This window comes from Musa acuminata, chromosome BXJ3-8, assembly GCF_036884655.1.
Source record: "Musa acuminata AAA Group cultivar baxijiao chromosome BXJ3-8, Cavendish_Baxijiao_AAA, whole genome shotgun sequence".
Lineage (NCBI taxonomy): Eukaryota > Viridiplantae > Streptophyta > Magnoliopsida > Zingiberales > Musaceae > Musa > Musa acuminata.
This window is the reverse complement of record NC_088356.1, coordinates 51,548,115-51,598,850: the sequence shown is the minus strand read 5'-3', so window position 1 is coordinate 51,598,850 and position 50,736 is coordinate 51,548,115. Positions and strand designations below refer to the sequence as shown.

The 50,736-nt window shown below is 38.0% G+C and overlaps 3 protein-coding genes and 1 long non-coding RNA gene across 12 annotated transcripts; all 4 read right to left on the bottom strand.

The window, feature by feature from the left end:
* Window positions 1-4,349: 4,349 nt before the first annotated feature.
* LOC103995623 (F-box/WD-40 repeat-containing protein At5g21040) lies at window positions 4,350-6,768 on the bottom strand. The gene is made up of 2 exons (XM_018830821.2): window positions 6,679-6,768; window positions 4,350-6,517 (listed from the first exon to the last, which is right to left on the bottom strand). Exon 2 carries the CDS (start codon window positions 6,239-6,241, stop codon window positions 4,544-4,546), a length of 1,698 nt encoding a protein of 565 aa, XP_018686366.2. The 5' UTR covers window positions 6,242-6,517; window positions 6,679-6,768; the 3' UTR covers window positions 4,350-4,543.
* A 1,155-nt stretch (window positions 6,769-7,923) lies between these two features.
* On the bottom strand, window positions 7,924-11,463 carry LOC135646209 (DNA-damage-repair/toleration protein DRT111, chloroplastic-like). Of its 7 annotated transcripts, none has more exons than XM_065165515.1 (4): window positions 11,310-11,463; window positions 9,854-10,753; window positions 8,345-8,618; window positions 7,924-8,258 (listed from the first exon to the last, which is right to left on the bottom strand). In XM_065165515.1, the coding sequence occupies exons 2-4, from the start codon at window positions 10,724-10,726 to the stop codon at window positions 8,245-8,247; spliced, it is 1,161 nt and encodes a 386-aa protein (XP_065021587.1). In that variant the 5' UTR covers window positions 10,727-10,753; window positions 11,310-11,463; the 3' UTR covers window positions 7,924-8,244. The 7 variants fall into 7 exon arrangements, with proteins under 7 accessions (XP_065021587.1, XP_065021589.1, XP_065021588.1 ...); XM_065165517.1 differs by having other exon boundaries at window positions 9,854-10,799; window positions 11,310-11,404; XM_065165516.1 differs by having other exon boundaries at window positions 9,854-10,806; window positions 11,310-11,383.
* A 1,736-nt stretch (window positions 11,464-13,199) lies between these two features.
* LOC135645672 (uncharacterized) lies at window positions 13,200-17,022 on the bottom strand. The gene is made up of 2 exons (XR_010498844.1): window positions 16,911-17,022; window positions 13,200-13,370 (listed from the first exon to the last, which is right to left on the bottom strand). It is a non-coding gene; the product is annotated as an uncharacterized LOC135645672 (long non-coding RNA).
* A 756-nt stretch (window positions 17,023-17,778) lies between these two features.
* On the bottom strand, window positions 17,779-48,645 carry LOC135581488 (ABC transporter C family member 2-like). Of its 3 annotated transcripts, none has more exons than XM_065164304.1 (29): window positions 48,425-48,645; window positions 47,142-47,537; window positions 46,345-46,523; window positions 45,811-45,850; window positions 45,422-45,581; window positions 45,201-45,315; window positions 45,035-45,115; window positions 44,877-44,901; window positions 44,442-44,498; window positions 41,632-41,697; window positions 40,553-40,627; window positions 38,518-38,625; window positions 37,968-38,102; window positions 35,980-36,086; window positions 35,803-35,896; window positions 35,504-35,671; window positions 34,720-34,860; window positions 28,519-28,725; window positions 28,345-28,443; window positions 27,803-27,955; window positions 26,428-26,819; window positions 24,532-24,712; window positions 24,073-24,396; window positions 23,203-23,959; window positions 22,322-22,443; window positions 21,474-21,719; window positions 19,793-19,894; window positions 18,561-18,873; window positions 17,779-18,215 (listed from the first exon to the last, which is right to left on the bottom strand). In XM_065164304.1, exons 2-29 carry the CDS (start codon window positions 47,472-47,474, stop codon window positions 18,118-18,120), a joined length of 4,878 nt encoding a protein of 1,625 aa, XP_065020376.1. In that variant the 5' UTR covers window positions 47,475-47,537; window positions 48,425-48,645; the 3' UTR covers window positions 17,779-18,117. The 3 variants fall into 3 exon arrangements, with proteins under 3 accessions (XP_065020376.1, XP_065020378.1, XP_065020377.1); XM_065164306.1 differs by having other exon boundaries at window positions 47,142-47,534; window positions 48,425-48,565; XM_065164305.1 differs by lacking the exon at window positions 48,425-48,645 and adding an exon at window positions 48,286-48,415.
* Between the last annotated feature and the right edge of the window lie 2,091 nt (window positions 48,646-50,736).

Sequence of the window (50,736 nt, the reverse complement as noted above, 5' to 3'; positions counted from 1 at the left end):
TGGAATACTATTCTAACAATTATTAGATTATATGACATAAACATCATGTAAGCTTCTTTCCGGCTTCCTGATCATAATATCTTTCCACACTTTAGCTGTCATTCTTACCAACATCGGCCAAGTTTGCAGACTTCTTTGACAAGATAGGAGATCATTTGTTTGTAGGTAACAGCACATTTTTGTGGTGCTACTTCTCTGGTATTTGAGGGATGAAATAGAATTCAACACACGTGTGAATCCATACGCAGATCAGAAACATAGAACAGAACAATGTTTATGGTGAGTTTCTGATGGCAATTTCGATCCACTCGACATGTGATTGGTGTTCTTTTGGTCAACTGAATCTTGTTGGCTTCAATCGTTCACACTTGTTATTGTAAATTCTTAAGATTCAAGTGAGGTTTCAAATCAACAGAGGCTGTGAGAGTTCATGTTCAATACTGGATGAGAGAAAGTTGGCAGCATTTGAGCCTGAAGAGATGCACTAAAAGTTAACCTCACACATTAGTTGTTCATCTTTATTTGACCCTAAGAAGACACATCAGTTTGAAGACAAACATGAGTTTGCTTGAGAACTCTGATTTTATCCGATTGCGGCAAAGTCGATGCACACAATTATGGAGGTTAATTAAGAGTTGTACAGCAAATCTCTCCATGTTCTAATTTTCTTGGATCACCAAATGGGGTAAGGAATAATGACAAGCTTTTGTTTTCTGAACATGCAATTTGGATTGACTTGGTATCTTCTTTTTTTCTCATGCACATAAATGCATACATATGTACGCACACCGATACATAGATATATACATGTATACATACACACATACATATATTTAATTCAAACATAAATATATATATATATAATTTAATTTTACTGTGGATAATTTAAATATTTTAACCATTAACTACTCATTTTTTATTGTTTCATGAAGTTAATAGCTGATTTTTTTTAATCTATTTCTCTTATTTTCTGCTCTTGTCTGCCCTTCAGAAGTAGCTTTTAGAACATCTTATCTGCAAGTCAAGTCTAAATTCAAGTGCTATCAGAATTACGAAGAACTAATTTGTCACTATGATATTGTACAAAAATTTGAGGAAAAAATCTCAATAGAAAGATTGTCAACTAAATATTTGAAGTTGCTAACTTGTTGATCTATCAGAGGAGGATCAAGTAATCTTCCTCCCAGCTGAATCTTAAACATGATGCAGTTCACTGTATCAAATCAATCAGACTTATCTAATTACCAACATCTGAAGACTCTTCAATTTTGTTCAGATCAAGTGCACATTCAGATCCTCTACCAGCATTGGATTTGTGCCTCTTCTCTCCAGTTGTGCAAAGTGGATCCAATTCTCTCATCCTTTTTGCCCCTATGAGCACTCTCTCCTCTTCCATTCCTCCCAACTGACTTGACCTTCCGATGGAGGATGATGGTTCATCATGGTCACTGTGAGCATCCTCAGCTGCCATCTTGAAGTCTTCTACTTCAAATGTTGGATTCCATGTGACAGTCCTACTTCTTGCTGATTCCTTCCCTGAGCTTCTTCTCTGCCGCTCTTCTATCAATTGCCGGCGTGCCCGTTCTCCATCGACCAAGTGACAGAAAGCTTGAAACTCTGCAGACATGGTGCTTGCCTCACCATCACTGCTTTCTTTCTTCTCCATGTTCTGGTTGCTCTACACCTAATGAGAATGTGAGAGGAGATATGTTGCTCTTTTTGGGTTAACTATCTACTTGCAGACAGTACTAATCCAGAGAAAGAACTTGTAACATATTTAAGAAAGAGAGAGGCAGAAAGCAAACATGACCTGCTCACCATTTTGATCTGTGGATGGAGGGCCTCTTCGATTCCTACGATTTCTTCTGTGGCTGCAACTCTGATCACTGATGAGTTTAGAGTGTGAAGAGGGCCTGAAGGCTTCTATCTTATCTATCTGTTCTCGTTATGAGAAGAGTTGGGGTTAGAGATTCACTGATTTGCCTGTAAACTTCTTCATGTGTACGAGGAACTTGTGATTCAAATGTCACCAAAGTTACTTTGAATAGTTAATTACCCTCTTCTCATGAAAGTCATTGTGAATCTTTTGGCCAAAGTTTGTTCTGATGATGAAGTTCCTCTTCATTACTGATGCTATAGATTGATTCCTTGACTGAGGAGTCATATGGTTGATTTCCTTTGTTCTCCCCTATGGTGGTACTGTTTCAGAGCATCTTTAGTTACTTTGAGGGACACGTATTGCCAGCATCAATACTATTTCTGTCTTTTTTGGTCTCCCTTTCTGCTTGAAATCTTGTATGATTTGGTATCTTCTGCAATGGACAGCACCTACTGAGTCTTGCCTTCACTTTCTGTCATGCCTGAATCCATCTTTTAGATTTGTATCATTATCATCTCACCCAAAAGCTTGAGTAATTAATCAGATTTATATTCATAAAAGACTCATGCAAGTGAGGATAGCAGACAAACTCAATCTAACAGGTAGAACCAGATTAAGATATAGGATCTTCTGCTTTGTTACTGTCTTCAATCAAAATATTTATCATAGCAATAAAAATAAAACATGTCATCTGCCTTGCACATGATAAGAGATGTATTGGAAGCTACACTACTTTTTCTCAGGTCAACATAAACATGGTGGAGATGTATTGGAAGCTACACTACTTTTCTCAGGTCAACATAAACATGGTGGAGATGTATTGGAAGCTACACTACTTTTTCTCAGGTCTTCATTCATTTGCAGTCAGATTCATATGAACTCCTGCAGCATCATTTAAATTGCTTGGATTGCTGACATCCCTGTCAAACAATGCAGTCACTACTCTCTCTGTCCTGTGGTCACAAGTTTCTGCAAGTCAGCAAGCCAACATCCATCATATTTTCCCCTGATTTTTCCTCTCACTTATCATTCAAGTCCTCAAATGAGAGATCTCATGAAAGTGGAGATTCTGCAAGTCAGCCAGCCAACATCCATCATATTTTCCCCTGATTTTTCCTTTCACTTATCATTCAAGTCCTCAAATGAGAGATCTCATGAAAGTGGAGATTCTGCAAGTCAGCCAGCCAACATCCATCATATTTTCCCCTGATTTTTCCTCTCACTTATCATTCAAGTCCTCAAATGAGAGATCTCATGAAAGTGGAGAATTTTGCAGTGTTCTGGTCTGACAACATCTGTGAGTATGGTTAATATGAAATGCCTACAAAAAGTGAAAGAAAAGAATCTTGGAGAGTCCATCTCATCAGTTATACAATGGGCTATGTTGTAGGAGAACAAATGGCAGAGAGGTGTATATGTGGTGATAAGATGATGCAGTGCTGTGTGGATGCAAATGCAAGTCATGCAAACACACTTCAGCTCAAAGTTTCAAAAGCATTCGAGGGAAGTTCCAAAGATTTTACTCTCAACTAGAATTTATGCTCATGTTTTAGCAAAGCCTGATCAACAAATATGAGCAAGTGAAACATGAGGGAAGAACAGGAATGTAGAAAGAGTCAGCTCTCTCCGGCCTCATCAGCTCTCAATACCTGCTCAATTTGTGCCATCTTGTGTCCAAACATAAATAAGAAGCCTTCTCATATCTCTGATTTGTGGACAGAACTAGTGAACATTGCTAGTTGCAGTGGCATAATAATGCAGATTACAATCCCTGAAGTTGAGATATGAGAACATCTAATAAAAGTCCAGTAATAGTTACTTAAAAAGAAGAAAAAAATGAAACTTTTCAGCACAGTGCATACAACAGAGATGTAGTGCTCTGATAACTAAACATCAAGCTTTTCCAGGGGTAAATACAACCATTGACAGAAAAATCTCGAGATGGACTTTAGGCAACAATAAGTTGAATATCTTAATGAGGCTAACAACAAGTAATATATCCTGGAGCACAGAGGAAACTGTCACCAACGCTTCTGGTCTGTACGGAATGAAACCATATTTTTGGCATATGATTCATCTCAAATATATTTCTGTACTTAACCAGGCACTTACAAGTGAACCCAGAAGCCACAGTTCACATTAGGCATCAGTCGGAAGTTAAGTGCATGTAGATAAAACATTAAAAGAGAGGGGGGGGGGGGGGGGGGGGGGGGAACCAGCCAATTTGCTCTATCCCCACAAAGCTCATCTTTTAAGTATAATTTGTGAGAGCAATTTCCACATACTAAACTTCTCTTCGTCAAAGTCTCAATTATATGAAGGCTAGTGTACCTACTACGCAGATATGCATATCCAGGAGCAAATATTCCTTAAAAATATACGGAAAAGAATATGACTAACAATACATGAGAAGGGGTCAGAACAAATCATCATCAAGTCAAAGCCAACACGAAAAATAAGAACACAAAAATTGAGTACAAAATATAATAAGAGAACTGAAAATGACAACAGTATGTTTACACTATGCAAGCACAAATCTATAATGAAGAAAAATGTGGAACATGGATAACACTATGCACCAGTCTAAGATTAATCCTGACAGTATGTTTATACAAGTTTCATAAATTAAGCACTTGACAAGTTACAGGGACAGAGTCCCTGTCTCTAGGCCTTTAGTTTTCCACTCATGCCACGCTTACTGTGCCAAACGCCACTGCGCTCCCCATTCAGCTGATTCCTTCTTGCTGCAACCGAACACTGATCAGCGCATGCACCATTACTACACATCTCAATCTGCGCCTTGCGCCGCCTCATCCGGTTCTCCAGCCTAACACTTCTAAGGGCTTGGGCCCTCTTTGCAACCTCCAATGCCTGTGAAAAGTTCCAAATTCTAATAATACCTTCCTCACCACCACATATGATCCTATCCGCACCAATGTCCACAGAGAAAAGATTGCAACCAAAGCCGTGTAGCATCCTTTGAGGTGGCTCCACTGCATCTGGAGTGGAGTGCCTGACCTGAGATTGCTGACTTGAAGTGCAAGATTGACCAGACTTCAACAGCTTCCTCACATTAATTAGGGCGATCCTCCCATCACTTGAAGATGACACAACCCATGGAAACTCAAAAGCAAGTGAATGAACAGGGCCTGTGTGTGGAATCCAAGTCACAACTGGTTTAATATCTTCAGCATCACAGTCATGGCTAACTTGGTACATATGAATCATGCCATCCTCTCCTCCAGTAAATAAAAGATCTCCCAAATGGCTTCGAGTCAAAGAATAGGCATTACCCTCATGAGCATTATGGATAACAGTCATCAAGCATCCAGTGTCAATGTCCCAAATATAAGCATCTCTACCAGCTGTGCTAGCAACAGTTCCACCACGAGGGACGAGAGACCACACCCAATCTCCATGCCTCAATGTTCTCAAGCATTTTGAATGAGTTCGGTCCCATATACGAACACTCATGTCCCATGAACCACTATAAATTCTGGTGGAATCTAAAGCAAGACAAGTAACAGGACCTTCATGGCCCCATAGGCGGAAGTTGCAGTTATGGTTCACAGAGACACCTGCAATGTCAAACAGGTGTGGATGCCCTTCAATTGCTCTCCAGCACTGCAGAAATGCATCTGTTCCGCCAGCTACCAAGAGCTCAGAATCAGCAGTGATAGCTCGAATTGTGCAACCGAGAGGGCGAGATACCGCAACCGACAAGCCTTCTTCCATGTCCCACATACGAATGACAGCGTCATACCCTCCGGTAAAGATAAGTTTTGCTGACTGGAGAAGAAATACAGCTCGTACAGCTTCAGTGTGGCCATGGAGGTCCTCCATGCTGTACCGTCCCATGAACGATTTGCTTCTAAACTCCCTTTCCACAAATAACTCCTTCCAAGATTTATGGTTTGGGAAGCCAGGTCCAGCAGGAGGATTCAGTCCCCGTGGAGGACCCCATCTATCACAATAGAAATCCTTCCACCCATAATGGTCAGATGCAAGGCTATTGAGCAGAGTAGAGACACAGGACATGATGCCGAGATCTTTGGCATCGAGACACTGAAGAATCTCAGAAACTACAGTCGCAGGAAGGTCCGTGAAGGAAAGGGGTTGACCATTAGGACCTGCCTCATCAGCTGTCGTCCTCTCAGACTTGGAGTCAACTTTCTTCAAAGGAACCGAGGAAACAGATTTCCGAGTAATGGATTTGCTGTAAGGTTTCTTGCTGCACATTGGTTTCGAGCTGACACATAAAACTTGGGAAGGGACGCCAGCCCAGAGAACTTCTTCGTCCCAAGTACTAGCGGCAAACTTCTCTGGCAATGATTCCTCTATCCCTCGGCATTCTAAGGCCATAAAAGAGTCGAGCTTGGAACTAAATTGCAATTAGAACGGTCTCCTCTACCGCCAAAACAATTGTAAAATCCTCAAAGATCTCTTTTTGTCAAAGATTGAACAGCCAGAACCTAAATTAACGAAGACAAAAAAGCGAAAAGGGAAGAAAGAATGCTGTGGATCCCTTCTACAGGAAGAATTTGAGCCTAATTGAGAACAAAAAGACGAAGCAAAATGAAGAATCAACCAAAAACCAAAGAAGAGATCCTTCCCAAGCTCCTATTCCTAACTAGTAATCTGCAAACAAAAAAAAGCCCCCTTTTTATCGATGCTAAAACCTAATCAAAGATTAAAAGTAAGCCTCGGAACAACGAAACCCTAACCCTAACCAAGATCCGCAGGGATAGAAAGCGTCAAATAGTAGGCAACCGGAACGAAGGGTGACGAATTGAAGGTACCTCGAGAACCCGACGATTCGATCCAATCTCGAGAAAGAAACCCTGGGAGAGACTTCGATCGGATCCGCCCACAAAAGGCAGAAGAAGGAAAGGTCGAAGACTAATATCTTTCTTCATTTCTTGGCTTCCTTCCGCTATTTATAGCCTCCACCGTCACGCCGCCAATGCCCACGATAACGGACGGCCAGATCTAACCATCCACTGACAAGAAAGTGGTCGCAACCGTTGATTTTACGGCTCATTAACGGTCGAGGAGTCGCTTATGAACCGTGGCGGTCTATTTTGGCCCATTTCCATGTATAATAGACAATTGATAGCATATCAGTCAATTTCGGTAATAAATCCTTTTGTGGAACTTTAATTATTTTTCTGAAATTTATTTCCTGAACAAAAGTTAATGACCTTTTCTCTCTGCATTCAGTTTTTATTTTAGAGACATTCTCAAAAAGTATGATATTTCCTTTTTTTGGTAGCTCTGTTTTAATTTTGAAAAATAGAATTTGATATGCCTTCTGCATTGATTTCCTTGAAAAAGAAAACAACTCTACTGATCCCAAGTTTAAATTTACCAACACAAGGATATTCATTGCTAAAAAAATTATACATATACACATACATACATACATACATACATACATACATATCCAAATTAATTATTAAAATTTTAAACTAATTAATAAAAATTTAAATTTATCAACACAAGGATATTTATTGCTAAAAGAATTACACACACATACATATACATATATATATATATATGATAAATTGATTGAAAGAGTACAACCTAAAAATTACATACATATGTATACATATATATATATATATATATACACACGTATATATATACATATATATATGATAAATTGATTAAAAGAGTATATATATATACATATGTATACATATATATATAACGTGTTGACAAGGTGAATATAACCTTAAATCAAGTATATGATAAATTGATTGAAAGAGTACAACCTAAATATTATATACATACGTATACATACACATACACACATACATATATATATATATATATACTATGTATACATACACATATACACATATACACACATACACACATACACACACACACACACACATATATATATATATATATATATATATATATATATATATATATAGTCTTAAAACCAGTATATGATAAATTGATTGAAAGAGTGCAACCTAAAAATTACATACAAGACAAAGGGGGTTAGTTCATGCTGAGAACATTAGGATGAATCATTATGACAACTGACCTCACAGTTTTAACTAATAAAAGCAACCATGGAACAAGCAATATCCAGAAAAGGATCATGTCCAAGCATGTCTTTAGGTCTACCAACTTTTCCCCAAAAAAAGATACACTTTCCTACTAATGCATCACACAGGATATGTACCTCAAACTAATAATAGTTCACATTAAGCTCCATGGTTCAGGAATATCTCAAGAGGTATAGCTTGTACAGCTCTTGATCCATGTTGGTTGTGTTCCTAAATATTGTTGCCAGCATCAAAAGTTCCCTAAATTTTGCCAAACAAGTGGCACAGCTCCAATGCGGGAAATCAGACTCCAGCTTCTACCAAAAAAGAAAATCACACAGGTTTACATTGATCCCCAATTTGGTCTGTGTTTAATCTTCTCATGGGTAACCAGGTATCTCACCAGGCATTGGAGCAAGCTCGTTGTTTCCGAATCTCTCCTCATCATAGAATGAAGCATGCACTACTCTTCCACCAAAGAAGCGACCATCAAGGTCAATTAATGCCTTTGTCGCTTCTTCTGATCTCTCAAATTGCACAAAGATCCTGACTGCCTCATCAGTTGGGAAGTTGGCCTCGGTGATTTCGAATATCAAGACACGTGTCACAGTGCCATACTTGGTGCACTCGGAGGCAACCTCATCTTCAAGCTCATCATCCACCTCTCCTGGTCCAACCTGGTAAGAAAGCAGTATATTAGCACCTCCATTAAATTACTATTTTCCTATTGTTTATGTTCCTTCTATGAAGCAGGCCAAGACTTAGGACAACGGAAACAATTTTCAAATGGTGTTAGGTACCTGTTCCAGAATGATTGACAACAGGTTTCTCTACAGCAATATATGAGGACAAGGGCTGAGTAGACAAATAATATCCAACACCCAGCATTCCAAGAGGCAGTAGTTATGACACTTCAAACTGGATTTCAAATGGAGGCTAAAGCAGTACAACAGCCTTCGAACGCTTATGCAATTAATATATCTTTCAGGTTCTTTCATCAGCTCACTAGCTTGTGTCTTTGAAATGAACATGGCTCCATATACCCCAAAGGAGGAGAAAAAAGTGACTGTACTTGTGCTACTCCAGTAAGTGAGTTGCACCAAAAACATTGGATCACACACATATAACAGAGAGAGAGAGAAGGCAAGAAAAGGAGAAGGGGAAAGCAAAAGAAAAGAAAAGCATACTGAAAAAGAGTGACAAGGATAACAAGAACAAAGGATAAACATTGTTGTTTGTATCTGTATAATACATACAGAACCATGAAAGAGTCCTTTCCTATAAGAACAATATTGTTCAACAATCTTTTCTTTTCTTTACAACTAAGATTATTCAATGATCTTATGTATGTGAGATATATTCCCTTGTGTCATGAGCCTAAACCTAAAACCCAGAATTTCGTAATTGAATCTTGTACAAATAAAACCACATAAGAGAGGATAGACCTCAAAGATCAATCCACCAAAAAAAAACACTAGCGGAAGAAGTTACATTAACAATTTGCAAGCTAAAATAATAAGCACAAAGGAATTTTAACATATTAACCACTGCCAACATCTTACTAAAAACAATACATGTCTATTTGAAAGAACTTGGAGACGAGAACCCATGAAATGATATAGAAAAGCACAAAATATGACAAAAAAGAACAATTTAACTTTCACTTGGGCATGCATATTGAGCAATACGAGCACATGTCTACTGCCATTTATATAACTTATGGCAGCATAATGTTAACAATTGCAACATCAAAATTCAAAAGTTAATGCAGCAACACCTAAACAGGCATATGATCCGAGAAAACTGTATATGTACAAGAAAGCATGAGAATAGATTAGATAATAGCATGCAAAACAACACACTTGCTGAATCTGAAACCACAGTGATAAAACAAGAAAGACATCCCCCTTACCATGTTCCGGAGTAGTACAACACGAGTCGGTGAGCTATTGAGATTAACACTTTTAGGCTTCTTATCTGGTTTAGACTCGCTGGCATTAACTATCACCCCAGCTCGTCTGTCAGTCTTTTTGGCCATCAGTGGAGTAGTAATTCCCTGTTCCTGCTTGCCGAGTCCCTGGCCTTCTTTCCAGCCCATCTTTGCCATCATCCTCTGTGCAGCAGTCATCTGCCCACCAACACCAATTCCCAATCCAGTCGAACCTGACTTTCCGATGCTAAACCCCTCCCCACCTGGAGGTGGAGAAGGTGACCTTGGAGCAACTCCCCCGCTTATGGCAGCACGTCTTCTCCAAGCTTCTTCACCAGAAATACTCAATGATGAGGACCTTGATTGATGATCATTATCCTCTCTCTCTGCAGCTTCTCGTTCCCTTCTTTCACGCTCTCTCTCCCTTTCTTCCTCTTCGCGACGCCTCCTCTCCAGCTCCCTCTTCATTTCAGCCTCTGCAGCTCTTTTCTTCTTCTCTCTCCTATACTCTTCATAATCATTTGGTCTTGCAGGATCATATTCCTCGATCACTGATGATGTTACCCCGACAAGAGCTGGCTGAAAGGATGAGCTTTTTGTACCATTTTCTGGTAAAGATGGTGGTGGAGCAGAAGAACTCAGAGTCTTCATTTGTGACGCAATTGAGCTTTTAGCTTTGCTTTGCGACTGCTGGTTCTTCAAAACGGACTGAGGAGGTGTAAGTACAGATGACGGCTTTCGCAATGTGGCCGGCGCCATCTTTGCGCTGCTCGACCAAACAGTGGAACTGCTGCTTTTCTCTTCATCAGCTGCTGAAGAAGGAGGCGGAAGGTCCCCATACAGTCCACCCAGCATTTTTTTTCCTTTTCTCCCTTAATAAAACTGCCGGCAATCACAAAGATGTTCAAGCTGTAAACCTAGAAACACACTGTGATCTATTGCAAATTAAATCAAGTTAATCGACAATGTCAATGGAAAGAGGAACTAAACATGAACATGCTCTTCACTAAGTTACAGTATTAACTAAGACAAACTGGGAGATGGCTTGACTCTGATCTCAGTAATTAGAATTCAGCAAATATTCATGACTCTGATTTCAGCAATCGTCTTCTTCCATCTTTCAGTGGTCAAATTCTCAGAATAATCGAAAACTTAGGAAGCAGAACACAATCATCTCTTCTCGATTTTATACCAAAAAAGATTGAAAGTTGAAGAGATGAAAGAAGCAAAAGAACTCGACGCTGAAACCTAATCAAATTTTCAACGTAAGTCCTATCCCTAACAAATCCTGTGCAAAAGCCCAATATTTAAGCCCTAATCTACGCTGAAACCTAATAAAAGATTAAAAGTAAGTCTCCGAACAACGAAACCCTAACCCTAACCAAGATCCGCAGGGATCGAAAGCGTCGAATAGTAGGCGACTGGAACGAAGGCTTACGAAATGAAGGTGCCTCGCGACTCGACGCTTCTGTTCAATCTCGAGGAAGAAACCCTAGGCGAGATTTCGATCGGATCCGCCCGCGAAGAGGCAGAAGAAGAAGAAGAAGAAGAAGACGACGGAAAGGTAAAAGACTGTTATGTTATTTGTTGGCTCGCCTCCACCGTATCGCCTCCGGCGCTCGCGGACACGGACGGTCGGATCGGGTTAACCATTGAAAATAAGGTAGTCTCAGCCGTTGATTTTACGGCTCATCAGCGGTCGAGGAGTCTCTTATGAACCAGGCCGGTCCATTTTCGCAAATGCCCATTTTCGCTTTTTACTAGTGATAATCTCTTTTTAAAAATAATAAAATATTATTTTTCTTATTTACAGAGTTGCTGACGACTTACCAATCAATTTATGGTAATTAATCCTTTTGAAGAATTATAAGTTTTTTTTCTTATATTATTTCCTGAACAAAAGTTAAACCACATTTTCTCCCTGCATTATTTTTTTTATTTTTAGAGATGTGTTCTTAATTTTTTTTTGAGATTTCATTTTATTCATTGTTGGTGAACAGATGTGCCGTGGCTGGTGAGTCAGCACGGCCTGGTTCACGGGTCAATGTCGGGAGTCTTCTGTCGGCTGGGCTGGATGCCGAGGTCGACCGGGCCCTCGCGACGGGGTATTGATCAGCGTTCCTTGTATGCCGAGCTACGTCTCTCCTTCTCCGGGGTGACTGGCAGCTCGCCTTTGTGAGATGGCCGTATTTTCTTACAAAAATAGCCCTCGTCAGGATCACCCGACGATGCCCCTCTGACGAGCAAGTCAGTGGAGTGATCAATTGATCTTTTTTTCCCCCACCTTGTCAGATGCTTGCTATAGGTCTTTATAATATTGCACGTGGGTCGATCGTACGCGGGTTGGCGTGGTAGACATGTCAAACAGTGCCTTGGTACAAATTCTGACTTACGTGTCTCAGGAGCGGTTCTGCATCGAGATTCCCAAGATATGACGTGTCGAACAGTATCTTAATACGAATTCTGACTGTGACCGATGGCGTCGGACTCTGACGTGTCTTGGGTCAAAATATACCGTATCATTCACTATATATGTTTTAATTTTGGAAATAAAACTTGATATGCCTTTGTTTTGATTTTCATGAAAAAGAAAATATCACTACATATATGATGACATTTATATGTAGATTTGAACCCAAGAACAGTACATTAATGATTGGAATGCGTCAACAGAGACAAATCCATGACTTGATTTATTTATGATGCTTCTTTCAAAAGGCTGCTTAAAAGATGTGAAGAAGGTTTCTAAAAATTTGAAGGAATGTGTTGTTTGTGCAAATCTACAGAGAAATATAAAATGAGAGACACAACAAGACACTGCTCTTTCCAGCAATCCATTTAGCTAAAACTGAAAGAAAAATAATTATCCATCCATGTATTGTCTTTTTTTTGTCGAAATAATATTGATACAGACGGATCATCCATCGGATACCATAATATTCATATGACAGGATCTGATCGTTAAACCAAACTTTCTTTATCCTCACAACCCAAACTATGATTACCAAGTACTTATCATTCCAGTAGCAGCATTCAACCACAGCAAAACCACTTCCGCTGCACCAAATTAATGAACTGGTTAGTAAACCAAGAAATTGTGTGCTTGTGTGGTACAACAAGGAAAGCAGCAAAAGCGCAGGGTGTTTCGGGTTAGTTTGTGTTGAAACAAACATGATCATGGATACCAATTGGTGTGGAAGCTTCTGTGATCAAATCACAGTTATGAGTTTTTTCTTTTGTTTCAGCAAAGGTTCTAAAAGATAAGAAAGGGTCATACAGTTTTTCTCGGATGCTGGTAGGTGTCATCTGGTGGCAGACTACCTACATCTTTTCTCGTTGGTGTTGTCGGAGTGCCCGAGTTACCACCTGTCTTCTTCTCATCTCGAACTTTGTTAAATATAACAGTGAAACCTTCAGCCGAGGCAGGATTGTTGACATCCCACTCTCCAAACTTGGGCAATGGTTGACCCTTCTCCTGATGCACTCAAAAAAATAAAATCTCGAGGACCATAGTCAGCTACGGGAAACCAAAACAGCCATTTGAAAAGAAGACGGAAACAATTAAGCAAGCAGTTGATAGTCAATTTTCGGTAAAAAAAAAAAATTGTACCACAAAGTGTACAGTAAATGACAAGAATTGAAGAAGTTCTAGTATCATTAATCAAGTGCGGATTACAACAACAGGAAAATAACAAGCTGAAATATTCCAACTCTTTTGGGTCAGCTATGCAACCAAGATCAATTAGACCTATTTTTATTCTGATGTTTTAAAAAAAATTGTTTCTTTGGTCTTATATATCTCTTTTTACACTATGAATCATAATTGGCTCGTCTGTTCTATCTAGTACATCTGTAAGTCTCTTTTTGGCACTTACATACCACCTAAAATTCATCTCATTTTATTCTTTTCTAGGAACCACCCATAATTGTTTGCAAATGTAAACATTTCTGGTTCCATTTTTATTTAGTAATACATGATCTATCCCAACATCCTTATCTCAAAACCAATTTAGTGAGAGATAATAGCTTAAATTTTATTGATACTGGTGAATCTTCAAGCAGGAAAATGGTGATAAGGTATGAAACTACAGCATGTGTTCACTGCATTACCGATTCAACAAAATACTTCTCTAAATTCAAATAGAAGTACAATTATTGGAAAAAATAAAGGACAATTTCCTAGCAGAGTGGCAGTCAATGGGCAGTTGCCTTCAATTTCTCACTAGGGCCAACTTTTGAAGTTACTTAACAAAGTGCTGTTTACAGGTATAGCAAAATTCCATTGTTCATCCAAATGTACATCTCTACCTACACTTTTCTTTTCATCAATCTCCTAGCCCTTCACAAAGAAGCTTTTTGCAAGTAGCTGATGCCTTTCTTCCTTGAGTAGATTTCAATTTATCTTCCTGAATAAACTTAAATTCACTCAAGTGCTTAAAAACATAATAATCCTTTTCGCAAGAAAGTTCAACAAAGTAAAATTTTGAGAAGGAAGATACACTCAGGTACTGAAATGCATAATGATCCTTCTCATAATCAAAGCATAAGATTGTAAAAGTATGAGAATAAAAGGAAGACAAACTATGTACAACGGAACTGTGGATCTGCCAATTTGGCTAAACACTAATATTATAAGAACTTCCGTAAGTATTATACCCAAACATATTAAAGTTTCTGATGTTCATTTCAAACACTCCTCAGTTTGACCTAACTGAGAATAATAGAATACATCTCCTTGAAGCTTCAGATTTATGCAAGTCTAATGCATTTGTATTTAGGTTCCATATAACTGTCTTATCAACAAGCACACTAGTTTCCTTCTTGGATTTCTCACTTTTTCCCAACTCAATAATTGATGGAAGAAAAATTCTAGAATATATAGGCTAAGAGCTAAATTCAAGTTTGATATAACGTTCTGTTAAAGGCGATCATGAATTCTAGCTCAATGTTTAAAGAGTTGGGTTTCAATATGCTAGTTTCTTTTGAAGGGTTCATCACTTAAAAAAAGGCAACTTGCTTGCACAGAGAGTAGTAGGAAGATTTATCAGACAGATAATTGTATGAGATAATCCTAGACTAGCCAGTGGAAATGGTTACAAATCACTTCACATAAAACTTTCAACTTGTAATAACAATTGTCCAGCATATAAAACAGTAGTAGAAGATGTAGCACGGCCCTCAAATCGCTTAAAGAGTACTTTGGCAGTCACACTAGTAAGAATATTAATTGCAACCAAAGCAAGAAAAGGAAGAAGCAAGTGTGCAGTCGTTTTCTGGTTTAATAACAATTGTCCAGCATATAAAACAGTAGTAGAAGATGTAGCACGGTCCCCAAATCGCTTAAGAGTACTTTGGCAGTCACACTAGTAAGAATATTAATTGCAACCAAAACAAGAAAAGGAAGAAGCAAGCATGCAGTCATTTTTTGGTTTCAATTATGATCAACCCAAGCAAGGGAAAAATACTAGTATCATCGTCAAACACAATATGCCACGAAAAATCATATGTAAATCTTATGTCATTACTTCCTTACATTTGTGCTATGATTATCTAGGCCATCCACTGATGCATGTTTGATGCTTCTTTATGTGTATGTGCAATACAGTCATCATTATCATGCACTTGAGAAGAAATATTTGGTATCTGTGCTGAGCAAGCAGTTTCTTAATAATGGTATACTGCTTTATATTTAATTACACAGTTAAGAATGATTAGAAATGACTAGACTCCATAGCATACCTTCTACATCCACAAAATTTATTGAGGCTACACAAGGAAATGTATAATCGGAAAAGTAGTGGACAGCAAGAAGTTATGATATATACCGGCTGACTGGAAGGCAGACATCCAATAGATTATATGATGGAAAGAAAGCTGGACTATTATGTTGTGAACAGGATTTTCCAAAAGATGAGTTGCATCGTGTTAGAGGAGAAAAATGAAGAGTGATCTCTGGGGGACCATAACCATAAGAAAAAAAGTTTGGCCAGCAAAGCCTGAGTCCACATCAAGGAACAGAATTGGTTGATACCAAGCAGAAGGTGTTGGCTTAAATATCAGACTTCATTAGATGTAGTCTACATTTAAGTGGATCCCATATGTTCAGATGCCTTGTATGGTTTATCATGTCAGCTTTTTCATTCAAAGTTAGATTAAAGATCCATCTCCCTTAGATTTTGGCAAAATAAAACAAATTTAAAAAGTAATATCATGTCCATATCCTGTTGTTTCTCACTCAGAAAAGAAAAGGATCATCTGTCTAATCTTTGCTGTCCTGTTACATTCCAAGGTTGAGCTTGCTAAAAAGTTGTAAAATGGGAACAGCAGGAAGAATAATGAACGTAATCAAGGTATATTGCTTATCCAGCACAAATTATTTCGATCATGAAAACAGATCCAAAAAATAGTAAAGCAATTCTAGATAACATTATTGGTTTGCTTGTTTAAGCACTCGGGTTACTAATATTAGCTCAGACGCCACAATTTGAAATCTTGATGCAAGAAAATCTTTCCCACATAAACAGGCCATGCATGTATAGATCTTGAGCTACTGGCACAATTCCTAAGGACTGGATCACTATATGATAAGCAATTAAACAATTTAATTCATCAAAAATTCTAAGCCAACAAGGAGCACAAATTACACGTTCCAACACACCAATCAAAGTGCTAAAGAGCAAAGACTGGCTCCACAGTAACCAATCAAAGATCATTGACTTCCACGTACGTGCATCAACAATCAAGTTTCACAATCGACCAAATCAAGACACACCCGCATCATTTCGGTCGATCCTCAAGACGGAACCAATCCTCACCCATAGCGCACGTCTCCCAGAACTTCCCAGAGTAAATTTTCATGATGATTCTCTTTTTTTTTTTTCAGAATCAAAATCAGATGCATTAAATTCGAAGAAAAAAGAGCATTTTGACTACTCCGATTGTTAGAAAGGACCGGATGCTGGAAGTTCAATCGGAAGAAAAGGAATCACAGAATCGACGAAAAGAAGACTCAGGGAATCTGGAGAAGAGAATCGCTTACTGCGGACATGATCGACGAGATCGAATGCTGGGAAGCCCCAGAGATCGGAGGCGGAGGCGGAGGCGGAGAGGAAAGAGGGATACGGGGAACGAGAGCACTCCCACTGTGTCTTCCTTTCTTTTCTCAGCACGAACGATATAATTATTCAACCGGCGGGCCCCAAGAAGGATCCCACGTCTCTTCAATCTGGGTACAAATGTGAGTAACTTTAGTATTGGGTAACTTCTAGCCGTATGCTTCCACCGTCTTTCAAGGTTTCGTGACTCACAGCGCCTTCCTTGGCCGTTGGATATGCGCGTCTTTGCTTCAAGATCCGCAAACATGCGAATCCAACGGCATCCCCTAGGCAACATTTCACGTCTCGCTGGTCGACGGCGCAAGCAGACCCACGGACACGGTCGTGTCGGGGCCCAGCTGTGGATTCACTCCGATGTGACGGCGTGGGGATTCCCGGTGTCCCGTGCCCATCAGCCTGGTAGCCAGTATCAATAGCCGTCGAAAAGCTCCTCAATTGTCGTGTTTTGATTGGTTTCGCTTCGATTTGTTGCGATGGAGGCTGTCATGGCCGCTGCAAGATCGCTATCCGAGTATAGGAATTAGGGGTCCACGTGTCAGTGACCGGTTGGTTACCTGTTCTTAAGCAGATGGGTTTTGAGTACACCTAAATAATCATGTCGATTAAATAGATATTTATTTTTCATCCATCCATCCATAAACAAAATCATATAATTAGCCATCTCATCTAAACAACAAAGATGGATGATCAAGTCGAAGTCCAAATCAAAATGCATAGTAACAATGTGATAAAAAGTATGGGACAGAAGGTGTCATATTGTCAGGTCAAATAAAGATGGATGGAACTCTCACATACAAGAAACTTACATTTCTGATACTCATAAATCCTTGCAATAGCATCTTTGACATTAAAGAGAGTGTTTGAAGACAATGTATGTCCATCACAGCAGAGTTTTACAAACATGCAAAAGCCTGTTACCCATCTGTGCCTTGGCATCCTCTCGACATCGATGATTCAGAGAGAAGAATTACAATTCCAATAATGGGTGTCTTCAGTATCAGCTGTCGAAAAGAAGAGAGCAAAAGAAAGATTAAGAGTCACTTCAATGGACAAAAGTGGAGGCACCATAAGCTTCCCTTGCACTTCCCAGCAACCCGATTTGAGATGCAAAATGGTGGTCAGCTGCATTTGCTACATCTCCAGCTGGTCCCAATCGAGCGATCTGTCTCCGAAAGCATAACCTGACTGTTGAAGTCGGTTCCGTGACAGTTTACTCATAATCGCAAGACCTGAAAGAGACCAGCATCGTAACATTAGAAGCTGCAAGAAGCAAATGAGACATAACAAGCATTTTGATCGAATAGTAGGGTAGAACAAAGGAACATGCACTTATTTTTGTGTACCGTATTCTTTCGATCACTGTCACGGTGCCTCTTGTTACGTGTAGTATATTTGTTTAGTATAAGTTAAACATGAAAAATCTGTTAATATGCCTTGTTGAGTGCTGAATCTGGTGCATATGAACGTATCTCTTTTGACAAGCAATCAGCCGAAGCATATTAATTACCCATGCAGACTGTTGCAGTCTATGTTCAAACATGTGTCACGGGTAAAGCTATGTTGAAAGAAGTTACCTTCAACCACTCTATATAGTGAAGACCACCACCTATCTCTTGGGACATGGTATTCTTCCAACTTTTCTTCAATTTCGTTGTCATGCTTTCCTTCCAAAACACTCTGCAATGTCACAACAGCATCCTTTGTTCTCCTAAGGATGTTATTCTCATCATCAATCACCAGCCCTTGGAGGTCACTCTGCGTAGATGTCAGGCTGACCCCGAGTGCAAATTGGGCAGCAGCTACCCAGCGTGATGAGGCCAACCATCTCCTCTGACCTTCTTGTCTCTTGGTCTCTTCCCTGCTAGACATGTTCTCGAAGACCAAACTCTGTTTCCATCAAACAAAAGGCTATAAGTGCATATTTAAAAAAAAATGCTGAACAGGAAGGCAAGCAATAAAAAAATAGCCATAATTACTCGTTACTTGATTGGGCAAAGGTCCACAACAACATACATACAATTGCTGGTAACAATTTTCAAATCCTAGTGCTGCCAAGCATATGGATATTTGATGTCTTGAAGACTTATTTAGATGCTCATTATCAAAATTTGACGTATTGAAGACTTATTACATGTTATAAATATCCTCAATACGTGCGAGACATATGCATGTCAATAGTACAAGGAGTTGAATACGTTTGAAGCATCATGCACATGTCATGAAGTATCCAATTAACATGGACACATAGACAACACAGGCACCACAAGAAATTTGAAGTATCCAAGCTTGATGACAGGTTACCTGTTCTTGAGCCGATGGATTATCTAGGGCCTAGATAACTTATTCCTAAAATTGAGCAACCTCACCATGACACCAACACCCTCTGAATGATATTTGCAGCTTACAAAATGAAATTAGAGTGTGGAAGGTGTCTTCCTGTGACATTTACAAATTTCTTGTTTGGTAATAAAGCTAAATTTCCAAAATACAACTTGAACTCTCAATACCAAGTCATTTTAAGAATTATTATTCCTCCTAGGATCTAAAGTGAGAATGAACAATTAAGGAAAAAGTCAATACCTAAAACCAAAGAAATACAAAAAAATGATTCATATTGGATAAAACATGCTTACTAATTTTTAACTTTATAGGCTTGACTAAAAGAGTTGACCACCTATATGACAACTAAGATTTGTGATGAACCATACTTCTAGATTAAAGTGACAAAACAAGATAAGATATTGCTCATGAAAACTCTTTTGAAGAGGTAAATAACTAACAGAAAGAAAAAGACATGTATTAGTACCCGTAGGTATTGTGCATTAGCAGTTCCAGTACTTTGAACCATCTTGGAGAAAGCACTGTCATCCTTTGATAAAAGGGTCTCTGGGGTGTCAAATTCCAAAACCTGCAGATGAAGTCGGGTGATATACATTGATGAAATCTGATAACTGTAATCTTTTAACATAGTAATTGAGAGAGAAGCATGAGACTTGACAGGAGTCTGAGCAGAACACCAGTATATCAATTCAGATCTAAGTAGGCTGAAGTACATGTGGATTCAGATCTAGGCGTGAATGTATTAAAGCATGCACAGTAAGCATCAACATATGTATGCATCTCTGTTTATACATAAACAGTACACACCGGTATTTCCATAGAAGAAGATTCAGAAAAGGCAAGTTATTGTTTAATTGAATGAGCATTTCCTTTTTTTTTTTTGCCAACAACATATTTACATAGAGAGCAGAAAGGCAATACACTTTCAATATAATGAAGTACCAATTTCAGCACTGAGTCATGATTCTAAATATTAGGAATCACATTTCCAACATAAGTTTCCAAACCACAAAGATTTCAACTGCTATGAAGAAACCTAGTTAAATGCAATGATCAATATAAGAATTAATATCCACTTTGTCTCACTCACAAGAGGGTTGAGACAGTATCACGATACCAATCTTCCATGCTGAATTGTAGGGGTCAATACCATCGATTGATGCAACATCGACAAGCTGTAATGTCCGAACTATTTAGGCTGGCTAGATGGATTTATTTTTTTAGCATTGAGCTCAACAGTGCCATTTGATAATAACCAAATAGCTCTGCTGCCAAGGCGATTGCATTGAACTTGATAATTTTGACAATACTCATTGTGTACTATCAAGTTAGTCAAAGCTCTTGAACACAAATAATTCTTCACATGATTCTTCTTAAGCAAAGCTATTTCACATGAAATGAGCATGGACCATGGAGATCTTAAGATGTAAATTTTTGCCAGAAGTAGAAGGATAAGCCCAGATGTTGTCAATGGAGGAGGCAAGAGTTGCCATTGCTAACAAGAATATGATGCCACAAGTACAAAAGTGCTTCTGCTTTTGCAATAAATTGGTGAATTCTTACTGCTTGATTAGAAAACCATAAAACTGAGATGATGACTGTGTATTCATTTCAAAAATCTAACAGAAAGAAAAATAATTCAAAGAAAAGACAGCAACCAGTGGCTAAAAATCACCCATTTTATTTAAACAAAAATAGATAAATTTATATTGTAAAAGAAATACGTATCGGATCTCCATGAGTTGAGGTAAACTTATCCTAGATTTCTTGTCACCCCTCAACTCCCACCCACCCCCTCCAAAACCTCCTTCCCCAACTTTTCTCTTCCAAAGCACTGATGGTGTCCCCATTTATATGCATTCAGATGCATAAAAAATGATATGAGCTGTCCAAGAAAGGTTTGAATCTAGCTACTAGTGGTTAATAAATTCTATGACAATAAACCAACATGCTGTATTTTTATTTTTTTTGTAAGTTCAACATGCTAATAGCTATCCACATCTGAAGGTTAAATTCTGAACAATTAGTTGTTGAGTCCATAATAAGCAGATAAAAACATGCTCCAGATATTGAAAAAAAGGCTTTGGGTTCCCACACAAGTTATCCTAGTAAGATTGTCATGCGGCAACTGGAGTCTCACAGAATACCTTGCCAGCACCGAGGAGAAGAAGCCGGTCACAGTCGATGATGGTATTTAATCGATGAGCTATGATGAGCATTGTGCAAGATTTGAACTCTTCTCTTATAGTTTTCTGGATAAGAGCATCAGTCCTGACATCCACTGCTGCTGTTGCTTCATCAAGAACAAGAATCTTCGATCTCCTTAACAATGCTCGAGCAAGACTCAGAAGTTGCCGTTGCCCAACACTGAAATTCTCCCCTGCTTCTGAGACCTACAACAATAAGAGGTTGAATAGTTCAGCCAAAATACTTGTGCAAAATCATCCTGAGGATAAGGGAAAAATTAATCATATCAGTAGAAGCTACATGGTATATACCCTTGTTCTATATCACTTTAGCATTTGAATTTATGAGAGAACTAAATTTCACCCTCACCCTTGGTGTCAAATAGGCAACAAAAATACGACTTCTGTTGTATTCTTGTAAGCCACTGATATTGCATCTACGGCAATAAGTCCAAAAAGATAATCATAGAGAGATAGGTTCACACAAGACCAAATAATGTAAGAAACTAAATATTTAAAACTGTAACTATGTAAAATTGAGGAGACAATCATAACATGCTGAAGAGAAAGCATAATTTATAATAGGAATTTACTTGATATACCTTAAACAGTGTATTTCAAATTCCAATCAACAAATTGAAAAGCCAGAAGTAAACATTATCAGGAAGAATCAAAAGTATTTATTTGTTTCTGATTCTTTTGATGCTGAGGTTTTCTAGTCATAAGTCACTAGATGTCCACAATAACAGCAACTCAATGCATATAATGAGAAGATAAATAGATGGTATAAAGAGTAGAATGCACCAAACCTGCGCATCAAGTCCCATTGTATTCCTCCGAATGACATCTTTTAGATGTGCTCTCTCCAAAGCCTCCCAAAGATCTGCATCATTGTGCTCATTGAAGGGATCCAGATTAAACCGGACAGTGCCTGGGTAGTTTTTGGGCCAGACAGTCAAAAACACAAACAAAAATAGAGCAAAACAGCACCATACAGATATATATAGGGAATAATGAACAGGTTCTGTCTATATGGAAAAATGAAAAGTTAGATTCTTTTAAAATCCTAGGGTACAGCACTTAAAATGATAGATTCTTGGATTAATGCAGGAAGTTCACAGCCGAAACTTCAACTATTTCAAGTAGTTAAAACTCTTGCACATGAAACTGCTTCAACAATGCATAATCAAACTAATAAGCCATGAAAGCATTTCAACAGTCTCCATGAATGCAAAAAGAATATCAAGATTCAGTGTCTTGTCATTTACCCAATGTTTTCATTTCGCTTGAAATTTTTGACTATTTGATAATTGAATTTGATATATCTTGTGATTTACCCAGTCAAATAAAAGCCCTTGAGAGGTCACCAATCTAATTATTGGCCTTTCAACTATTAAAAAAATCATTCAATTCAGGTCACATTAAACTGACACAAAAACACCTAGATGGTCCAAATTAATGTTCCAAATTAATGACCGTAAAACTAAAATTTTATAATAAATTCAGGAAACCTATGAAAGGTAACATGCCCTGATTGTCAGATTTTGTGCTAGATGCTTCAGGAAGATTCATACCACTAATAGAAGACTACTATCCAGTGTTTCATATTGTTTAAGTAACAGAACTTAAGCAAACAACAAAAAACTTTATTTTTAAATTCAAGCCCATAATGATGGAGGAAGTATAATACCTGAAAACAGAACCGGTGACTGTGGTATAATTCCAAGGACTTTACGCAAATCCCAAAGACCAAACTTAGATATATCATAATCATCAATAAATATTTTTCCTCTTTCTAGTTCCACAATGCGGAACAAAGCATTAAGCATGCTAGACTTTCCAGCCCCAGTACGACCAACTATTCCAATCTTTTCACTTCCTTCAATTGTGAAGGATATGCCATGAAGAACAGGGGGAAGCTCTGGCCTATAACGAAGGACAACATCTTGAAACTTGATAATTCCAGCTGATGGCCAACCTGGAGGTGGTCTGTTGCTTTCAATAACAGGAGGAGCTTCAGAAGGCAATTCTATGTATGTCCCAACTCGCTCGACAGCATTTAAACTATTTTCAGCGAGACTTGCAAGTCTCAGAACAGCTGTCAATAGGTTGGTAATGTTTAAAGCATAAGTAAGAAGTAGACCCATAGTTGATGCAAATGCTTTCTGATTTTCTGCACGTTGGTTTTGCATGACAGCAAAAGTAGCTGTGAACCATATCATGATGCCTCCCAGTGTCTCCAACCGAATAGCAAGCCACCGATTACCACTCATATTAACAAGCGTGAATCTTACATTATTATCCATTGATTTACCATTGATGCTGGCCATCCTGTCATATGCTTTGTATGCTCGAATTGTTGATAAACCATTTAATGCTTCGGAAAATTGTGCATACACTGGCGATCTGGTAATGGAATCTAGACGCTTTACTTCACGTGCTGTACTCTGTAAAATATTAAAAATTTAAATGACCATGAAACAAGTGTTACAAGCATTTAGTTAAATGAAAATAAGGAAACTGCATTTCCTGAACTATTAAATAGACTAGAAATCTTTACCTGATAGTATAAATAGGCAGCATAGAACAAAATCAAAAGGGGCATTATTGCCCACAGAGAGGTAGTGCTCACGATGCCAATCAAAACAAATGTTGAGAGAAGTTGTGAGACTTGTCCCAGGAACATGTTAACATAGACTGCAACATAGCGATCAATGTCACCAAGATCTTTTGCAAACCTGTTAATTATGCGTCCAAGCGGATTGGTGTGAAAGAATACCATTGGAGCTCTTAATATAGAGTGAAGCATGCCATCATGCAGCCTTTTGGCTGCATAAAGACTTGACATAATTAGCCAATAAGAGCTTGTCAGCGTCACTAGTACCTAAATTAACATTTGAACCTGGAGTTAGAATTCAGAGAAACTTCGGTTTAAGCAAAGATTCTACCCCGAATTAGAATTGCCAGAGATTGTAAACTGTGAGCAATTAATAACATTTTAGTTCTGAATTTTCTGTACCTGACCAAGAGAAAGAACTGAATAAATCAGATTGTAAAATCCAGCACCATGGCTCTTCGGAGAGCTCTGATCTGTCCAGACACTTAACCATGTGCTACTTGAGACTCGGAGAACTTCAGTCAAAGCATAGCAAGAGAATAGCATCAGAACAACCCACATCCCACCCAATGCATTCTTGTACCTGCAAAAAATACAATTAAACAAATTTGGTAAACATTAACCGCACTCAAGTACAAGGGCAAAAACAAAGCTGAACATGACATGAATCTTGAGTAACATATGCACTAATCTGGTGACATAGGAATTTCCAACTCGTGGCACTAATGGTTTAAAATGTCAGTCGGACCAATATGTACTGCCCCATATTTACCAATCCAACCATGCACCTAACTAACCATACACCTTGGTATAACTCAATATACTGCTTTTTTTATTAAGTGATACTGGGTACAACTCAGCATAGTTCTAAAATTTAGTTAGTATGACGCATACTAATCAGTGTTTATCAGTTTGACTACAGAACAATATCAAGTCATATGGTGCAATACCCATCAAAATAGTTTTTTAGTTTTTATTTCAAGTGACACCGAGTGGCATGGATCCATATACCATTTGGTTTATGGTTCCATATCAATCCAATAGATTACCAAAACCAGCATTGGACAGAGCTTTAAATCTTTGAAGATCAAAAACTATTATCGGATTACTACTTGAAACTTTGGTTGCAAATGCCTTGGATTAAAGTAGTAGCTGTTAATCATGCAAAGTTGTTGGAAACATTTAGAATACCTATCTTCATAATCTTCTGTCATGAAATGCCCAAGCAAAGCCCACAGCAGAGTTTTTGTAAAAGAAATAAGAGGCAAGAATTGTGAAATAAAACATTACAAAAATAAAGAGAGAGATTCATAACATAATATATAAGAACTTAGAAGAACAGAACATGTAGTAAGACATCAAAATGTTAATTTTGTTAATACAAATAGAGCACAGAAAGTTCTCTGGATATTAGATAGAGCACCAATTTATCAAGACAAATAATCAAAGCATAAAATGATTAAGAACTCAGGCTATATGAAACAAGGATACTCCAGATTACTTGCCATATCCATATCAGATTGCTCCTTGCAATATACATTTTCAAAATAACCATTAACTAGATCCAATGCATCTAGGATACTAGGTAATCTTTGATAGAGACTACTTGCAAGAACTTTGTTTTTGTTGAATGTTGATCTCAGATTGTTAATGAAATAATATATAATTTGATAAATTGCTTTGTGTTGTTTGTCTTAAATATCATAGTATGATAAACAAACTTAAAAGGATTTGGAGAAGTTATCGTAAGTGAAGTAAGATTAATATTTGAAGTAATATGTTACTAAAAATTCAAGATGAATAGTCAGCTAAATACTTCTTGTTATTTATTATGATACCTGACTACATTCTTTGACATTACAAATAAATATCAAGCTCTGTCATATATGCAATTCAAATATTTTTAATATCATATCCATGATTATTATATCATATATTTTCAAGATTTCCTGAATTGGTGTATTAGCACTGTCATATCAGTATCCAATATCCATATATACATAATCCCACAAGTATCAAGAAAGCCCTGTAAAATCAAAGTTTTGACCAATGCTATAATTGCAACACAAGCATTGCATATAAGATGAACTTCAGAGTCATCCTTCAAGAAAGTGCACAGAATGTCAAACAATGAATAAGTTAACAAGATTATCAGAGTTACATCTACAACGTAACATTGTAAAGTTTTATTCGGTGTCCAATAATATGATGAATCAACGATTTCAGAAGGGTGAAAAAACAAAATATTATATTTATATTGTAATCACAAAGTTATGCAATGTAAATAAGATTTAATACCTTGCAAGAACTTTCAAACTAACAACACCTGTTTCACGTTCCTCTTGTTTGATAAGCACAGATTTTCCTTCTTTCCCTCTATTTGTTTTCTCTTCACTCTTCAACAAAGCATTCACTGTCTTTGACACATCTCCATTTTCAGCTGATTTTGCAGTCTCTTCAGAGTTACCACCTTGCTTTTCGTCTACTTGTTCCTCCATTTTCCCAGCATTTTCCATTAATTTTTGAAAATGTATTCCACTAGTACTGAGTTCCTCAAAGGTACCCTCCTCTTTCACCATTCCTTCATGAACGAGAATAATCTTGTCAACATGTGGAAGAATATGCAACTGATTAGTTACCAGGACTCGAGTTTTATTCCTCAGTTGATCGTTGATGCATTTATCAAAAACCTGGATCATAATAGACAGAAAAATCAGAATATAGAAATACTAATTTGTGGATAATGATATCATGATTTCTGAAGTCTACGGACAGACTATTTGCATACTCAACTAGAAATTTAAAACACAAAACATTTGTATTTATCCAATAACTTAAAGTTCCAGTAGCAGGAGGGAAGGCTACTCAGTACTCAAACAAGACAGGTTGTGAGTTAGCAACACATAAGTAGGTGGCCAGTTCCTGTCATTTACTTTATTTTAAACAACGGTTGTAATTCTGATACTAGAGCCATGTCAGTCGCTGGCTGGACTGGTATTTGTCCGGTATGAACCAACAAATCGATACATGATATTGTGGTACATACCACAGTACCAGAAAGGAAAAGCAGGAGGACAAGGAGGACAAGGAGCAAAAGGGGAGAGAAGGAAAGAAGTACTACCCATAGGCTGGGGACAACGGGTGATGCAAGAAGAGGTGCAGAAGGTTTCTAGAGTTAACTAGCAAGGGGCTTACTACACGGTTCATACGATTTATCAAGCGGCAAGCCCTATACTACATATATAATGTCAGATAGTCTGCAATCTGCATGATGGTTTATCCCTGAACTAGTAAATACCAGTAGATACATGTCAGTTTATGCAAGATTGTATTCCTTGGTCTCAAATATGTTTTTCCCCTTTTATTGTGTCCTTACCAGGTGCAGATACTTTATGCTTGAAGAAAAAGACCAATTGGAAGCACCTAGATATGCATTTGCACATATCTAGGCCCAGTGCTGGATTGATAGTGCTCTTGATACATGTAGCTACATCCAATATGATAAAAGGAGTGAATTTAACTATTGTAGATAAAACATTGAATTGGTACGAGACTTTGTCACTGAAATATGGTGAATGCTAAGCAAGATGTCTCTTTAACAATATACGACCACAACAGCAAGTAGATAGAATCAGGGCATAAGTCAGCTGATGACAATTTTGGCAAATTGTACCTGCCGACCAACATGAGCATCCAATGCACTCAAAGGATCATCAAATATATATACATCTGAATCTGAATATACTGCCCTTGCCATTGAAACTCTTTGCTTTTGTCCACCACTGATATTCACTCCCCTTTCACCAATCTCTGTAAGATCACCACCCTGACAAAGCACAATGAAGAAGAAATTAAGCATCTATGTTCCTAAAAAAAAAAGAGCTAGAACAAAGGGGGCTTATTAGATTATTTTGCAAAGCACAAAGGCTAGTCCAGCAACTTATTTGATGGCTGATGCATACATGTCAACTGATTCTAAATTCTTAGGAACTCCCAGGTGAGAAGTTCTATTTCATGCATGTACATATTTTCATAGTTGCAACAGAAGTAGCATGAGTGTATACATAGGGATAGTGATTGTAAGAAACCCATCATGCACTGAAAAATGTCGGAATACACCATTTGTGTTTGTGTGAGTGAGTCGGTGACAGAGAGAGCAGGGAGTTACAAGTCAGGAAAAGAAACACATCCCATTGCTATGACATGTTCACTTACTGGAAGCAAATCAAGGTCATGCTGCAATGAGGTAACCTCAATTGCCTTCTCATATTGCGATGGTTGAAAAGGATATCCAAATAATATGTTCTCACGTACCTGTCTTGCACAAGCAAAATTTAAGAATAGTTGTCTATTTGACAAATAATGAATAAAGACATAAATATAACTTACAGTAGCATTGAATATCCATGAAACTTGAGGAACATAAGCAACAGTCCCCCGAATAGTCACTGATGTATCAGTTCCAGCCACTGGTGTAAGTTCTCTAAGCATTGCTGATATTAGAGATGTTTTTCCTTCTCCAGTACTTCCAACTATTGCAACCAAGCTACCAACAGGTATATCCACATTGACATTTGCTAGTGTAGGCCTCTCTGCCTGAGCTTGATATGTTAGATAATTAGCATTTAAAGAAAATTTAGAAATACATTATGGCGTATAAAATGGATTGTGGCATATAGAAGACTAGTGCAATAAAATTAATGTTACACATGATGAAAATCTTGAGAACATAAGTGACTAGATGCACAATGGCCGAGCTTGTTATATTGTATAGACAAAAGATTAGTAAAACATATTTCTCACAAGCCACAAAGGAATGATTATAAGTATCTCGTAACCATCATAACTATCACATCCATGATAGATACTAAAAAAGAATGGTCCCAACAAATGGTATCATCCATCCATAACATTCTTAATACTCAAGCAGACTGAATTCACAATATATATAGTGTGGTGCTATAAAGGCAGCCATGCGCCAGTCAGTTTATGCCATACAACTTTGAAACCATTAGAATCCTGCAGCAGGAAAATATCACCAACTGGCAAGTATGACTTTACAATCTTTAAAATTCCACAGCAGGAAGCTATCACCAATTGGCACACAAGATTTTTGTAATTTGTATCACTCCTAATTTTATTTTGTTACTCTCAAAATTTTGTTTTACTTAACTACTTCAAGATCATTTCAGTAAAACAGGAGCTGTCAACAAAGTCTTCCTTTACATTTCTGTTGCACTAAAGAATATGTTGTAGGTAATTTAGGACCATATAGGACATAAAAATTCAAGTATATTAGTCATAAAAAAATACAAGTAATATTTGTAGCTAGTACAATTTTTGTGGTCTTATTTGATTTTTTATAAACTGGTAACCATTTTGTCTCTGAGGAATGAGGAATGAGGACATATAATTGTGTTTGAAACTTAGAATGCTTCCAAATCTACTTGAAGATTGTCAAATTAAATTTCAGCTTTTTTGAAATATAAAAGAAAATAGAAAATAAATGCAATATGCATATGTAGGCAGTCATAAATTTATTAAGAAACAGAAAAAATACGACAGGCGAAAGAACTAAAGAGGATCCGAGCTCAATTTAAGGGATCACATTAAAAAGGGACCCAACAAGAATAATCTAGGGTTGATTAGAAAAAATATATGTATAGGAGATCGATTAATCAGTTACTAAGATGATTCTGATGTTGACATGCATAAATGACTCTAGTATGGAGGGTTTATTGCAACAAGGCATGGAATTAGTGCCATCACTGAAGATGGCTAATCTTGCAAACAGTAATGTTGTCTGAGTTCATTGACACATAAGCCAAACCAAAAAAAATCAACTTAATTATAAAAAAAAGGATGTGAAATTTAGTATATTTTGTCACGGACAAAATTGTAAACGGGGTGTTTGATGTAATGCTCATGTATGTCCATGTCTTTCAGTTTTGTTCATGTTTTGCACAGCATGTAAAGGGCTGACAATAGGCTTAGCAGACCCATTTTCTTTGGTTTTGGTGGTCGTCTTTAGCTTACAAACAAAGGTTGTGTCATGTGGGCACTTGTGGAGATTTCAGTCTGTAGTGGGACCATTTTGGACCCTTTGTTGTGCGCCCATTCAGAGATTGAGAAGTCTGTTTGTAATTTGCATTAGCTATGAAGTGCTTGTTAAAATGATTGCTTGTGGATCCCGAGTGAAACACTTTCTTTAACCCGTTTTCTCTTTTGTAGGTCCTAAAGGACTATAGGAGGTTTCGGTTTGCGGACGAACACGCAAGGGTGCTACACGACTTGGGCAAAACTAGCTAAGTGTGTGACATATGGTATCGGAGCGAGACAAGCACCCATAAAAACACTTGGCATGCGAACGTGGGAGACCTAACGGGGCTGCGTTGAGGGCAACTAGCACGCGCGACCGTTTGGAGGAAATGAGCATGGAGATGTAGGGAAAAGAAGTCGCTAAGAGGAGTGGACATTTGAGATTGGCATTCAGAGGAATACCCAACCCTTCGCGCAAGAGGCACCACGAGGACAAGCAAGTTGGGAAAAATGCGTAGCGCACAAAGGTTAAAATGACTGAGTTCGAGCTATAGCTCAACATTGACAACCATACTTGATGGTGCTCAAGACAAGCAAGGCGCTTAGTAAAGGATGAGACCGTGCAAAGTGAAATGGGTTGTTTAGCGACTGAAAGAGTTGTGCAAAGCTCACAGAGGTAAGGGGAATTGCTAACTCGAAGAATTCGGTACTCATGCAAGGGCTTGTATGCGGATGATGTAATGTTCGTGGCCATCCCAAGGCGATCGAAACTCGACGCCATGGAGCATTAGAACTTTCTCTTCAGCATGAGAAGGATACATCCGTAGGAGGCTGAAGTGTGCAGCGAGTTCAGCATGTTGCTAGGCCTTGAGGGGTGCAGCAGGTGTTGTATTGGCGAAGAGTCCCGATATAGCAAGTGCATTTGCAAAGGTAGAACAATGCACAATTTGTTCAGTAAGACGGAGTAGTACAAAGGGATGGTGGTCTCCAAAACTTCCAGAGGGAAGGATACAAAGAGAGAAGTTGCTCCAATGGGACAGATACCTTGGAGGGACAAGTCCCGGTTTTCCAGAGGGAGAATCATACGCAACGGACCGCATATGTTGAGGAGTACCTCGAGACAATAACCGCACAAAGCTCAATAGACAGAGTGAGTGGTGAGGAGTCATCACATGATCTCGCATGAGGTAATGCATTAGTGGATGCATTGTGAGATCAAGTGGGGGAGCGACCCAAGGCAACACAAAATGAAGGCACACTTGGAGCCGATATGGAGATCGGACTCAACGGAGGGCTGACCAGTGGAATAGTGGGCGCGAGGACCACCATCAACTCAATGCAAATCGAGGAGCGGAACAATTTAAATGTAATTTGGTGAAGTACCCAGGTCGCACGAAGGGAGTCGACATAGAAGATGGAATATAAAACGAAGGCATGAAGCTTTCCTTGGACAGAGGTCAAAGACATGAACTCTTGTGGAGGCAAGATCAGGATCATGTCGTTCCATGGGTCCCTCATTCCGATGGAGCGGACTCATCCTACATGGTGCCAAAAACGAAGGGAGCTTCGAGGCATATGCACCTTATCTCGGAGAACCATTTGATAGAGGAACCAAGGCGACTTAACTTGCAGAGGTAAAGTTGGGTTCGGAAGGCCTTGACACGAGGCAAGAGGACGCGGAGGCGGGTACTCTTGAAGAATATGTCACAGTGCTGTCATTCAAGTTGCCATGAAGGAAATAGTGCGTAGCGGAGATTGTGCTACTGGAGGGCAGAGGCCCAGGATCCAGACAATGGTGCACCAATTTTAGCGAAGTCAATAGACTTCAGGAGCTGCTACGCGACGGGCTGTCCTAGAGCTATGTTTCGGTTGGGTGTGACCCAAGTGCGGGTGGACGAAGGTCGATTGCCAGTGGAGTGAACACAATCGAAGGTGGAAGAGGCCATGCGATATGTTGGCAGAGGCCACACATGGAAGGATCGCAATCCGAGTTCATCCCACAATGATCAGAATGCAATGAATATGTCACCAGGAGGCGACATAGTGCACCGGATCGTGATAGAACAGTTCGTGGCAATGCGATACACATGAAACTAGTCCCGCGAGGGACTAGATCATACGGAGGTATGATCAGGAGCTATTGGAAGCTCCACTTCGGTGAACCACACGACGGTAATAAAGGCTATGGATTCAAGGAGTTAATGCTATGGTATCGTAGAGGCGGGTCTTCCGTGCGTGCATCGAATTTTGCATCGGATAAAAGCCTTGGTTATCGACATATGAGGGCTATGTACTACCGATGGAGAATTTCGAATGCAAGTACCAATGAGTCCCATAGGTGGGACTTAATCATACAGAGGTATGATCGGAGCGGTTGAAGAGTTGGACTGCTCCAAAGCTCATATTCGCTTTAGGGAGCCTGGCAAGTCAGAGGACAAGGCCAAGTAAGCGAACGTTACTACCAAGGAAGATAAGGAGAACAAAATAGGTGCGAACCCTACAACATGGTGGCGATGGCCATGCATGGGAGTTACAATCTATCTTTCCATCGACCAAGGGGAGCTGCTCGGAGAACACAGATGTGTTGAAGCGGGTGGTTGAAAGGGGCAAGGAAAAGACGACAAGTCTAGAGGGACTTAGCTACCCAAAAACCAAGCATCGGTTAGAATGGAGGTGGACTCGGAGGAGTGTCATAGTGCCACAAAGCATCGGTTAGAAAGGGACGCAGATGCGAGGTAATGGATAGTAGGGCCATGGGCATGACAATGCCATGGTATCGCAGAGACGGGATTTTCGTGAAGTCATCGATCCCTTGTTCTCATGGAGGGAGAACGCTTGGTCGTAAAAGGGAATGAAGATGTGAAGAATGCAGAGGCAAACTCCAAGTACCGAGACAACACAGAAGAGCAGAGGGCAGGGAACTTCGTAAGACCGGTGTCAACAAGCATCTCATCAAGATAGCCGAAAGTGGAGGACTTCGCGTCGATGAAAGAGTGCTCGACCAAGGAACGAAGTAGGCAGTACGCGGTGCTGTACCTTTGCAACTCAAAGGAGTAGGTAACAAAAATGATGGAGAAGATGGTACAATCCTAGAGACGAACAAAACTATTAGAGACTTGCTCCAAGTTGGGGTGAAAGCTTCTTGCATTCCAGATGTTTAATGACATTGAGAAGGTGAATCACAGTAGCTAACTCAACGCAAGGAGTGAAAACACTTCGAGTGCTTCAGAAGTGTGAGCAAAAGAGTGAGCGAAAGCTAGTAACCAACTCGATGCATAGAGTACAACCCTCGATGAGGCGGGCGAAGTCAAGTAACCTTTGTCTTCTCAACCCTTAAGAGAATGGGCGAAACCGAGTACCCCAATTCTCTTATCTATCTAGCATAGAAGCTCTGCACATGTTCAAAGACCCTTACTAGAAAGCTAATAGAAGACAATAGTTGTCAAATCCTCACCAATGGTGATCAGTGCTACTAAGAGTAGATTATCCACTTCATTTCCCAACAGAATACCAATCGAAAGCGGAAGTGATGCGAACCAACTTGGAAGTGACGACTAAGTGGAAGAAGAATCGAATGACAAATTTTACGGAGGAAGGACCCAAAAACTTTAATGTCTGCGAGGTAATGCTCGTTAAAACTCCAATAAGCATCCACCTAGTTCAAGCGACATGAGGGATTTGAGAGATTAGCATATACTAAGGATGGTCTTTTCCTTCATCTGAGGGATCCACAAGAAACAACAAGGATCGGCACAACTCAGTCGACCCCATACCAGAGTCGGCATCATTGGCGAGTTGAAGCAGCATGGCGGATCAAAGTTCGACTACTCAATAATAGCAACGGAGTACAACTGGGAGACAAGAGGCGCATTGCAACTAGAGCAGAAGATTGAAGACATAGCAAAGGCAAGGAGATGCAGCGTCTGCAAAGACTTCGACAAGGATGTCGAAGGAATAAGTAAGGGAGAATGTCACAGACAAAATTGTAAACGGGGTGTTTGATATAATACCCATGTATGTCCGTGTCTTTCGGTTTTATTCATGCTTTGCACAACATATAAAGGGCTGACAGTAGGCTTAACAGTCTCATTTTCTTTGGCTTTGGTGGTCGTCTTTATATCGTAAACAAATGTTGTGTCATGTGGGCACTTGTGGGGATTTCGGTCCGTAGTGAACCATTTTGGACCCTTTGTTGTACGACCGTTCAGAGCTTGGGAAGTTTGTTTGTAATTTGCATTAGCTATAAAGTGTTTGCTAAAATGATTGCTTGTGGATCCCGAGTGAAACGCTTTCTCTAACCCGGTTTCTCTTTTGTAGATCCTAAGGGACTATAGGAGGTTTCGGGGATGTTAACCTTTGCGGACGGACACACAAAAGTACCACACGACTTAGACAAAACTAGCTAAGTGCGTGACATTCGGTAGAGACCATTGCCAAGACAAGCATCAAAGAGAGAAACGATGAACAAGAGAGTAGTCCTTTTGCCCTCAAGTTTAACTAAAAAGATGCAAAACCATATTAACAAAATAAGACAAGATTATGATATGAAACCTGTGAATCCCAAGAGAAGTATCCATTCTTGATCGAAATAGCTGGCAGCCCTGGGTCAATAGGTGGATTTGGCAAAAGAATTCTCTCTTCCGCTAGAAGTAGGTCCTCTAAACGTTGAAGTGACACATTACAATTCACAACCTGCAGAAAAAAAATAGATAGCAGGCATTAGAAAAGAATGATGTGCTTGTTAAGTACCTTCAATTCTATTTGTGAATCTATCTCCATGTATATTTTTACAAGATTTTGCCATGTGGGTAGAATGGAATGCTCACATGAAAAAGAGCATGAGCCTATATTTTCTACATCATAACAAACACTACCCAAGTCAACTTTAGCGACGGTGAGCAACAACTCACTTAGTTTAGTCACAGTGGACCCGTAGTATCACTCCAACCCCTCACTGAGGTTAGTCACAGTGACTTTGTCATTGATATTAGCAAAGCATACAAGAAGCTAGATATAAACCCCCAAATGCAGCAAGTATAACTGTTGAAGGCTCCCATAAATGAACTCGTGCGTAGCAGTAGCACCATACATATAAGATGAGAGGCTAATTTTGTGGCTTGAACCCATGACAGAGACAAACTTATCATGGTGCCAAGGTTCAACTTTAATATTTGATAAATCTAATTTTCTTTATATACAAGGCTAAGTACTTCAATTTATTCAAGCTTCAAAGTTCAAACTCTGAGGACAGTTTCGATTATCTTATAGCCACATTGAGAAAAGACTACCAACTACCAAGTGATAGAAAAGACATAAAGCTTAGGGAGTATTGCACCTGAGTAATCAAATTGGGGAGCATGAACAGAGGAAACCTCAACACTGCAAACAATGAAAGTGAGGTAAATGCTTTTGCAGGTGTTAAATCCCCTCCAAGAAGAGTATACACCCCAAATGAGGCAACTGTAACAAATACTGGAATGGTGTTCAGGATGAAAGTATTGAACTGCAAAATTAGGTAGAATTCATAAGAATACATAAACTTTCTACAAAAAAAAGAAACAAAAATAATATTTTTTCACTGGTATATCCTCTGATCCCACTAGGGAATTCATGAAAATATTTTTTTAATCTTACCGCAGCTAACAGCTGAGAACTGCGGAACCATGAAAGCTCATCATTGCGAATGCTCTGCACTTTTGACTGGAAGCTCTGTTCCCATGCGTAACATCTGGTTCACCAAGAGATCAAGAATGATCAGCGGCCAGCCAAAATAAGATACTCTAAAGCAATACCAACCAATCTGAAACATACTTCACTGTATCCATCGCAGCTAATATTTCATTCATGAGACTAATCCGCTTGTCAGTACGTTGCAAGCCCTCCTTAGAAAGTTTCTGCATTTTACTTATCACCAATGTCTGATTCCACAATAAACCAAAAAAGATATCAGAATGGGAAATAATATAGGGAAAGCAGTTAACAGACCTAAATACTTGTACAACTGCATTATAGTGAAACAGTGAAAGTTATTCTTTAGAGTTTAGCCTGATAGATTTGTCTATGAAAAATTGACAAACAATCATTGGTATGGTTGATTTAAAAAGGCAGATACTGTAAAACATTAAAATGACAACTCCAAGCACTATATTAAATGTAAACACCCCATACATATCGATTCTAGTTAGTTGCTTTATATGGCTAACATGGAATGTGGTTTTAAATTGAGTAGCAAATTTCAAATGTAACAATTGGCATAGAAAAAGAAAAAAAAATGTTTCAATGAAGCGAAGAACTTCTGGAATTTCTCTACATTGAAGTATAAAAAGCTGCTCCAAGCTCCAAAGCTATGTTCTCTTTTATTTGAGAGAAACATATATGGCCAAGAATTTCAAAATATTTTATTAACCTGCACCTAAAAACTGCTTGGAAATCACAGCCTCACTCAAGGCAAACTTATATAAAAGACTGAACAAGCCATAAACAACACATAAGATGATTGTAGTAGGCAATGAAAAAAATACCATACAGGACTTTACATTATAACTTTGAGACAACTATTCTGTTCCTTCCAATTAAGAATATCAGAGCTGAAACAGCTTCATGTTTCTTCAGCTCAAGGACTGTTTAAAAGCACCCAAAAAATTGGTATAAGCTCAGGCTTAAGTTCCTGAGATGCAATTTGCCTGACAAAAACCTATATTTGAAGGTAATGCAATCCATTTAGGATTGCATCACTCGATTATGTCAATCATCTTTTACCAAGTAAACAGTGACTATCAGATCCACTCCATACTGGTACGGTGGGCGGTTCTTGGAAATTTTCATTTGCAATTACTTAAAAGATTACCAAATAAATCAAGACAAGGAATATTCCTTTGATAGCTAAAAGTTCCAACCAGCCTCCATACAACTAGAAGCATGATCCACTTGACCCTTAGAAGAGGCAAGAGAGCATTAGAAGCATAGGTTGCCAGGATACGCATGAAGCTAGTGCTGCGAATCTATTTCAGTCTTGGTATTCCAAACTAAACAAGAAAAGAGTAAAATAGATCAAAGGACATATATGCACAGCAGAGAAGGATTGGAGAGGACTATCTTGTAAATAACAAGTTTTAGGGGATATACAAAAATATGTATTTGAATAACTAATATGGAAAATATTATATTGTCTTGCTCATATAATTTCAAGGTGAAGCCAAGCTGAACATGTTAAGGAGTTGACAGCGATCGCAAGCCCTTTTCTCGCTGCTGCCCTCTTCACACGACGCTGCTGCCGTTCGATGTCACTGCCGCTTATCTCCATAATACACTTCCTCCTCTTCTCCCCCTTCTCTTCATCATTCTTTTTCTCCCTTCCTCTTCTTCCTCGTCCTCCTCCACCACTTCCTCTTCTTCCTTCTTCTTTCTCCATCTCTTCTTCTACCACTACCCCTTCATCTTCCTCCTTTCTTTCTCCACCTTTTCCTCCATCACCTCCTCTTCTTCCTTCCTCTTCCTTTTTTCCTTCCTCTACTGTGCCTTCCTCTTCTTCTTCTTCATCTTCCAAACACCAATACATACCAGTGTACCATATGTTGGTACACCGGTACTGACGTGCACATACCGGTTCGAGTAGAACACCGAAATGGGTCCAATATCCAAAACGGCAATCCTTGCTTCTAAGAACCATAAAGTGCAAGTATCACATTTGAAATTGTGTCAAACTTGACCTTAATAATGTTATGAGATGACAAAAGTTCAACATTGAGACTGCAGAAAAATGATAGATTGCAAAAATATAATATTATAAGGGTGATTACCTGTATGGGAAACAAAAGAACCAGCACAAATGAGCCAATAAGAGATGCAACACCCAGCTGCTCGTACAGAAGAATAACTGAAATGATAATCCGAAAGGGAGCTGACCATAGACTGTGAAGCTGCTGGCACACTTGCTGTTCAAAGAGAATGGCAAGATGCATCAAAATAATGTTTAGTTTTGTACACAACCTTACCGAACCTTAACCTGAAAGTTTTCACAATGCCAGTTTATTAAACTTGTCAGTCATTATCTATTATCTTAATTCTTTAAAGAATAATTTTAAAAAGACATGCATAGAAATATACTTATTTTACATAAGAAACCAGAATATATGTGCTTTCTTTTTCAGCATATATCACCTAACTGGAAAAGATCACAAAATGTGACCTTTGTTGAGGTAAGAAACTAGATGTGCTATTTAACATGTTATCTTCCATTAAAACATTTGAGCAGACAAATTTTTTGACACAGTTTAGCAATTGAGGTGGACTAAATATTTCTTTCACGTCATCTCATCTGCAGTAATAGGTTTAGCAAGATGGAAATGCCTGAAGTGCTTCTGCATCAGTTGTCATCAAGTTGGTTATCTTTCCTGATGGGAATTTATTGCGACTCTCGTGGGTTAGTCTTAGAGATTTCCGAAACACTGCTGCAACCTGTAATGAAAAGGACAAGTACATAATTTCTTTAGGACACAACTATCGAACCTAAACATAGAAACCAGAACAATAAGTCTCAAAGAATTTCAATATGATAGTAATCTGAGAAATCTTAAGGTGAATAAAAATCAAATAGTCATACTAATAATTGAAGCAAAGCAAAAACAAAAAAATGAAATGAAATGAAGATGCGAAGCCAATACATGAATAAATTAGGACTAGTCAAATTAAAATGATATAACATATACAAAAAACAAGTAAAATTTGTCGTGGTTTCACTGCTTCAATATAATGAGTTCCTTGAAACAAGTTCATATGGGGGAAGGTATCATAAGGGAAAGGCAGTAACTTAGCTGCAGTGAAGCAATAAGAGATATTCCTTACAAGAGTAGAAGTATCAGAATGTCCTGCATTTATACCAAGTATCATCATTAAATGAAATGAGATTATACTCGACATGGATAATCTTTTAACTCATATTTTGTAGACCATCCTGATCCCATAACTCTGAACCAAAGCTCCTCGGAAAAGGTCTAAGAACTTCAATGTTCAAATGGGAGAGAAACAGCAATGTATTGCACAAATTCAGCAATATTCCAGCCATGGTGAAAAAAGCAACAAAACAATAACAGCTTTATGTGATTTCACATATTGTTCTCTGTCTTGACTTTTTCACCAAATTCAAATCAACATCAGCCCTTGGTGGACTCAGATCAACAGAACTAATTGTATTTGTTAAATGTCCTATAAGTTGTTCTCTAGATTATTATCAGTACCAGATTACATATTCCTACTAGAGTAATTTTTAAGAATGAGTAGCATCAACAGTCCTCAAACTTCTGAGCCGGACTTCATTTTGACTCTACAGCAACATCTAACTGTAGCAAATGTTTAAAAAGAGGAGACATAGTGCATGAGGCTCCTACCAAATTTGATCCCAAAAGGTTAAAACAATCTACTCAATCTGCTAACACATGAAAGATACAGGGACACTATTCAGAGCAAGGTATGCAATTTCGAATAATACCGTCCGGTATGGGCGGTACATATCGGTTCGTCAGCTTACCGGTACACGGACCGTCCGTTACCGGACAGAACAAAAATAAAAAATAAAAAATTATATATATATATATATATATATATATATATATATAATAAAAGGTGACGTCGTGTCGCCTTTTTCGATGACATTGCCTTATATATAAAGAATATTTATATATAAATATTTATATATAAATATATATAATCATAAATATATATATATATATATATATATATATATAAACGAGGCGACGTCGCCCCACATGGGAGAAGGAAAAGGCGACGTCGCCTTTTATAAAAATATTTTTTATATAAATAAATAAATATATATATATATATATATATATATATATATATATATATATATATATATATAAACGAGGCGACGTCGCCCCGCGTGGGAGAAGGAAAAGGCGACGTCGCCGAGGCAATGCGACATCGCCTTTATAATATATATATATATATATATATATATATATATATATATATATATATATATATATATATATATATATATATATATATATATATATATATATATATATATATATATATATATGTACCGAGCGGTATACCGAACGGTATACCGCTCGGTATACAGTTTCGTACCGTACCGAGCAAACGTCAAAACTCCGGTACAGTACGAAATTACATACCTTAATTCAGAGTATCTTATGGTACGAAAGAAATATTGACCATAATTAGGAAGGAGATACATATAGCAATGACATGAATAGCAGAAAGGATACACATCAACCATGATATTAGACTATTCTAAATGTGTCTGCAACAAAGTACCTCCAGAATAAGGTTAACTACGCACTTTTATGTAACTTAAATTTTAATCCTAGTGTTGAAGAACAGTAATATTTGCGTAGCGTACCAACGTAGTCCTCAGTCTAAAACCAACACGCATGACATTTTGGAAGTATTGTGCTTCAGATAATACTCCCAGTGCCTGAAATCAAAATATATGTCAGCAAGCAAAAAGATAACAATATAGCCTTCTGCAAAATTATATGCAATTGCAAAGATGCCAGCAGAAAAGGAAAATAAAAATAAAAATAACAGTTAAACTCAATATTTACTGAAAAGGGAGAAACTATGCTACCAAAAATATTGAAAAGACCTTTTTCATAAGTTCAACAATTGCTATATGATGAAACGTGCTTTTGGTTTTCATTTATAAGCAATTGTTGAATCTGGGTCAAAACACAAAGACACCCAAATGTCCAAATTTTTGCTCTCACTACTAGAGCTATTCCCTCTTGAACCATGTGGAGAACAGGAACCACACTATAATGTATCAGAGAGATCAAACAGCCAATATCACCAGGTATCACATCCCTAATGAGAAGGTTCACTAGGAATGAAATTCTCTTAGTTGAAAGCTAAAACAATGACAACACAAACATATCAGAATGTATATGTGCATAGAGCCATAGACCACTACATATCTGGCTAAATTACAAAAACCATATTTGCATTTTATGTCATATATCAATATGTACATATGTGATTTTTTTTTTTAAACTATATGTGGCGCTTGATTTCTAGTTCTTCCCTTCATTCTCATGTAAGGCCTGTTCCAATTCATTGTGGCATCTCCTTTTGAAAAGCATCTTTAATAATCAATTGAAGGCAATACTAAGACATCTCTCAGCATGTTGCCTTGACTTCACCTTCCAGCTGCTCCTCTTCCCCTGTGCCCGTCTTCCCCACATCCACAACCTTCCAATGTATATTTAAGTCACTCCTAACCATATCAGTCTCTTAGCTTATTAATTCCATGGAGGGCAATACTGAACATCACATGATCAGATACATTGATGTACACTGACATTTTTCAGATAAGCCCTCTTTAGTTATTTGGATAAATAATAACTAGATACATGTTCATCAACATTATGAAGTGAAAATGCCTGCACCAAAAATATGTATGCGTAAGATAGAAGCACATACCACCCCAGCAAAGATTGAGAATGCGTAAATGTAGCCAGTCCATGCCGGTTCCCCTTGTTGCATGGACTGCATATCATGTCAGCAAACTTCAGATTTATCTTAAGAAAAATCAACAACAAATAGAAAATTAAAGAAAAACAGAACATGTTTAGTAAAAGACCAGAAACTGAAGTAGAACAGCAAAAATAAAACCATAATAAATGAGCAAACAAACCAGTTACTTGTGCTGTGGTTCAAATGTTCTAAGCAAAAAGCCTACCTTCTGTCACCTGTTTTACCTATATACATATATGCATTATAAACACATATATCCATATTTGTATGTACCTAACAGGAGGAGACATCATGGATCAACCCAGGTCATGTTCAATGTTCATCTTTAATGACCATCCTTGGGGAAGGTCTATAACTAAGTATAGGGTACAGGCAACCAAGAGGCACCTTTACAGATATCTTTTTTTCCTCTTACAAACAGATCAAAAAAATTGAACTCATGCACATTCTGAAGAACTACAATACAGATATGGAGTTTCTTGCCCAAATTCCAAATCCACCATCATGTAAGACTTCTTTCTACAATCCCAAAACCTCAGTGCAGATGTTCTCTCCCAAAGTGAGTGTCCCCACAGACTCAAATCACCCTGGTTCCCATCTAGACCACTCAACTGGAACTTGCGGCCCATGGTTGCAGCCTCAATCCCAATCATCTCAGACCACCATTGTGCCTAGACTGAGTTCCTCATCTCCCCATCCTCACCATATGTACCAAGATCTTCTACGACAACAGCACGGCAATGACCTAATACCACCTTCACTGCTACACTCTGCTCCATTTCTGCCATGCTGATAAGTAATTCTTCCCCCATTGGGGTAATTGACAAACTAAGGAACCTGCAACACCCCGAAAAGTCCCACATCGAGAGTAGGCAAAACTAAGATTATCTTATAAGGGTCAGATAGGTGTACTACTATTGACTTCAGCTCAGGCATTCTGACCAATGGTTTGGGTTCAACGAAGTTGATAAGCCAGTTAGCCCATCAAGCCTGGGTCAAGACAGAACTGAATCAGCATCACACGTTAAGTGACGCTGTAATAGTTATAGCATTCTAGGTTTCATTTAACTAGAAAACATCAAGTCCGTTCAAAAAATTATGTAATAAATAATTAACTAAACAACGAACAACCCTAGTTAATAAAAGAAAGGTGGATTCCAATGGTAAAATTAGATTAAATTAACATACTAATCTATCCAACTTGTGTTCTTGTAGTCAAGTATCATAGAAGAAAATATCACTGACAATGTTCTGAAAATTTTCAGCCCTAAGACTAATCTACAATAAAGATAACATCTGCAGATATGCCTAAGAATTTTTTGCACAACAAAAATACAGTTCAAAATTTCAAATCAAGGAATGTTGTGTCAAGTACTGACCCTGTATTGATCCCCTTTGAGAGCACTATGATATAGGTATTGTATTATATCAAGGTGTTGATACATTTGTTTGATTTCTTCTTCTTGAAGTGGTAGCCCTCATCTAAAAATATGCCCAAATGGAGGGTTTTGTCGAAGAACGGGAGACAGATGGAATGTCAGCAAGAGGGAGCTGGATGAAGAGAAAGTTGGGAGAAACAGAACAATGGGAAGGATCGAGAGGGTCACCAGTTAACCAGGAACCATCAAGGTCTTAAGTATTTCAACCAACCATTATCAGTTAGAACTTACTGGGCTTCAACTAAGACCAGGCAAAATCTTGGAATTTTGACTTTTGCATGTGTCTTAAGTGGTTTTAACCCAAATTTGGCAAGCCACAAGCTGGTCATAGGCTTGAACTTGTACATACCTCATGAAAATCAAGACACTTTTCAGTTCTGTACTAGGCATGGAAAGAAGAAAGTTCATCAGTAATACCTTTAGACAGTGATGATAATTGGATTCAAGGTCAATTGACATGTTTTCAATTCAATCTATTTTTTTAATAATATTAGTATTTTAGAGGGTGTTTTGTAAAAAAAACATAAGTTGCCACATGGCAGCATTTTCCATGATTCTATTTTAGTTTCCTAGATAGCACAAGGAGAAGAAAAAGATGGAAGCAATTAAAACTTGAATTGATTAAAGATCACAAATCTTGATTGATGATTTCCTATCATCCTTTCTATCTTGGGGTGAGTCCAATAAGTTATCTATTATTTCTTATCTTCCTTTTCTGTCTTCTCCAAATATCCTACTCATATAAATTCTACCATTACAAAATCTCTAAACCCCAGACACTACTATCCTAGACTTTCCCTTGACCATACACGATCCATCCAACTAGTGAGAGCCTGATGTTGCTGGAACAACCCAGCATTGGAGAATAGCAGATAAAAATCACAACCTAGTGAGGCTAGCCAAGAGGGCAAATCAATATCTTTCTCCCTCCTCAAAATTGGTATATGTTTGAATTTGCGCTACTTGTTCTTTCATGGTTTCAAATCAAATTCCCCATAGATCGACTGAATTGTTGAATCTCCCCTCTTTTGTGTCACCTTTTTTCACCGGCTCTCTCCCTAAACCCATCAGCCTAAACCTTTTGATTGTCCTACACCAGTACCACGTGTCAATAGAAATTTCATGAAACTAGAGTGTTCCATTTTTGGCACATAAATTAAATCTGAAAAAGAATTGCATCCACATAATTTTGCTAATTACGTCAAAAAAATGCCACTGAATAAATAAACACATATTAAAATGAGCAACAATGTGAAAACACAGCATAAAATAAGATAAAAAATTCTATAAATTCAGGTTTGTCAGAAAATAACATACCAGTAATAGGCGGTTTAATATTAGTGGACCAACAAACTGAGATGCATCATTACCAATCTGAGACAAGAAGGAAAAAGAATTATCCAAGAAGACCCACCCAGTAGATAAATGAAGTTGGTACTCTGCAATATGCAACTTGCACTATATTGTCCATCAACCGGGTTTCATCCATACAAATTAGTCTAGCCATTCATGAAATTTTCCGACAATTTTATTTCTTCATCACGCAACATAAATTTTATGGATGCTTCCACAAAATTGATGGAAACATCAATACAAACTGTAATTACATAAGGAATTTCCATAAAAAAGATAATTGAAAGCATTGTTTATTGGGTCAATTATTAGCAATGCAGTTCATTCCATTCCAATTTCAGTGAAAAAAAAAAGGCTAAATCAAAGTAAAAGACAACTGTAAGAATTTCCATGTGTTACCTTGAAAAATCCACCAAGCCAAAATCTGTCGAGAAAGTCAAAGAGAAACCGAAATATTAGATCGGAGAAAAATCCCCAAGGTATTACAGAGAATAAATATCCCCCCAACATATAATTGCAACACAAAACTTGCACAATTAGTAGGTTATAGTTCGTACCTTCCTCCGAGACTGCGATGCAGTGCTCTCAACAGCCAAGGTTTAGGTTTTCTAGATTCCTCAGCCCAGCATTGCTGGAACCTGAAACAAGAATCCATTAGAAGGAATTGAAAAGTTAACATTTATGATTCTGTGAGAAACTAGCCAAGGGATTGAGGACAAATACCTGCCATTCAGAGTTTCCGTCCGGTCCCACGAATCTAATTTCCAAACATCTTTCTCAGTGATGGGCCTCTTAAAGCCTTGTTGCATGAGAGGAGTCATCCATGAAAAGAATATTTCTAAGGAGAAAATAGAAAGTCATCGCCCAAGATATGGTAACAAGGAAATTTTTGCTTAATACTATCAAGCCATCACTTAAAACAATTAAGCCTTCAATATACTCACTGGAAAACATGTTGACTTCCCTCTCAGGACATATATGCTCTTCTCCAGGAAGTGGTTCATAGTCCATGTTGTCAATTAATGCCTCGGTTCTAACTGGACTGTCTCCAGGATAAGCATCCAAACTTGGAACATAGATAAGCAAAAGGATACCAAACAAAAACTGCATGTGAAATACAAGAATATTTAGCGAAGTTCACAAACTTTGGCCACTTAAATGTACGGCTTAAAGTTTAATATCACTATGAAGAAGATGACATTGTGAACAAAGCTTTATCGAGGGTAGGTTCTAGATGCAAATAATAAAGAAGAGGGAATATCATCCGTAGAAAACCACCTGAAAGTAAATTGTATTTGATATTTGTAAGATACAAGAAAGAATCGATACAAACCTGGGATACTATCTCGCTGGTGTAAATATAGAAAATTGATCTGCATACAGCACAAAATGGTAATGATGCTTTAGTTCTGCTTAGATGCTCAAGAATTTTAGCCAGATAAAGCAAGTAATGCATAATATCATGAGAGACTTCAAGATGTCCTAGACATTACCAAAACATTTAACAAAAATTACCCCTTTAATAACTTTGTTGAGGAATCTTCAAACTGAAGGAATTTCACAGAAACAATATCCTTGCATGAATTCCTCTGATTACTAGGTTTAAGAAGCTAAGCCTGGTGAGATTACAAAATTTGAACAATTGATTTAATGAATTTGTTTGGTTCATTTCATGATACTCCACATTTTAGCTAAATTCAGGCTCTGAGACAATTGCTTCATGCATTATAAAACTAAGGCAGCTTATTATTTTCATTTACAAGAATTCAAGGCTTAGGAAATTTCTAAAAACTGAATCCAAGTTACATGCTTGGATACAGGCTACAAAAGAATATGCGCAATGAACATGACACTTCAAGAAACTTACTTGTCAAAATATTGTCTCACCGATAGTACAAGGTTGTACATAGAAATTTCACCAACCAGAACATAGACAACTACAAAGCGAATATACCACCGGAACTCGTGTATATAGATTTTTGTCTCCATTATTATCAGCACTTGCATACAGCACCAAGCAGCAGCTTCAATAAGCAATGTAACTACCTGAAAGAAGAAGATAATATAGTAAAATGAGCTTGTGAATGTGGGTGTTTTATGCTACAAAACCAAAACAAAATATAATATGATTATGTCAAGAAAGGTCCAGAGCCAACAGGTGAAATATACTATCGTCGGTGGTACACCTATTGTCATGAATCTAGACATTATGAAAGACGTAGGACGATTCAGTGAAGCAAGATGTAATAGAAATGCTTCAAAAGAGATTTTATTTTTGTCTATTATCATTTTACTGAACTTTAAGGATGCTAAAAGCCTACCATACAAAAGCAGAAATTGCTATGGTTGATTAAAGCATATCTCTGTCCTGGGAAATTTTCTTTCTTTAGAAGAAATTACCTTAAATATATCACCCTAAACAAAATAACCACATAGCATATTCAGACTAAGTTTGTCCGAGCATCATGTTGGAGAACTATTAAGGGAATCATCGAGCACTATTAGCTTAACTAGATAAAATTGCTTAGCAATGAAGTGAAAAATTATCACTTGATTAACTATCAACTCAACAAATCCAAGAACTCTCTTTTAGCAATGAAAGAGAGAGTTGAGTAATGAGTCACTAAAAACAAGACAAAATATCCAGACAAATTGGGCACTCACCTCAAATGGAGCCAGACCTGTGTACCCATCCAGATTTGTGACAGAAAGGCCCATCACCATCCTTAACAATGGCTCCGCAGTGCAGTATGCTGCAAGCAGCCACAACAAATAATTGTAATATGGAGACCTCAGGCAGTACCGCTGGACAGTGTGGTCCCTCTTAGTCCTCCATATCCGATAGAAGCAGACACCGAAGAGGGCCAAATGGGAGATGCAAACCACCAAGCTCTCCATACCACAAGGCGTGTACGGGCCAAAAGCGTTCTCCACCACCGTCGACCAAGCCCCATGCTTCTCCGGCTGGCAGTACCACATCAGCGGCTTGAAACCCATGGCTCTGAACAGCCTCAAACTCCAATCACTTAACCCGGTTTCTCTTTATATTAGACGTCTCTTCTAACCAGATCCATCGACGGACAAATGCCAAAAGAAAACAAAAAAAAAGTGTTAGCCACCACAGAATATATCTTCTATAGATAGGTCCATTATAATCGCTTCAACGAACCAAAGCCACTAGATACGCTAAAGCCGACAGCAAGAATCAACCCTTTTTAGACGTATAACAGAAAAAATCCGGATTCGTGAAAAGCCTGTCCGGTAAAGCTTTCGCTCAAACCACTAAAAACTCTCGAAACCGGACGCGTACAAGCTCACAGTGGAATTCTTTTTCCTCTTTCAAGAAGAAACAGGATGGCAATTATCAAACTAATTCAAGAAACAGGGCCGCTTGTTTAAGAAAGAAACCAAACAGACCCGTTATAATCGCATCAACGAACGTAACCCACTTGTTCCGCAATAAGCGGACGGGAAGAACCCCATCATCTCCAAAAGTAGTCTAGCACAAAAGATTGGATTCTCATCGCGCCATCTCAAAACTCGCGAAGAAACCGTGCAGACTCGAAAATCAATCATTTTCCTCTTTCAAGAAAGAAGAGAAGAAAGAGAACAAAAAGGCACGATCAAAAGAAAATTCTTTTTGTTCTTTCGAGAAGCAATAAAGGAAGAAGAGAAATTTGAGGGAACAAGACGCAAGACGCAATCTTTTTCTCTTTGAAGAACGAAGCAGAAGGAGAAAAGAAAAATCATTTTTTTTAATTTCGAGGAACAACAAAAGAAGAAGAGAAATTTGAGCGATCAAACAAACCGCGCGCAAACTCTTGAAGGGAGCTTCTGCCACCCTCCAAACGGAATCTTTCTGACGCTTCAAGCAGACGTAGAACAGAAACGACGGGAACACGAACAATCCATCCAGCGAATCGTGCGGGAAGGAGTTGTGACAGTACCTCGAAGCTCGCCGCCGCCCCCGCCGAAGAGACTTGGTGGAGGGGAAGCTAATTCTTTGGCGGGCGGATCCGCAAAGTTGTCGTCGTCGTCGTTGTTTTCATGATACGATTGTAGTGGATTGGCAAGCGCTGCTTACTGTACTCCCTTGGCTTGTGGCTTTGGAGTGCTAAACAGAGGAGGAGAGAGGGGGAGGCGGCGATGCAGGTGGATGGGGAGCTAAGCGCTTACGGAGGGATGATGAGGACAGCGTCGTCGTTGACATCAAATTAGAGAGACTGTAATTAATAAAAAAATATTTTTTATTATTTTTTAAAGGATTATAAATAGTAAAAAAAATTATATATAGTAAAAGATGGCTCTAAATAATAAGATTTTTATAGAACGGGACTTATGGATGACATAAAAAAAAATAAAGAATCATTAAATGAAATTACTACTTTAAACTTTGTGTCATCTCATCGATCTAAATCTAATGTGTAGGACCCACACTATTTAAGAAGTTATGTTTAATCTAAATATAATTATTCCTTTATAAGATGATATGAAACAATTTTAATTCTCAATGAATAATACGAACATATTACATAAATCATCATGAGATATGATCAAATGCTTCATTTATCAGTGCTACTTTGGTTCTTCAAACCTTCTCATCAAAGGTCTAAGCAACATATTTGACTTTATTATTCACACATACATATGCACTGCTCAAATAATGTTTTCTTTAAAAAAAAAAACAATTTCATCATTTTTCCTCTCTCTACATATAATATTGATTTATTTTTATCAAACTTAATGTGATATGAGAAATTTTGTTTTTTTATTATTTAAACATAAGCATTTTAAGTTAGTCACTTTGGCTTATGACTTCCTCCAAAAAATTAATCTCATATTTTTTTTCTCCAGAATTTGAGTATAATCATATATAATACAAGCTATTTCTGATGAAAAAATGGTTTGACATGAAATATTAAGAGGATAGAGAGGTCTAACAAACTCAAATTCCATTCAAGATATATTTATTATTTGCTAGACAAGTTTGATTCAAGGTAATGCATCCTAACTTTAGGAACAAGTCACAAAGTGGGACTTGGACAGAGTAAAACACAGACCACAAAAAGACTCTTGTTATTTAAGATTTGATGAATTGATGAAGTTGTTTTTACTTCATTAGATTGCTTGGTGACTTAAACATGTATTTTTTTCCAACCCTCTCATCTTCTCTCTAGAACTGTAGTTATTTTATTTGTTCTTTCCCTCATTACCTAAAAGGTCACCACTTAAAACTATGACTTGCAGCATAATTAAGCTGCCATTTTTGAAGGACTGAGATGGTTGAGTCAGGAATGACCAAAAAAAAGAAGATAACTTTGATCATTGCAACCACTTAGAAAAGGTAAAGGGAGGGCAGCAGATGAGAACAACAATGGAGAAGAACTGTTGAGAGGTTATTTGGAAGTGATGTTCACAATGGAAATTACGTAAACAAAATAAAATGTGAATGCTGTTTTCTGGAATTGAATTCATTCTAAGATTCAAACATTATGTAGGCAGCAAATTTTCTTTGGGGTGTGTAAAGCAAAATCATGGAGTGTAGGCATAAAAGAGATAGAACTTCTATATCAGATTACAAACATGAGAACTACTTGAATTAAAAATTGCAATCCTTGTCCTTTAGAATCCAAATTGATCTAATTCAAACAAGGAGTAGGCAGCAAGTCAGCAATTTTTCTTTGACCAATACAATATATATACACTTCTAACTGCCTTTTCTCCTCCAGGAAGAAAAAAAGAGAGAGAAATCAGCATCTGTCCTTCTTTGACCAATTCAATATGTATACACTTTTAGACTGCCTTTGCTCCTACAGGAAGCAAAAAAAGAGAGAGAAATCAGCATCTGTCCTTCTTTGACCAATTCAATATATATAAATAATATTATACTTTAGACAGATCAGAGTCATAGCCTCATCCTCTGCCAATTTAGTTTATTTCCCTAATATAAGGATGAAATATAAAGATGTGAAATGTCTTATCAATCTTCTTGGTCAAAAAAATTATGTGAGGCAGCAGCTTAGTTTGAAGTCTAAATAATTTAAAGTATTTAAAGAGTCAGTACCATCCCCCATCCTCTCTTGAAATCATTTAAAGAGTCAGTACCATCCCCCAACCTCTCTTGAAATCATTTAAATAGTCAGTACCATCCCCCAACCTCTCTTGAATAAACAAGTAAATAAATCAGGAAATTTTCCTGATTTCATATGTTTTTGTTGGTTGCCAAGAAATGCACTTTCTGGTATGTTATTTTCCAGCA

Coding starts and splice junctions, on each gene's coding strand:
- LOC103995623 (XM_018830821.2), bottom strand. CDS start 6,241: ATGGCCTTAGAATGCCGAGGGATAGAGGAATCATTGCCAGAGAAGTTT.
- LOC135646209 (XM_065165511.1), bottom strand. CDS start 10,726: ATGCTGGGTGGACTGTATGGGGACCTTCCGCCTCCTTCTTCAGCAGCT. Junction 8,619..9,853: donor TTGTACTACTCCGGAACATG/GTAAGGGGGATG, acceptor CTTTCTTACCAG/GTTGGACCAGGAGAGGTGGA.
- LOC135581488 (XM_065164304.1), bottom strand. CDS start 47,474: ATGGGTTTCAAGCCGCTGATGTGGTACTGCCAGCCGGAGAAGCATGGG. Junction 34,861..35,503: donor TCCCCAATTTGATTACTCAG/GTGCAATACTCC, acceptor TTTTTTCTGCAG/GTTGTGAATTGTAATGTGTC. Junction 22,444..23,202: donor GTCACCGGTTCTGTTTTCAG/GTATTATACTTC, acceptor AAAACTACCCAG/GCACTGTCCGGTTTAATCTG.